This window comes from Salvia splendens, chromosome 8 (assembly GCF_004379255.2).
Source record: "Salvia splendens isolate huo1 chromosome 8, SspV2, whole genome shotgun sequence".
Classification (NCBI taxonomy): Eukaryota; Viridiplantae; Streptophyta; class Magnoliopsida; order Lamiales; family Lamiaceae; genus Salvia; species Salvia splendens.
The window spans coordinates 34637421-34700264 of NC_056039.1; the positions used below are offsets into that span (position 1 = coordinate 34637421).

At 43.2% G+C, this 62844-nt stretch overlaps 5 protein-coding genes across 5 annotated transcripts; 2 read left to right on the forward strand and 3 right to left on the reverse strand.

Moving 5' to 3' along the window:
• Nucleotides 1-14760: 14760 nt before the first annotated feature.
• On the reverse strand, nucleotides 14761-17566 carry LOC121744056 (polygalacturonase-like). The gene is made up of 3 exons (XM_042137497.1): nucleotides 17432-17566; nucleotides 16533-17366; nucleotides 14761-15233 (listed from the first exon to the last, which is right to left on the reverse strand). The coding sequence occupies exons 1-3, from the start codon at nucleotides 17546-17548 to the stop codon at nucleotides 14970-14972; spliced, it is 1215 nt and encodes a 404-aa protein (XP_041993431.1). The 5' UTR covers nucleotides 17549-17566; the 3' UTR covers nucleotides 14761-14969.
• A 6141-nt stretch (nucleotides 17567-23707) lies between these two features.
• LOC121744729 (rhomboid-like protein 14, mitochondrial) lies at nucleotides 23708-25238 on the forward strand. The gene is made up of 2 exons (XM_042138330.1): nucleotides 23708-24024; nucleotides 24317-25238. Exons 1-2 carry the CDS (start codon nucleotides 23818-23820, stop codon nucleotides 25085-25087), a joined length of 978 nt encoding a protein of 325 aa, XP_041994264.1. The 5' UTR covers nucleotides 23708-23817; the 3' UTR covers nucleotides 25088-25238.
• A 23-nt stretch (nucleotides 25239-25261) lies between these two features.
• On the reverse strand, nucleotides 25262-28930 carry LOC121744728 (eukaryotic translation initiation factor 2 subunit gamma-like). The gene is made up of 9 exons (XM_042138329.1): nucleotides 28772-28930; nucleotides 28194-28323; nucleotides 27990-28051; nucleotides 27565-27677; nucleotides 27382-27484; nucleotides 26949-27176; nucleotides 26579-26797; nucleotides 26001-26261; nucleotides 25262-25878 (listed from the first exon to the last, which is right to left on the reverse strand). The coding sequence occupies exons 2-9, from the start codon at nucleotides 28297-28299 to the stop codon at nucleotides 25576-25578; spliced, it is 1395 nt and encodes a 464-aa protein (XP_041994263.1). The 5' UTR covers nucleotides 28300-28323; nucleotides 28772-28930; the 3' UTR covers nucleotides 25262-25575.
• Nucleotides 28931-30737: 1807 nt separating this feature from the next.
• On the forward strand, nucleotides 30738-33187 carry LOC121745481 (TBC1 domain family member 2A-like). The gene is made up of 7 exons (XM_042139411.1): nucleotides 30738-31450; nucleotides 31897-32013; nucleotides 32100-32278; nucleotides 32355-32448; nucleotides 32525-32602; nucleotides 32685-32786; nucleotides 32865-33187. The coding sequence occupies exons 1-7, from the start codon at nucleotides 30962-30964 to the stop codon at nucleotides 33000-33002; spliced, it is 1197 nt and encodes a 398-aa protein (XP_041995345.1). The 5' UTR covers nucleotides 30738-30961; the 3' UTR covers nucleotides 33003-33187.
• A 3289-nt stretch (nucleotides 33188-36476) lies between these two features.
• LOC121746155 (protein ENHANCED DOWNY MILDEW 2-like) lies at nucleotides 36477-38739 on the reverse strand. The gene is made up of 6 exons (XM_042140063.1): nucleotides 38686-38739; nucleotides 38101-38193; nucleotides 37837-37878; nucleotides 37265-37375; nucleotides 36662-36733; nucleotides 36477-36569 (listed from the first exon to the last, which is right to left on the reverse strand). Exons 1-6 carry the CDS (start codon nucleotides 38737-38739, stop codon nucleotides 36477-36479), a joined length of 465 nt encoding a protein of 154 aa, XP_041995997.1.
• Nucleotides 38740-62844: the final 24105 nt, after the last annotated feature.

Consider the following 62844-nt stretch of genomic DNA (forward strand, 5'->3'; position numbering starts at 1 on the left):
GATGTTGCTCCTCACACCCCATTATTTTATTAATTAAATTAAATTTTAAAAAAATTTATAAAATATTGGGGTGTGAGGAGCAGCATTCCCTGCTGTGCACCCCTCCACAGCAGGGGATCCATTCCCATCATGAAGACACCAACTAAACTATCAATCTCCACATCTAACTTTCGAATATCCATATTCTTTGCCAACTATAACCCATGAAATAAGCACCAAATTTCAATAGATTATGTGCAAACAAAATTTATAAGTAAAATGGTTGTGACAATATTAGGGTTGGGCGAAACTAGAAGAGGAGAGAGTATTTCATTTTTAGAGCATCCGCAGCGGTCGGACACGGCGTCCGTCTGTCCGTGCCAGCGGCGCGGCGGAACGCTGCTCGCCGCTGCGCTCTTGCCGTGCCAGCACGTCCGTGCCAGCGAGCAACTAACGTGGCGGCTCCTGATTGGCCAACGACAATGTCGTTGGCAAATTCAATATTTTTTTAAAAAAAACTGATTAAAAATAAAAAATATATATTTTCCCACTTCCCAAAAAATTATATCCATTTTCTCCCACTTTTAATTTATTTTTCAAATTTTCCCTAAAAATACACATTTTTATCTATAAATACCCTTACTTCCACACAAAAAATTTCACACCACACTACACAATTCTCATCTAAATTCTCTCATTTCCATTCTTACAATTCTCAATCTTTCTTTCACTCTTACAACAAAAAAATGTCCAGCTCTGGCGATCACCCCTCCGGCTCCCACGGTTGGAACCCCGAATGGTTTGGTTCACAACCATTTCCTAGTCCGGAAATAGAATTTTCTGCCCCTGCTCAAACCCAAAGTTCACAAGCTCCGGGTGGCTACCGGCCTTACCCGGTCGACGACCAAGATGCCCCCGATGGGCAATACGGGTGGGCACCCGAACCACCCGTACCTAGAGCGGGAGGGAGCGGCGACTCTCAAACTCCTCCTCTTCTTACTCGTGGTGTCTGCACCCCGTACACTGCGGGGGAGATGAAGCAATTATTCAAAGCGTTTTTGTCTATCTCCGAAGATCAGGTGATTGGCACGAACCAATCCGGGGACCATTTTTGGTGGCGCATCTGTCGCCGGTATAATGAAAATCGGCCGGCTGGAACAATCGAGCGCAACGAAAGTATGGTGTGCAATGCCATATACAGAGCCAACGAAGAAATCCAAAAGTTCCAGGGGGTATTACCTCCATGAAGAGCGATCGGCGGGGAGCGGCAGAAGCGAGGTCGACATCATCAGTGCCGCGTTGGCGACCTACCAATCCCAACACTACAACCGTTCAAGTACCTCAGTGTTTGGCAGGAGGTACGTGTGCATCCGAAGTATAGGGGAGGCGTATCATCCTCCTCTAGCTCCTCCGGAAAACGGTCAAGGTCGGTATCCCTATCCGACGCCGACTCCAATGAGGTGTCCAGCCAACTCGCCGGAGCTAACTTGGGTAGCCCCGGCGCCGGCCCGAGTAGTTCCCAACGCCGGCCGCAAGGAAGTAAGAAGTCGACGACCAACCGCCATCCGCCCCCGATCCCGCTCCCGCTCCCTTTCTGCCACCTCAACCCCCCACCAACTCGTTGTGGGGGGTTTTGTCCCAACTTAATTTGGCCGATAGGTCAACTATGACCCCCAAGCAACTTCGATAGCACGTGGCAATGATATAGGGTCTCCAAAGTGTTAGGGTTTTGTATGCTAGAAATCACCTTTCGAGTGATTGCATACTGTAAAACTCTAATGGTTATTTTCCAATAAATACAACAGATTATTTTTGTCATAATGTTGTTATGTTTTACATTTAATGGTTGTTTATTGCATATTTAAATATATAAGCAAGCGTAACAAAGTCTAAGTCTTTGTTTTAGTAGACCGGTTGTGGGCGTCGTCCAATTTAAGATAACACGGTCAGTTCTAAACAAAGAAAAATAAGAATTTCACAACCTAGACAGGCCTAGACTACCTATCGCGAAAGGTTGCAATGTCAGTCCGATTATTTCTAAGCCTTATTGAAATAAGATGACGTTGGTGTGGTATAACACTAAATGGATCTAATAGCAAGACGAGTCTTTATGCTATCTACTGAAAGACGAGGTCTTGATAATTAATTTCTTAATCAATGTACGTTAGCATTGAGCATACGATATTGAGTACTCACTACTTTGACTTACCAAAGGTGCGGGTTTTTCATAACCCAACGATCCAGGTATATTGGGTAGTGGTGATCATTATCTAGAGGTGCTAGGATTGCTATTATGTTGAAACGTGCGCGGGGAGAGTCTCGTTTGATAACATCCACAAGAGGAGCTCGAAACAAGTTTTTATTCGGAACCTAGCTAGTTGGAGTTTAATTACTCTATGAATAATAAATAAGAGTTTCTTGCTAAGTCCATTCTTGTAATTCGAAATATGTTAATTAATTAAGTCTATAGCAGACATTAATTAATTAATGGATGTTTCTATCTTAAGCGCGGGAAATAAATCAAATGCAATTAAAGAAAACCCGGAATACTTGTAATTTCGGATTTGGAAGGCAGTGCAATATTACTTCTGTAGTGGCTGCTCGTAATATTCCAATATAAGCTTATACTAAATTGTGGGTTCAATTTAATTAGTAAAAAGCTAATTGGGTGAGGCATGTTCCAAATTCTTCCTTAGATCCCTGACTGGGCCCAATGTGTGACTTAATATAAATAGGAGAATAAAGGAGACAGAAATAACTTTTTTTTGAATACACAAAATTTTCGTCCCCCTCTAGAAAGAGAGAGCTCGAAATTTGTGCTTCATCCGTGAGCAGTTTCTATCTTCCATTATTCGAGTCGTAGTACGTTGATGAGATTTGCCCACACACATATCAGCGTATAGTCCGGGACACCAGTCAGAAGATCCGAGGTCTTGTATTGAAGATCTTCACGTGGAGACGGAGCAAGCCATCATCGATTCTTAATTGAATCTACGAGGTAAATTGGCTAATTCTGTAGTAAGCATGTTTTAGGGATTTTATGTCCTAAAGCATGTTTTTAATTCAAGTTATGAGCATGATACATGTGATAATTACGCGAATAGAATTTGTCTAAATAATCTGCTAAATAGATCAAATTCATATGATAGGTAAATTCATGCACGCTTCCGCTGCCAACCCCTTCAGTTGGTATCAGAGCCAGTCTTTGGCTCTGATTATTTGGATTTAAATTTCGCGAAATTCATGTATGCATGTGTTATTTGATTGCGAAGCATATTCTTGGTGTTTTTGTTTAATTTTATGCATGATAAACTCAAGAACTATCGAATCAAAGAACTTGAATTGCTCGAACGCACCACGTGCGATCGAGGTAGGGATGTCGAGACAGTGGGAGCCGAGAGCCGTGATCACGGGGCGACGCGCAGATGAGTGGGGGCTCGTGCGCGCCGCCTGCCGAGACCATACACACCAGACGGAACCCGGGTCGAGGTCGACGCGGCGGTGACTGGCGAGGAGTGGTGGTTCATCCGAGAACCACCGAGACACCGTGAGACACCAGGCCAACCCTAGGCGGAAGGCTTCCCGAGACGAAGCTCCAGTCGTGGCCGAGACGGGTGCGCAATAAGGCTCGACGTGTGCCGAGACGAGAGGAGAATCCAGGCTCGGGAGGGACGAGACGGGCGATAGCAATTGGCCGAGAGCAGCTCCGCAGTCGTGCGCGTTGCTGGCCGAGAGTCGCGGCACCCGACGAGCCACGACACCGAGACGGACTTAGCGGCTGGCTGAAAGCTGAGGCGTCTGTGTGCGTCTCGCTGGCTGAGAGCTGCCGAGACACCGACGAGCCGGTGGTCTGGCCAGGCGGCCGAGAGCATGTGCGCACTCGTGCGCTGCTGGCCGAGACGCTTCATGCGTCGTGATCCGACGACGAATTCGTCGGATCTTCATCGTTCATCGTTCGTTCGAACCTCGTACGATGAGATAACAATGAAGGTTTATTTTAATGATTATTTAATTATTTTATTAAAAGATATCATTAAAATATTATTATTTAATGGAAATAAAATCTTTTTGGAAGATTTGTCTAGATTTTAGGAATATTTTTATTATAATCTATATCTATGGAAATAAATAATATTATTTTATTCCTAGATGATATAGATGAGAATAATTTAATAGTTTCCTAATATTTATCTAGATTTAAGGAATATTTTTATTATTTTCTATATCTATGGAAATAAATAATATTATTTTGATTCCTAGATGATATGAATAAGAATAATTTAATAGTTTCCTAATATTTATATATCTAAGATCCTAAGAAGGATAGATATGTATGAATACATTAAATAATGAAATATCTCTTCCTAATCTTGAACATGTTTGAATTTAATTTTTCATGTCTTATTAAGAATTAAATAATTTATTTAGTTTAGACAAATCTTATAGTAGACATGAATAAGAATTAAATTCTAGATCAACAATTTTCTAAAGGAAGATAACAACATTAATCTAAAGATTTAATTATCCAATAGATTAAATACCTACAGAATTTAATTAAGCCTTAAACTGCCTCAAGGCTAAGGATAATTAAAGTAAAACCATAACCCAAAATATCTAAGCTATAATTACGAACTCAACGTTTGTATATGGTCTCCATCAATTGGTCTGCAATTTATGAAGCCTTTTTCTAATATTATCGCCACCTGCTCTGTGAGGACAATAATCCTAAGAAAATAGCAAGTTCATGAGGGCGGACTTCTCAACTATAAATAGTATGAACTAGAATGTGGTTTCCAATATTATCGCCACCTGCTCTGTGGGGACAATAATCCTAAGAAACTACGAGATTCAGAAGTTCACACAGAATTTATGAGATAGCTTGATCTTGTTAGCAGCACATAAGCATTATTATGTGAGTGTGTTGTAGAAACGAGACTCTGTAATGCTAAAGAGATGGTCTTGCTTAGGCAACATTTGGCGGCCATGCCACTCTGTGGTCTCTGGACTATTCGTCGGTGTTGTGACCAGTAAAATTATAAGATTTTAATGCGTATTGACTTCCTCTGGAGGGTACAAAATTTTAATTTTACAGTTGTAAGATTTTGAAAAGTTTGTATGGTTAATCTAATCAAACTTCTTACATAAGTTTATGACAATAGTAAAATACTCTGTTTTGCAGTGCAAATCAAATCGTCAATATGTCGTTCAATCCTCTTTCTGCAATTCTCAAAGAAAATAAACTCGATGGCCAAAATTACATAGAATAGAAACAAAATTTGGACATCGTTCTCACAGCAGATGAGTACATCTTTGTGCTCACCACCCCGCGACCTCCAGTGCCAACGGCTAACGCTGCGGCAAGAGTCAGAGATGCACACAGACGGTGGCATAAGGTGAATGAGATGGCTAAGTGCTACATGTTGGCTTCTATGTCTTCGGTACTCAAGCATCAGCATTCAGCCATGGAAACAGCCGCCGAGATTATGCAGAATCTCAAAAATCTTTTTGGTACTCAGAATCGAACGGCTAAGTCTCAAGCCTTTCGGAGTATCATGTCGAAGACAATGAAGGAAGGCTCGTCTGTGAGGGACCACGTCCTCGAGATGATGGGCCACCTCAACCAAATCGAGATCTTGGGAGGGACGATAACTTGATGTGTAATTTTCGAGCTTTTATATTAATGGATTAATAACACACAAGTTTAATAAAATAGCTCTAATATTACAATCTATCTGCAAGAGTACAGAGTCGATTGTAGTACTTCGAGTGTCGAACCACAGGGAGGCGTAGGTTATTTAACAAGAATTGACAAAATTAATAAACTAAAGTTACAAACTAAGGTACGAAAATGGAGAAAGATGTCACTCCAAGTTGCTCACGAGGCTTGTATTATTCTACACCTTTAACAATGAAACATACGAAGGGATTAAAACATCAACCTAATCGCGTGCACTGAACATGTTTGCGACGTATAGTTCACAGTCAGCTGAACACTTGTTCCATGAACTAATTTTCAATGTCTATACACTCCTGCGGAAGCATTGGAGAAATAAACATCTACTATGATCACCTACTTAATCCACTATCAAATTATCCTCTGAACAATTCTAATTCGATAGCAATCCAACAATCAAACATTCCTAAACTATGTTAAAGAGACAATAGCATAGGAAATAACAACACTACATTATTAGCCAAAAACATAGTGAATAATATTAAGCACATTGTTGGACACAAACATATGAGTTCATTGGTGTAAAAACATCCATACAAAGCCTAGATTACAACTTGGAGCAACATAGAGAGCTTAGCCTAAACACATGAAAATAATAACAATTAAAACCGTAGGAAGCGTGCTCTTGTTGAGTGGAATGGGATTCAGAAACGGAGCGTCGGAATTATGGCCGAAACTTCTCTGAATTCGTCTTCCTCCTCTCTGAATTTGTCGCCACCCAAGTCACTCTCTTTCCTCTATTTTTATTTCCCCCCGAATTCCCCCTCACGTCACTTTTTTTATATCCCATCACATCTGCAGCCTTTTCTTTTTTTTTTCTCACGTCACTTCCACCCCTATCTCTCCTCTCTGAAACTGCCGAAAGAAACTGCATTTGCAGTTATAATTTATCCACCCGGCCGGGTACATTATTAGGCAAAAAATCCACCCGGCCGGGTGGCCAATTTTGAGAGCTTCCTGTCCTCTCGCTGCCTTTCAGAAATCACCCCAGCCGGGTACATTATTAGGCATGAAATTCACCCGGCCGGGTGGCCACTTTTGAGAGCTTTCTGCACAGCTTTTCACCCTCCGAGCTTCCTTCTTTGTTTCACCATTTACTCCTCTTCCTACACCATAAAACACACTTTTGCAAGCATCAAACTATATAAATCATGTAAAGTTAGGGGAATAAAAATGTACAATTTGATTCACATCAACGATCGATCCCGAGTCCCAGGTGACTATCATCCTTCAAAGTCTTCCCCCTAGCTTCCAACAGTTCAAGCTCAACTTCGAGATGAACAAAAGGAATTACACCTTGGCAGAGCTGTTGACTGAACTTCAGTCGGCAGAGGACCTTATGGTCCAGGCTAAGGCGGCCATGATGATTTTGGCGCCTCGTTCCTCTGGCATAAAGCCTAGCAAAGGAAAAAGGCAGGCACCGAACTCAGGACCGGCCAAGATAGCTAAGGGAAAGAAGAAGAAGAGGGCTAACAAGAAGCCCACAGGGAAGTGTTTGAAGTGTGGAGAGAAGGGGCATTGGAAGCCAAACTGTCCTAAACGGGGCAAGGCTACAGGTATGCACCAGGCTCTAGTTGTCGAGTCTTGTTTGACTTCGACATCAATTTGCACTTGGGTTATTGACACATGAGCCACTGATCATATTTGTTTTGATCCTGACTTAATGCAGGTGACAAGACGGCTACATGATCGTGAGATCGAAGTCCAGCTGGGCGACGCTACCAAAGTGGCAGCCGTTGCAGTGGGAGACATTTATTTGCGTTTTACTAGTGATAGATTTTTGATTTTGAAGAATGTTTGTTGATACCTTCTTTTAGAAGAAATTTAATTTCAGTTTCTATATTGGTTTATGATGGATATTCGATTTCTTTTAATGACAAATGCGTTATTAAGAAAGATGGTTCTTATATCTGTCGTGTTATCATGGAAAACAATCTATACACAATCACTTCTACACATTTTAATAATCACAAATCAGAACTCAATACAACATCGAAAATTTTAAAGAAACGAAAGGAACCTTCAAGTTCAATGATCGAAACGTACTTATGGCACCTTAGACTTGGTCATGCAAATGAAAGGAGGATCCATTCTCTTGTTCAACAAGATCTTATTAAAGGTCTAGAGGAGGAACCTTTTCATAAGTGTGAGTCATGCTTAGAAGGCAAGATGACCAAGAGGCCTTTTAAGGCTAAGGACAATAGGGACAAAGAAGTACTTGAGCTCGTTCATTCCGATGTATGTGGACCAATGTCAACAGAGGCAAGAGGTGGTTTTCGATACTTCATCACATTTATTGATGACTTCTCGAAAATTGGATATGTCTATTTTTGGACTACTTATCGGAGTCGGGTATTGAATCCCAACTGACTGCGCCGGGCACGCCCCAGCAGAACGGCGTGGCTGAAAGAAGGAACAGGACCTTGTTAAATATGGTTCGATCGATGATGAGTTATGCACGTCTGCCTATTTCGTTTTGGAGACATGCCTTGCTTTCTGCAAGTCACATTTTAGACAATTTACCATCAAAATCCGTACCTAAAACTCTATATGAGTTGTGGACTGGGCGTAAGCCCAATCTAGCACATCTCAAGGTTTGGGGTTGCCCGGCTCATGTATTGGAAAATGATCCAACTAAGCTAGGATCTAGGACGGAGGTATGTTTGTTTATAGGATACCCCAAAGGGACGAAAGGTTATGAATTCTTTAGTCTCCGAGATAAGAAAGTCATTGTGAGCACTCACGCGACATTCTTAGAGGAAGACTATGTAATGAATCATAAACCAAGCAGTGAAGTGGCTCTTGATGAGCTAACCTCTGTCACAAGTTCCATTAACCAAGAACAAGTACCAAGTGTACAAACAATTTCCGAAACTTCAACTTCTAATCAAAATATTGTAGTGCCGCGCCGCAGTGGAAGGGTCTTACATGAGCCCGACAGATACATTGGTTTGGGGGAATCTATGGATCACTCCTCGGACAGCAATGTATTAGATCCCTGGAACTTTGCGGAAGCGCTGGCAGATGTCGATCATTGCGAATGAGTGAAAGCAATGGATTCGGAACTACAATCTATGATAGACAAAGACGTCTACGATTTGTCCGTCCTACCCGAAGGTTGTACTGCCATTGGGAGCAAGTGGATATATAAACGTAAACGTGGACCCGATGGACGAATTAAAGTCTTCAAAGCAAGACTAGTGACCAAGGGGTATACCCAAAAGGAATGCATCGATTATGATGAGACCTTCTCCCCAGTGGCCATGCTCAAATCGATCCGGATACTGTTGTCTATTGCAGCTTATATGGATTGGGATGTATGGCAGATGGACGTTAAGACTGCGTTTCTAAACGGCAGTCTTGAGGAGACCATCTACATGGAACAACCCAAAGGATATGCCATAAAGGGCAAAGAACACATGGTTTGGAAGCTTAAGAAGACCATTTATGGCATCGAGCAAGCATCTTCGATCAAACTGTTTGCAAGTTTGGATTCGAAAAGTGCCCAAGTGAAAGCTGCGTGTATAAGAAAGTTGATAAGGGGAATGTAGTGTTCTTAGTTTTATATGTAGATGACATTCTTCTAATTGGAAACAATAAAAAGATGTTGTCATCAGTTCGAACATGGTTATCAAACCAGTTTGAGATGAAGGATATGGGAGACGCAGGATATATAAACGTAAACGTGGACCCGATGGACGAGTTAAAGTCTTCAAAGCAAGACTAGTGGCCAAGGGGTATACCCAAAAGGAAGGCATCGATTATGATGAGACCTTCTCCCCAGTGGCCATGCTCAAATCGATCCGGATACTGTTGTCTATTGCAGCTTATATGGATTGGGATGTATGGCAGATGGACGTTAAGACTGCGTTTCTAAACGGCGGTCTTGAGGAGACCATCTACATGGAACAACCCGAAGGATATGCCATAAAGGGCAAAGAACACATGGTTTGGAAGCTTAAGAAGGCCATTTATGGCCTCAAGCAAGCATCTTCGATCAAACTGTTTGCAAGTTTGGATTCGAAAAGTGCCCAAGTGAAAGCTGCGTGTATAAGAAAGTTGATAAGGGGAATGTAGTGTTCTTAGTTTTATATGTAGATGACATTCTTCTAATTGGAAACAATAAAAAGATGTTGTCATCAGTTCGAACATGGTTATCAAACCAGTTTGAGATGAAGGATATGGGAGACGCGGGACACATCCTCGGGATCAAGGTTCTTCGGAATCGAGAGAAAAAGATGTTGTGCTTATCTCAAGAATCTTACATCGAAACAGTACTTAGTCGTTTTAGCATGCAGGATGCCAAGAAAGGTTTCTTACCTTTTAGACATGGCATCCATTTATCTCAAGAGATGTGCCCTAAAACGCCGTCTGAGATACAGGAAATGAGAAGGATTCCATATGCTTCGGCAGTTGGAAGTCTCATGTATGCTATGCTTTGTACTAGACCTGATATTTGCTTTGTTGTTGGCATGGTGACAAGATATCAGTCGAATCCGGGCCAAGGACATTAGACTGCCGTAAAGAACATACTCAAGTACCTTAAACGGACTAAGGACTATGCTCTAGTTTACAATGCAGTCGAGCTATGCCCTTTGGGATATACTGACTCAGACTTTCAAGCTGATCAGGACTCGAGAAAATCTACTTTAGGATATGTGTTCACCTTAGGAGGTGGAGCCGTAATTTGGAAGAGTGTGAAGCAGAAATACATCGCGGACTCGACCATGGAAGCCGAGTATGTGGCCACTTCGGAGGCTGCAAAAGAGGCTGTATGGTTCAAGAACTTCCTTATGGATTTAGGTGTGGTTTCGAATCTGCTCAAGAGCATCACCATTTATTGTGACAATTCTGGTGCTGTGGCAAACTCGAAAGAACCAAGAGCTCACAAAGCAAGCAAACACATAAAGCGGAAGTATCATATCATTAGAGATATAGTGCAGAGAGGAGACATAAAAGTGGTCAAGATTGCGTCAGAGAACAACCTGGCAGATCCTTTTACAAAAGCTTTGGCGGTGAAACCGTTCGAGTGCCACGTTGAAGGGATGGGAGTTCGACTCATTCAAGACCTCAACTCGCTTTCAGTATAAGTGGGAGAAATTTAGACGTGTGCACTACCATTTTGTATACTCGAAAGCTATTTTGAGTATAAGTGGGAGATTGTTAGGGTTTTGTATACTAGAAATCACCTTTCAAGTGATTGCATACAGTAAAATTCTAATGGTTATTTTCCAATAAATACAACAGATTATTTTTGTCATAATATTGTTATGTTTTACATTTAATGGTTGTTTATTGCATATTTAAATGTATAAGCAAACGTAACAAAGTCTAAGTCTTTGTTTTAGTAGACCGGTTGTGGGCGTCGTCCAATTTAAGGTAACACGGTCAGTTCTAAACAAAGAAAAATAAGAATTTCACAACCTAGATAGGCCTATACTACCTATCGCGAAATGTTGCAATGTCAGTCCGATTATTTCTAAGCCTTATTGAAATAAGATGACGTTGGTGTGGTATAGCACTGAATGGATCTAACAGCAAGACGAGTCTTTATGCTATCTACTGAAAGACGAGGTCTTGATAATTAATTTCTTAATCAATGTACGTTAGCATTGAGCATACGATATTGAGTATCCACTACTTTGACTTACCAAAGGTGTGGGTTTTTCATAACCCAACGATCCAGGTATATTGGGTAGTGGTGATCATTATCTAGAGGTGCTAGGATTGCTATTATGTTGAAACGTGCGCGGGGAGAGTCTCGTTTGATAACATCCACAAGAGGAGCTCGAAACAAGGTTTTTTTATTCGGAACCTAGCTAGTTGGAGTTTAATTACTCTATGAATAATAAATAAGAGTTTCTTGCTAAGTCCACTCTTGTAATTCGAAATATGTTAATTAATTAAGTCTATAGCAGACATTAATTAATTAATGGATGTTTCTATCTTAAGCGCGGGAAATAAATCAAATGCAATTAAAGGAAACCCGGAATACTTGTAATTTCGGATTTGGAAGGCAGTGCAATATTACTTCTGTAGTGGCTGCTCGTAATATTCCAATATAAGCTTATATTAAATTGTGGGTTCAATTTAATTAGTAAAAAGCTAATTGGGTGAGGCCTGTTCCAAATTCTTCCTTAAATCCCTGACTGGGCCCAATGTGTGACTTAATATAAATAGGAGAATAAAGGAGACAGAAATAACTTTTTTTTGAATACACAAAATTTTCGTCCCCCTCTAGAAAGAGAGAGCTCGAAATTTGTGCTTCCTCCGTGAGCAGTTTCTGTCTTCCATTATTCAAATCCTAGTACGTTGGTGAGATTTACCCACACAAATATCAGCGTATAGTCCGGGACACCAGTCAGAAGATTCGAGGTCTTGTATTGAAGATCTTCACGTGGAGACGGAGCAAGTCATCATCGATTCTTAATTGAATCTACGAGGTAAATTGGCTAATTCCGTAGTAAGCATGTTTTAGGGATTTTATGTGCTAAAGCATGTTTTTAATTCAAGTTATGAGCATGATACATGTGATAATTACGCGAATAGAATTTGTCTAAATAATCTGCTAAACCCTAAACCTCGTGCCCCAGATCCCGAGCCCGCTTGGCTTGATTCGGCTCGTCCCCTCCTCCCTCTAGCCGCCTTCGCCGCATTTTTCCCTTGCGACCGACGGCGCCCACGGTAGGGCATCGTCTGTCGTGCCCCAACCTCATACGAGGCAAACTCTTGTGCGGCGCTGCCCGAACCGCCCTCACTAGACGAGTATTGGCCACCCGCCGTGTGCTTCGTACGCTTCGAGGTCTAGCCCGAGCTGGACCGGACACCGCCGGCCCACCTTTCCTCGTCTTTGACGACCTCCCAAACATCGACATATTTGAATTGTTTGGTGGTGTAGTCGTAGTAGACTCGCAAAGCCGACCTCAGAATGTCGGCTCCCGTGGCTCCGCTTTGGTAATGAGTCGCTTCACTCTTGTAGATGGCGCATAATTTTTTGACCTCTCTATCGAACTGGTCAAAGTAAGCGCGGAGCATCTTATATGTTTGGCGGCGGGACCCCTTCGGCTTAAACTCGTGGTAGGCCTCGGTGATCTTTTCCCAGAAGCATTTCCGGGGTTGTTGATTCCCGACGATGGGATCGTACGAGACGCTGATCCAGACGTTGTACACCGCCAGCGTTTCTTTGGGGCTGTACGGATGCCGGCCTAGATTCTCCTCCTCCTACGCCCTGGAGCTTCCACCGCCTCGGACTCCTTCCCCGCCTCAGCCTCCTCCACTGCCTCGGCCTTCTTACGGAGTGGGTTCAACGGAATAATCATCTCGAATCTGAGATAATCCCTGCGAATACCTTGGGGCGGAGGGACAGACGTATGCATCCACATAAGCTCGAATGTGAATCCTATCTCCACGTTGCTCCTACAAAAAGAAAAATTAAAACAACAAAAAGAAAACAAAATACTCAATTCATAAAAATACATCGAAGGAAAGAATTGAGCGAACAAAACCCTCGATTTATTAAAAGAAAATAAAGAAAACTAAAAACTCATTGGGTTGCCTCCCAACTAGCGCCTTTGTTTAAAGTCGTTGGCTCGACTTAGTCTTCTAGTTACAACTCTGTAACAAGAAAATAAAATGTTAGAAAGCTATACAAAAATAAAAACAAAAAGAATTCTAAATTAAATAACCAGTTGCCTCCCCGGCAACGGCGCCAAAACTTGATGTGTAATTTTCGAGCTTTTATATTAATGGATTATTAACACACAAGTTTAATAAAATAGCTCTAATATTACAATCTATCTGCAAGGGTACATAGTCGACTGTAGTACTTCGAGTGTCGAACCACATGGAGGCGTAGGTTATTTAACAAGAATTGACAAGATTAACAAACTAAAATTACAAATTAAGGAAGACTTTTCAAATAGGAAAAAGATGTCACTCCAAGTTGCTCAATAAGCTTGTATTGTTCTACACCTATATTAAAAGCACATATTTGGGATTAACTAATCAACCTAATCGCGTGCACTGAACATGTCTACGACGTATAGTTCACAGTCAGCTAAACACTTGTTCCATGAACCAACTTTCAACGACATTTAATTCCTGCAGATGCGCGGGAACGAACGTCGTCTACTATAATCACTTACATAATCCACTATCAATTTATCCCCTGAACAGTTCTAAATCGATAGCATACCAACAAATGATCAATCCTAAGCTATGTTAAATAGACGATAGCAAAGGAATTAACATCACTACATCATTAGCCAAAAACATAGTGAATAAAATTAAGCACATTGTAGGACACAAACATATGATATTGATGGTGTAAAAACATCCGTACAAGCCTAGATTACAACTTGGAGCAACAATGAGAGCCTAGCCTAAACACATGGTAAATATAACAAAGAAAACCGTAGGATTCGAGCTCTCGTTGAGTGGAATGGAGATTTGGAGTCGGATCGTCGGAAAGTTGGTCGGAACTTCCTCCTCTCTTCTTCCTCTTCTCTACTTCCTTTCTCTCTTTTTCCCCTCTGAAACGTCTCCCTACATTCTGCTCACTGAAACCGTCCCCCCTCTGAAACGTCCTTTCAGCCCCCTTTTGTTGACTTTTTTTTTTCTCTCTCTTTATTTTCCTCCAAAAACTGCCCAGCCACGTCCTTTTCTCTCTCCCTTTCCATCATGAAACTGCTGAAATTGCAGTTAGAATAAACTACCCGGCCGGGTAGAATTTTACAATTGAAAAATAACCCGGCCGGGTGGCCAATTTCTTATACTTGCTGGAGTTTTCGCACCATTTTTCACCATCCGAGCTTCATTCCTTGTTTCACCATTCATTTCTCTTCCTACACCACAAAACATACTTTTGCAAGCATCAAACTATATAAATCATGTAAAGTTAGGGGAATAAAAATGTACAATTTGATTCACATCATTATCTCTAATAAATTTAGTCATATATGTACTTTATTTTTGATTCATAAATGTATCTTAATTTTAGTAGCTAGATCAAAGATTGAATAGTAACACCACACGTAAAGAAGAAATTGTTACGAAATGAAACCAATAATAGATATCATTAATGTTGCAAGCAATGGATAATTTACATTTATCTGTCATCGCTCACAAAATGTTCTAATCTAATGATTTTATTACAACCACATAGATTGGGCCGTGGGAAACCTATATCGACATAAACAAATAATTAACTGGGAAAATGCAGACACACACTACATAATATATATGGTGTTACATTAATTTACTTGGGTAGAGGTTTAGGGGCGCTGCTCTTGGCACAGAGAGGAGGATTCTGCTTGCCAGTGGAAACGTACTTGACGTTCTGGCACTTGGTGGTGGCTCCCCCTAGCGTAGGATCTCCGGTGAACCTGAGATCAATGTTTCCAATCTGCACATCCTGACATGGCTTACTTGTACTGCAAGAAAAGATCAGCACATCCTGAGTAAAGCTTGTGCCCTTAATATTCTCAATCTTCACTTTACTAATCTGGATCAGCGAAGCTTTCTGCAAATACATACAAATCCATCCATCATGAATATGTTTATATATATAGTTGTGATATATATAAAACTCAATCTTATTGTTGAAAGCAGAACAAGAAATACAAAAGTCGTTTTTAGGTATTATGGAGGCCACTGTTAGTCTATTTTTAGGTCATTTTAGAAAGATGACCTAAAATGATCTAAACATGACTTCAAATTCAGATTTTTGTTAAATGACCTAAACACTAACTGATACTGACAATCTGTATAAGATGCAAAAATTTTTATCACCAGACTGACAAATATCATGGTTAGGATTTGACCTGCATTTCGTATTAAGATCAATTCTTGTTTTGATTAAATTATATACATATATATGGTTGTGGTCAAAATATACTCCCTTCGTCCCCCATTATGTGTCCCAATTTTATTTTATTTTTGGTTCGTCCATTATTAATTGTCTCACTTCACTTTTACTATTTTTTGGTAGTGGACCTATATTTCACTAACTCACTTCTCCCTCACTTTATGTTATAAAACTAATACTCCATATAAAAGTAGCACACACATGCCACTAACTTTTTTTACTCACTTTCCTTTACACACTACTAGAAAATTGGCTTGTATTGGCACTTAAAATTGTCACTAGAAAATTACTGTGCTGACACTTCATCTATAATGACACTTGATGCAAGTGCAGCACCGGGTACCTGTAGTAAGAGGTAATGTGTAGACAGTACATCTATGATGGCACTTTTTATATTGAAGTGCAGTAACAATATATTATAAAGTGCAGTGAAAAGCTAGTGTGTAGATAGTACATCTATGCTGACACTTTTTATAAAGTGTGATAAAAAAAGTGTAGTGAGAAGCAATTTTTCTAGTAGTGACATTTCTTAAAACTTGTGTTGGGAGTAACTTATTCAACACAAAAACATAAGTATATCAGCACACGATGATTGGTAAAGTTATGCCTTGATAATTTTAATATAAAAAATTGAAAAGTTATACGTTTTGTAATTAAAATTAGTGATAATTACCCCCTCCGTCCCACAATAAGAGTCACACTTTGCCATTTTGGCCCATCCTATAATAAGAGTCATAGTTCATTTTTACCATAAATGATAAGTAAGTCTCACATTTCACTAACTCACTTCACTCACATTTTATTATAAAACTATTATAAAAAAGTGGGTCTCAAATTCTACTAGCCTTTTCACCACTTTATATTTCTTAAAACTCGTGCACATAATAAGAATGACTCCTATTATGGGAAGGGGGAGTATGAATTATAATTGACATAATATAGTTAGGTACTTACATCGAGGGAGCACAAATTCCATGGGCAGTATTGTTGGTCTATGATGATGGGATTGCTGACATTGACCATGTTAAGATTGGTGAATTTGAGATCGGTGATTTTTAAGGTGGCAGGGGCAGATGGCCATGTCTTGATCCTAACGCCATTGTCGCTGTTGATGAAGGTGCAATTATCTATGGTTATTCTGCTCACATCCTTCTCCTGGATGTTTTTCCCGAGACTGCCGATACTGATGCCGTGGCCAGGGCCGCACCTGACGTTCTTGATGAGGACATCACTGAGCTCGTCCCCCATAGAGACGCAGTCATCGCCAGTCTCGATGATAGAGTCAATGATATTATAGCCGACGCCTCGGGCGATGTGGAGGCCGTCAGTGTTGGGACTCTCAGCAGGGGCAGAGACCCTGAAGCGCTGGAAAGTGACGTTTCTGCTGGAGATGAGGTTGACGTGGAAGTTCTTGCTGTCTTTGGTGGTGATATCTTTAATGATGGAGTTGTTGATGAAGTTGAAGCTGAGGTTGATGGGGAGCTTCATGCAGTTCTTGTTCTTGTGACAGTCGTTCTTGGTCCAGGCGATCTTGGCATTGCCGTCGAAGGTGCCGCCGCCAGAGAGAGTAAAGCCGCTGATGTAGTTGATGGTCACCCATTCTCCCTCCTTGTTGGGGAGTTGGTGAGGGTCGGCTAAGGCTTTCACAGTGCCCTCCACCTGAAGTTCCAAGGGGGACTTGGTGGGTCCAACAAGAAGAGCCTGCTTCAGCGTCCATTCACCCTTAGGTATCACCACCTTTGCCGGCGTCGACTCGTTGCACGCCAACTTCCATACTTTTAGCAGAGCCTACATTGTATACATGCATGTTATATATCTAATTAAACAACAAATTCATAAATAAACATATTTACAGCGGTTATGTCTCCGTTCTGGACTCCGTGCTGGCGGATATCGAAGGTGGCTGCGTGTGCCGAAAGCGGCACAAGGAGAGCAAATATAGCGAGGAAGATGAGATGGTTTTGCTCCATGGTGATTAATTGATGTAGAGGAAGCGATCGATGAACAAAATGACATGCATAACCGGTTTCTATATAGATATATACATCCATCTCTACATGGCGAGCAATCAGGAAAAGCCGAAGATTAATTAGTAATGTAATTGATGGTGTCTTTTAAACTTGTGTTGCTCAAACACGGTTAACCCTACAAATATATATACAACGTCCTTCAAAATTTCAATTTTTGTCATAAAATTGTGACAGTTAATATATAAATTTATGTATATTAATCATGTAAAAGTTACGACCTCCTCAAATTCCAAACCTACATTGAATTACGACATTATTGAAATGAATTTATAACATCTTTGATTATTTCATAAGTGCTAAAAATCATGGATGATCTTTCAAAGAAATTGAAATGAGTGCTTATTATCATAAATCTTTATGGTATACTTTCAACTTTTTTACTAATTAATTAGAAGCACATGTTAATTAATATCAAAAGGTAAAAGTATATTAGTTTGTTGTGAACTCTATAAGAATTATTAACTTCATTAATCATTATTTCCAATGACTAAAAGCGTGTCTAATCGTATTCAACTAAATTTCTTGCACGTCTCTCTTCTTTAAATAGCATAAATTACAAATTTATCAAGAACATCAACCGATAACATCCAATATTTCCTAATGAACACTATCACTATGTTTTTCAATATTATTATCAATAATTCCTTAAAGTTCATCATACTGGTACTCACAAAATAAAAAATCATAATATTCTTTCTTAGCTTAAATCTTTTGTCAAACTTTTACATGCACTTCCAACCTCGTGTTTCAATCTACTTATATATTCCAAGTCTCCATTTCACCTTATTTTCAATTTCTTTTACATAACAAATATGAAAATATTGATACAATATTTCAACAAATGAGGTATACCAAAACACATTTTCCAACATTTCAAATGATATAAGAGATAACATTTTAATTTTTTTTGGTTAAATAAATGATGTTACTCAAATTTAGATTATGTAATTTATGTGGAGTGGCTAGTCTCACACAATCGCCTTCTTTGTTGCACGAAAACTGTTTCTCATACTTTGGTAACATTTTGATATTTAAGACCACAAAAAGAAGTGTTGACACTCAAAATTAATTTGTTCAAAAAACTTCTTTTGTTCAAAAAATTTCTGTGGCATCTCATTTTCAATGCCATCAATCCTGTCAACTTGGACCAACAATATTACCCTTGGAACCTATGCTTTCTCGACATACTTACTGATAATATATTTCTATATATGCGTTATTTTTTCTTTTCTATACATAATTAACCTCATTGTTGTGGTGTACGGAAACCATCATGGCACCTGATTAGCAAGTTGAAGATTCAGAACATCAAGGGCAAAAGCTATTCAGCCTCTTCTCAGGATGTGTTGATATTCTCGTTGGGATTATGGTCCCCTTTGACTCGCTTTTATTTTACTACAAAAACTACCCACAAGTGTATGGCATTATTGCAGTGATGACAAGTAAGAGTATCGTAACTTACATAGACTAATTGTATCAATTTAACTACAATAAACCAATTTTAACTACTACCAAGATAAATCAAAGAAAGGTTTTGGTTCTAACAACTAATTTAACGCAAATGAACTTAAATTCAAATAAAACAAGAACAAATAAATATGATGTAAAAGACCATATGGAGAGGATGTAGAATACAAGGAACCGTTACACAATTCCTAGCTTATATCGAATTAATGCCCATTTGCATTTTGGTGTCTCTAGAGCTATTAAGTTAGTCACTCAAGTAGATTAAACCCTCTCCCTGATGGGTTGGCAGCGGAAGAACAAATAGATAAGAGAATTAGATCTATGTAGCATATTATTTAGACAAAATCTATTCGCGTAATTATCACATGTATCATGCTCAAAACATGAATTATAACATGCTTTTGATTAATTAAAACCTAAAAAATGCTTTTCTACGGAGACGATTTAATACCTTCTTGAATTTCCAAAGAATAGCAGATAGCTTGTTACTTCTCCACGTGATGATCTTCAACACTTGATTACGGATCTTCCGACTGGTTCCTGAACTATATTTCGATATCAGGGTGACTGATCTTATCAAAACATATAGGAATTGAATAAAGAAGACAGAACTCCCACACAAAGTAGGAGAAGAAATCAACGCATCCTTCTAGAGAGAGAGGAACGAAAATTTGGAGTATGTTGTATACTCTGTCTCTCTTTTATTCTCATATTTATATGAAGTTATATATTGGACTCAGTCAGGGATCTATGCAGGTTTGGATGCAGGCTACCCCCAATCGGCTTTTATCTAGTTAATGTTAGAGTTTGTATACTACAAATCGTCTTTCGAGTGATTGAATACTGTAAAACTATATATTCTATTTTCCAATGGATGCAACAGATTATTTTTGTCATAATGTTTTTAACTTTTTACATTTAATGAATGTTTATTGTATATTTAAATGTATGAGCAACGTAACAAAGTCTAAGTCTTTATTTTAGTAGACTGGTTGTGAGCGTCGTCCACTTTAAGGTAACACGGTCAGTTCTGAACAAAGAAAAATAAGAATTTCACAACCTAGATAGGCCTAGACTACCTATCATGAAAGGTTGCAATGTCAGTCCGCATATTTCTAAGCCTTACTGAAATAAGATGACATTGGTGTGGTTTAGCACTGAATTGGATCTAACAGCAAGACGAGTCTTTTATGCTATCTACTGAAAGACGAGGTATTGATAATTAATTTCTTAATCAATATACGTTAGCATTGAGCATACGGTATTGATTATGCCCTACTTTGACTTACCAAATGATACGGGTTTTTCGCAACCTAAGAATCCTGGTATATTGGGTAGTGGTGATTAATATCTAGCGGTGCTAGGATTGCTATTATATTGAATCGTGCGCGAGGTGAGTCTCCTTTGATAATTTCCACAAGAGGAGCTCGGAACAAGATTTTATTATTCGGAACCTAGCTAGTTGGAGTTTGATTACTCTATGAATAATAAATAAGCGTTTCTTGCTAAGTCCACTCTTGGAGTTAATAATATGTTAATTAATTAAGTCCATAGCAGACATTAATTAATTAATGGACGTTTCTATCTTACGCACGAGAAATAAATGACAAACAAATGGAAACCCGGAATACTTGTAATTTCGGATTTGGTTGGGCATTGCAATATTACTTCTGTAGTGGCTGCTCGTAATATTCCAATATAAGCTTATATTAAATTGCTGGTTCAATTTAATTAGTAAAAAACTAATAGGGGGAGACCATATCCAAATTCTTCCATAGATCCCTGATTGGGCTCAATATGTGACTTAATATAAATAGGAGAATAAAGGAGACAGAAAATACATATTATTTTCATCAAAATTTTCGTCCCCCTCTATATCTTGAAGAGGGACGATTTTCAGCTCTCCTCCGTGAGCAGTTTTCGTCTTCTTTATTTGAGTCCTAGTTTTCTGGTGAGATCAGCCCACACTGATATCAGTTTACAGTCCGGGAACCAGTCAGAAGATCCGTGGTTTAGTACTCAAGATCTTCACGTGGAGAAGACGCTAGCTATCTTCGATTCTTTGGAGAATCAACGAGGTAAATTGGCTAATTCCGTAGTAAGCATGTTTTAGGTGTTAATTGCTCTAAAGCATGTTTGAATTCAAGTTATGAGCATGATACATGTGAGAATTACGTGAATAGATTTTGTCTAAATAATCTGCTAAATAGATTAGAATCATTATGTGATAAATTTGTTGCAAGCTTCCGCTGCTAACCCCTTCAGTTAATTGAACACTAATTTAATTCATGCTCTAATTGAAATGTTATTATCAACCACTACAATAATAATATTGATTTACCCATTCAAATCCGAAATTACAAGTAATTCGAGTTTCCACTTTTAAATAGTTATTTCCCGCGCTAAAGATATAAATGTCCATTAACTAATTAAAATCTAATACAGACTTAACTAATTAATATCTTGTTAATTCCAAGAGTGGACTCAGCAAGAAACGATTATTTATTATTCATGGAATAATGAAATTCCAACTAGCTAGATTCCGATTAATAAAACATTGTTTCGAGCTCCTCTTGAGGAATTTATCAAACCAGACTCACAATGCGCATTTCAACATAATACCAATTCTAGCACCTCTAGATATTAATCATCACTACCCAAGATATCAGGATTATTGGGTTGCGTAAATTCACACCATTTGATAAGTCAAAGTAATGCATAATCAATAATGTATGTTCAATGCTAAATATATTGATTAAGAAATGATAGTTTATCAAGACCTCGGCTTTCTATTTATTTAATGCATGAAATGTCATTAATTAAAGCTTTACATAAATGTTATTTATCTCAAGTTGAGGTTACAAGTGAATCTAGGGTTTCTTGTAAACACCCGTCTAGTAACTGTACTAGCACTTGTACACTCGAAACTACTTTTAGTTTACAAACCCTAACATAAGGTAGGTTACATAACTTTATTTTCTCATGTCATACTTTTTTTTTTCTTGTGTGTTACGTTAGATTTACTTTTTGTCAAACCATTTTGAGTACTGTTCAAACTCACTCATTTACATAACTTGTCCAAGTGGTTTATCTGCTTACTTTCTTATTGGTTGTGTTTGACATGTCCGGTTTTTTAAACTTACCTCTATTGTTGCGTGCTTTAGTTAAGTCTAGGTTGCTCTTTCTAGTTACTTGCACAAGTTATTTAAAATACATTCCACTTTTTCGTAAGTTGTCCAAGTTCCCACTTAGTTAGGTTAGTTTCTTTCATGTTCGTAGTTAGTGCCCATCCCCAAAAATAGAGTGTGGTCCCATCGCCAACCGTTCTAAAAATAGAGATACATAACGGATACCATTGGTTCGACACTCCAATTTCCCATATACTAATGCATAGTATCTTGGGAATAGTGGGAACAATTATGAATCTTGTTGAAATCAGACGTGTGAATACGACACACGTGGAAAAACTCTGCTTCTTATCGATGAACATGGTTTCTCGCCACTTGCAGGCTCCACGGCCGCCGATTGCAAGCCGTAGAAGGGGTGGTGGGAAGTAATCCATCCATCCTTGTCAGCGACAAGCGTGCATAGCTTAGGTTTGTAGATCCGGCAAGACTTGTTTGGCCACTTTGTTTTCCACCATACTCTACACACAGAGAGATTTTTTGGATGGGGCGGAAATTAGAGAAGGGAAAGAGAAATTAGGGTTAAGGTAAGAGTGGACACGATAAAAAGAAGAGGAGAGAGAAATCTATTCGGCTATTCCACAAGAGGAAGAGAATAAACGCGTCATTTTTTAAATGGAGAATGTTGACTTTTTTAATTGATAAATTATAATTAAATATTAATCTTTTAAGACTCAATCCAAACCTCTAATTATTTCTAAATATAGACCCAAACTTTGCAAGCATCGGGATTAAGATGACACATTCCTTGGCCGACATGGGATTTTAGGAGTTATTGGTTAATGTGTTTAATTAGAGAGAGAAAATGTGAGTGTAAGTAATAAAATAGAAAGAGAAATAGAGATGAATATTTAAATCGAAGTGGGAAAAAGAGGTTAGGTGTATTAATTGGAGAGATAAAATTTTCAAAAAAGGAAATGTGTCATCTTAGTTGGGACAAACTAAAAAGGAAAACATGTCAACTTAAGTGGGACGGAGGGAGTAATTAATTAAAGATAAAATAAAGTAGATGGAAGAATAAATAGAGAGTAACTAAAAGAAAGAATGAAGTAGGTGAGAATATATATTTTGTTTTAAGCTAAAAAGATAAATGACTGAAGTAACTTAAGACGAATGGAGTAGTTTTTAAAATATGGAAATAATAATCCATTGAAGAGTAAAACTTTAAAGTAAAGATAACAAATACTTCCTCTGTTTTCAAAGAATATGCACTTCGAGTTTGTCACGAGTTTTAATGCAAAATGAGTAAAGTTATTAGAGTATTGTTAGTTTGTTAGTGGAGAATGAGTGAGAGAGAAAAGAGTTTGTAAAATTGAAAAATGCATATTTTTATAGGGTGGACTTAAAGAGCGCATATTCTTATGGGAATTGGGGCGAGAGGAGTAAAAAAAAGAAAAAAGGGAAAAAAAAACAGGAAAGCTAATATCCAGAAATCTAGAACTTTCTGGGCAAAGTTTTGGGGCAATAAACCAGCCTAAAATTGATATCAGATTGATTAGAGAATTCAGAAATATCAGCCGCTGTTGTAGAGGGGAGAAACTCCGATCCAATTTAGAGATGGACAGAGGAGGTAGAAGAGGCGGAGGAATGGTAGGGCTGCTTCTGCTCCAGGCATTGAGCGAGTATGGCCGCCTCGACCGCAAGCCTCCCTTCACCGCAGGTCTTATCGCTGCTAATACACTTCTTTACCTACGCCCTAAATTTCTCGATCCAATTCTCCCAACCCTCAATCAAGTCTGGTTTAATCCCCACCTCATCGTCAAGGTAACTCCTTCACCCCTCGCTTATTCATCATCAGTTATTGAACTTCGATTTCCTGCTGTTATCACTTCTCACGCTTTATCTTGTAGCTGAGGAAGGTTGAACCTATTACCTATATGATTTATCCCCAGATTTGTTTTGACTATTTTAACAATTATTTATACCTTTCTCTCCCAGTCAAATTCCATCTCAAAAAGAATACTACAAATGTTTTGAAACAAACCATAGTTTTGCTTAGAATTCGAAGTATAGGGCACAGAGATTTCTAATTTAGTTATTGATTTGGTTGGAGCAGAACAAGGATTTGAAGCGCCTTATTTTATCTGCATTGTACCACACTGGTGAACCGCATCTTGTATACAATATGTTATCCCTACTGTGGAAGGGAATACAGTTGGAGAGTGCAATGGGAAGTGTGGAGTTTGCAACAATGATTGCAGCTCTACTTGGTATGTCTCAAGGCATCACGTTACTGCTAGCCAAATTTCTTCTGCTCTTTGACTATGAGAGAGCCTACTACAATGAATATGCTGTGGGATTCTCTGGTGTGCTTTTTGCCATGAAAGTTGTTCTCTACTCTCAGTCAGATAGCTATACATATGTGCACGGACTCATGGTCCCTGCACGTTATGCTGCGTGGGCAGAACTTGCTCTCATTCAAATGTTGGTACCTGGAGTCTCATTTCTGGGTCATCTTGGGGGAATTCTTGCTGGAATCTCCTACTTATACCTTAGGAGTGCAAGATCTGGTGTTAACCCTTGTGTGAAGATAATGAGGGGTGTCACCCATCTGTTATGTTGGCCGTTAAGATTTCTGAACGGTATATGCTTGCGGCCTTCATCTGGCCGTGTGTTTGGAAGGGGAACTCTCCAAGGAGGCGAGACACCAGGTGTTTGGAGTTGTGAAGCATGTACATACGAGAACCCAAGCTTGTCAAGTGTCTGTGAGATGTGTGGGGCAGAAAGTAACGGTGATGGATTTACACCCACATCCTCATCCACATCCAGAAGTGAATCCATTTCGCTTGAGGAACTAAGACAGCGGAGAGTCCAGAGATTTGGTTGATGGTGATACAATCTGCAGTGGAAGTTGGCAAGAGGAGAGATTACTCGATATAGGCTGGATTTTAAACATGCTCGTGATTTTTATTTTGTATGTATTTCAACTATGTTATTTCACGTATAGAAAAATGCTTAATCTTGTTTGTTCTGAGGAATAGAGCGATACATCTCTAAACAATTAAGAAGGAACAAAATTAACACTCTTTCTAGTCTTAATAGCCAAATGTGATCCAATGTAACATAACAAGTTTGGAATAACCCACCCCATTGAAGAGGATTTGCTTAGAACGCATTGATTTAGTAGTTAGTAAGTGAGCCATTTAGAATGCATAGAAAACAGCCTAGACAACAATATGAACTCCAAAAAGTACAGAAAATCATCACAATAAAAGTATCCAAGACTCTAGGCAATCTTTTCTATAACGAACAAAAATTGTTCCCTGCAATTGTCAGCCCTCCCACATTTCAATTCCTTGCTTATTGGTGACCTTTTTAAATGGGGCAGGGTGGAACATCAAGAGTGATGCCAGCTTGAATTTGACCCCAGCCAATCAGACGCCAATGCCTATCAATTCTTCTACTCAAAGCAATTTTTTCTCCTTTACTGGTGCACACAGGTGAAGTGAGCTGCAGCTTTGCAAACACATTCTTGACAGCGATAACACGAGCTCCAGTTGACATTGATCCTATGTTCAACATTAGCATCTCTCCCTTTGTCAGCTTTGTCACCTTACCCTGCCTCTCTGTGTCCTTTGTCCTGACGCCCAGCAGCCGTCTCAGCAGAAAGAAATTAACCTGGTGGTTGAACAGATAAGTTTACAATGTTACCAAATCATTCCACAACAGAAAAAATCACTAGCACTAAATATGAACCCAAGGACAAATCAAAGACAACTTCTACCAGGAGATGCCCTTACCTCTAGCTCGACATATACTTCAGGTAGAGAACCAACTTCTCCAAGAACCTGGCCGACCAACCTATCAGCACGAGTAAGTGTGGGGTCCATTGTTGTTCCAACTCCAATAAGGCCTCCAGGTACAGCAAATTGCAATTCATTCTGCTCAGCGTACAAGGATACTATCCTGGAGTATATAGGTGTACACCTGATGTTATCATTCTCATCTTTGACAACAATACCAGGACGGACCTCAATAAACTGATTTACTTTCAACACACCCTGCAAGTAAAATTCAATGGCTCCATACATTAGCACCTTAGATGCCTAGGTTGCATGTAGAAACTGTTCACTTAAGATACAGGAGAAAACAATGTTATGCGACTAGGGTAAATCAGTGCAATTGGACTGTTAATTTCTAGGCTTGTATTAACAGAAAGATGTATATGCAACTAGTTCAGAGAAAAAAAAATGACAAAAGGAAGGATATACGTTAATCTTCTAGAATACTATTTGCACAAGTTTACCTGCAATTAGATCAGAGAAAAAATGACACAGACAAGATACCGGATGCCGGAATTACAAATACCAGACTATACCTTAAGAATACTGCCACCAGCAACACCACCTTTAATTTCATCAACTTCAGACCCAGGCTTATTGACGTCGAAAGACCTGATCACAATCATATTTGGTGGCGATATGAAGTTCCTCTCTGGGATTGGGATTTTTTTCACGATATATTCGCATACAACATCAATGTTATACTTCAGTTGAGCAGAAATTGGAACCACTGGCGCATTATCTGCAACAGTCCCCTGTGGAGAGAATTTGAAAGACGGCATTACTAAATGTAGTAGAGAGAGAAAAAGAGAATAAAGGAAGAGAAAGGATAAAGTTTTTATGTTGCAAGTAGCTTGGGCCAGAGGGCGTATAATTAATCGACATTGCATCAGGAGCAAAGATGACCTGAATGAACCTCTGAATGGCTTCATGCTGGTTGATGGCGACATTTTCCTGAACAAGATCAACCTTATTTTGAAGTATTATGATATGTTGGAGACGCATGATTTCCACAGCAGCTAAATGTTCTGATGTCTGAGGTTGAGGACAACTTTCATTGGCAGCTATCAAAAGTAATGCTCCATCCATAATTGCTGCTCCATTAAGCATTGTAGCCATGAGAATGTCATGACCCTGTGGACAAATATGACGGTAGCAAGTGTTTAGTCATGCAGATGAGGACACCAATAGTTAAGCCAGACAAATTTAAGACCAAAATCAGCATGATAACTGGAAAAAAGATCCAAAGGAAATTCGCGACTACGACAGCCTTACTCTAGGAGTAGACAAGAATACAAATACAGTTGCCGATGACAAAAAAACACAAGAGAAACCTTACCGGACAATCAACAAAAGATACATGTCTAAGCAATTTCATCCTACAGTTCTCAAACCCAGGGACATCACACATTGGACTATCTTCTTTTCCACTCCCGTAAGCCCTGAGAAAAATAATAATATTCTCAACATGAGCCAGGATATGTAGTACAGCAATCAGACCTAGTCATAAGTCGCATCTTACTTGTAACACACAGGCCGAGGGCATTGATCCTCTTCACACTTATATATCTTGGCATTGGCATACCCAAGCTTGATAGTAATATTACGTTCCAGTTCATTTTTAAAACGAACAGTCTGAGACAAAGCATTCAAGAAGTTAATCTCTTTTTGCCTTAAAAATAAAATTATTATTACATTCACAGAATGATAAAGCCAAAAGGGTGATAAGCCAAAGGTTAAAAAAAAACTTAGCAAACCCAACTAATCATGTCCATAATATCTGCATCAACAACTTAAATCCTGGATATTCGTCCATACTCAGTTTTGATACTGTTGATATACTTAACAAGTGCTCATCAAAATCATATACTAAACTTCTAATAGCAGTACAGAACAAATGCTTAAAAACTCACATAGTGAATGGATGTCTAAACAGTAGTGCAATACCTGGACACCAGAGATGGCCTTCACAACTGTTGACTTTCCATGAGCCACATGACCAATGGTGCCTGAAGGAGGAGCAAAGGGACTAAGCATTGAGCACTAAATACCACCCCCACACTAGCACATAAATAAAGACCAAGCAAAAGGGAGTAAAAACATGTGATACTCTTAGGTAGCAAGACGAAGGTATTGGTAATACGAGCTCACCAATGTTGATGGTGGCCTGGCGAGAAATAACCTCAGGTGATAGTGGATTTAGTTTTGTTACATCTAGCTTGCTTAAATCCTGCTCCATCAAGCCCTTCCTCGACATTGTGGCAGCTCTTAGTAGATTGGTCTAACAAATAGAATAGAATGATACGGATCAATAAGCTCTAAGAAACAAAAGATGAGCCTATATGCATGCACAATTTTTCTACATGATGGCACAATATAGGGACAAAAATGTCGATGTGGCACAGGGAATTGGTTGAATTCAGATCAAGAATATCAACCACTAAAACCAAGCAAGCATAAATCATCGTGAGACATCTTCTATAAGAGACGAAACAGTTTTGATTCAGGATCTTGATTCTTTGGCAACTAATAATCTCCACTACAGTTTCTATTTCAGTTACTCACAACTCTGTTCCAAAAATCATCTTCTTGGGTGCAGCGAGATAATTAGTGAAAGGCAGACAAATTCTGGAAATGCCCACTACTATAAAAGCGTTTGTGGCTTCAAAATTGCAGTAAGTAATTGTTAATAGAGTATATAAAGTTACTTATTAAGAAGGCGGATTCACCTCAGATTTTCTGAATTGCAGTTTGGTGCCGCGTGTGCTATCTCTTAGATCTACTGTGAAACGATTCTTGTGTATTGGTGGAGAAGATGCAGACTGAAATAGATGAGAAATAGCGTACAAATGAGAAGCGGCGCTGTAGAAGTTTAGGGTTTTTCGTGCTCTTTTTTTTTTTCTTTTCCTATTTGTTTTTATTAATTTTCCTTTTTTTGGGCTGCTGCATCCTTTTGAAAGGCCCAAAATTGTAAGTTGATTGGATTTAGTATTTAATTAGGTGTGGGCTTTGTTCTTTTTATTTGTTGGGACATCATGACATATTGTTTTATATTTCCCTCCGTAATAGCGTCCTTAACCCTAGCCCGGATTCAGGTCTCAAGTCTCCTCCACATCATCATTTCTCTAAATTTGAGTCCCAGATCACAACTTCTCTAACCCTACAAGCCTCATCCCGGGCCACAACTATTAAATTGCACTATTCACAACTTCACTTATTTTACTCGTAAAAATTAAAAACGTTGAACAATTATAACACGAGAAATTTATTTTTAATTCAAAAATAATAAATTATAAACTAAAATAATAAATTTTAATATAAAAAAATGCAAAAAAATTACACTTCTTCCTCTTCCTCTCGCCCCTCTTCATCCTTCTTCAAAATGCAAAAAAAGCTCACCCTCTTCCTCTCGCCCCTCTTCATCCCCCTCCTTCCTCTTCCTCCCTCTTCTTCCTCTTCCCCTCCCCCTCCTTCCTCTTCCAAATGTAAAAGAAATCCTAAAATTGGGGCCTGGGACCGAAAAAAGCTCACGTCCAACGCCGGGCAGGCCGTACCCCGGGCGCGTCCCCAGGCCGCAACTGTGGCCCCGGGACCGGCCTGGGCCGCAACTTCCTCTCCTCCATTGCGCGGGGCCGCGGGCCGGGACCCAGGTGCGGTCTGGCCCGCGGCGTTAAGGATGCTCTAAAAATATGTGCACTTTTCATTTTCGTCTGTCCCACAAAAATATGTGCATTCCATTTTTGGAAAGTTATATCATTTAAAGAATGTAGGTTCCATTATCCACTAACTCTACTTTAACTAATATTCTCCTCCCCTCTGTTACTTTACCATATCAATCACACCCCCTCTCTTGCTTTACCGTACCATTCTCATCCCTCTCTCATACTTTACCAATTTTATCTTAATTCTCGTGCCACACCCAATGCCCATATTTTTATGGGACGGAAGGTCGATTCATCCCTGGCCTCATTCAAGAATTGTTTTTGATCCAATCCGTATGAATCAATAGAAAAGGCAAATCCCTTATGATACACCAGATCCGGCTCGGTTATTGATAGAGTGAATAGATCTGCCATTTCTTGAAATCTCTCTTTTGATTCAAAATCTTGGTGTAACGTGTATCCTCCCCTGTTCCGGTCATGGAATAGATGAAATAAATAAAAAAATCCATTACTTAAAATGGAAACACATTTATCTCTACTTTATTCTATCTCTCTTACTTTACTCTCTTCATTCAGCACACAAAATAAAATTGCATAAAATCCCGTGTCACCCAAGGAAGGAGTCATCTTCCTTGGGACGGAGGGAGTACTTTTTTACTCAAAAATTAAAAATGGAATTAGTTTTGGAGTACCATTAGAGCATCTCCAATAAGAAAGGTAAATGAAGAGGTAAAATCATATAACTATCATATTTACCTTTTTTCATGAAAAATCATTTTTCCACTTGGATAATGATTTTTTATGAAATGAAGAGATATTTAAGAAGATATTATAGTAAGGGAAGGACTTGTCAATATCATTTTAACATTGAATATGATATTAAAAGGGAAGGACTTGTCAATATCGTTTTAACACTCCTAAATAACGGGCTAATGTAGCTTTGAACTTTGTTGCATTTTAATTTGGGTTTTGTTGCCTGGCCTGTATTTTTCCTTTAATCTTTAATTAATGAAAATAAAATAGTGGCAAAATATGGAATTATTCAAAGAAATGGAAACAAAATCTTCCCAACTCTTCTCGCTTTCTCTCTCTAGTTTTTTTACAACACCATTCAACGTGGGTTTGGCGTAACGATGTTTTTTTAATCGCTCTCTGATTTTGAAGCTCTCCTTTTTCCTCCTTTGTTCCTTTTACCAGAAAAGGGCTTGACCGTTTCCGATCGTTTTTCCTTTGAATTATTTTGTTGATCTGAAGACGATGTACGGAGGCAGCGGAGTTGAGGGCAAGAGAGACATGGCAATGGAGTATGAAGCTCAGATAGCCGTATTGAGGCCGAGCATCCACTCGAGAAGGGCAAACATGATGGTGAAATTCCAAGATCTGTATGAATTCACAGTGGAAGGAAATGTGGATGATGTGAATGTGTTGAATGAGGTGAGAGAGAAAGTGAGGCAGCAGGGGAAGGTGTGGTGGGCTTTGGAGGCCGACAAGGGTGCCAATTGGTATCTTGAGAGCTTTGTTCCTTCCACTCTTCTTAAGTCTTCCCTAAAGTTCTCTACTTTGGTTAATGCCATCACTCTCAAGAAGCTTATCAGGAAGGGAATCCCCCCTAATCTGAGGCCTAAGGTCTGGTTCTCCCTCTCTGGTGCTGCTAAGAAGAAGTCCACGGTGCCCGATAGCTATTACAATGATTTGATCACCGCTGTTGAGCATAAGGTTACCCCTGCAACCAAGCAGATTGATCATGTATGCGGCCTTTCCCTTTCTTTTTGGCTTTCAGTTTGTGCATTGCTATTGCTTTACTTCTTTTTCTTTCTAGGCTGCAAAAAATAATGGGTTAGAAATCAATAAGCTTCATGACATATTTTATTCAATCTATGATCGAATAGATTGAATCGATGTTAAAATATAACTTCACCTTTTGCAATCACAATTGATTATTAAGTTTATGTCAGCAGCCTGTTGGCCACCTCTAGTTATGGGCGGAGTAGTGCATACCATTATAAGGGCATTAGGCTAGTAGCAATAGGCTTTGCACAACCAAGTCAGAGTTTTTATGGATAATCACTCAGATATTTTTGAGTTTGATTTCCTAAATTTTGTTTGACATATGTAGGCACCATAGATTTTGGTTGCAGTAGAAAAAGGGTGAAAATTATAGTCGTGTGTCTGACCATTGTATGCTAGTACAGGATCTTCCTCGAACATTCCCTGGTCATCCATGGTTGGACACCCCAGAGGGACATGCTTCTCTAAGACGCGTTCTTGTTGGGTATTCTTTCCGAGATTCTGATGTTGGTTATTGTCAGGTGATATTTTGCACCATACTAAGAGCTTAATATAAGTTCCTTCTTAATTTTTCGGTAATATTTTTATTTTATATATTGTGCTGCAGGGTTTAAATTATGTTGCAGCACTACTGTTGGTTGTGATGAAAACTGAAGAAGAAGCTTTCTGGATGCTTGCTGTTCTCTTAGAAAACGTGTTGGTTAGTGATTGTTACACAACTAATTTATCTGGTTGCCATGTCGAGCAGAGAGTTTTTAAAAATCTCCTGACCAAAAAGTGCCCCAGGTTCTCCCATTTTCTTTTTGTTTGATCTGTAGCTAAGATGTTGTGATTTACTGAAAGAAGATAGAAATTGATGCAGGATAGCTGCTCATCTGGGAGCTTTGGAGTTTGATGTTTCTCTTGTTTGCACAGAGTGGTTTTTATGCTTATTTTCTAAGAGCTTGCCTTCGGAGGTGAAAATCCTTATATTTGCTCTTCTACATTGCTGTATTGAAGTGGCTGTTCATTAATAACATTTTTTCCATTCAGACAACATTGCGCGTGTGGGATGTTCTTTTCTACGAGGGAGCAAAGGTTTTATTCAGTGTAGCCTTGGCAATTTTTAAGGTGAAGTTTATATATTTGGGTTGAATTTCTGAATATGCAAACACGAGGAAGACTGAACTTGTGTCTTGTGATGAAAAAACAGATGAATGAAGAAGAGTTGCTGGTGACACATCATGTAGGTGATGTGATCAATGTAATACAGAGAAGTACTCACTACCTTTTCGATCCTGATGAATTGTTGACGGTAACTGACTCAGTTTAACTTATCCCTCTGTCGCTGATTTTCTTGATCCGGACTCATGTGCCAAAACGACATTTGTAGGTTGCGTTTGAGAAGATAGGGTTCATGATAACCACAAACATATCAAAGCAGAGAAAAAAGCAGGAGCCAGCAGTGATGGCAGCGCTTGATCAAAGAATAAGACGATTAAATTCCCTAAACGATGATGAGAAATCGTGATCTTGGACTTGGCAGTCTGTAGCACAAGACAACTATTGTTGTAATCATCTTGGTGCCAAAGTACTGTAAATCATGCATCCCCTACCCTCCTTGTTAAGAGGGCACCTAAATAACTTATTCTATTGTTACTCACGATTCTTTATTTGGTAGCTTGGTGTTAATCGATCTATCATCTTCTACTCCAATTCCAGTGTGATAAGGGAAAAACCCTTATCAAGTGAAAAAGATAAAGAAAGTCGCAGAGAAACCTTGCTCTGTCGATAATCGGAAATTCTAAACGGAAAACTAAATAAAGATAAAAGATAATAATTATGATTTCATTGATTTCCTAATGAGAATAACAATAGGTCCTATTTATAATACTTCTATGAATAACCTAACTTGGTGAACAAGATAATAAAGATATGTAAAAGATATGATAATATAATAATAGATATATGAAAGATATTTCAGAAGATATAATCGTATCAACTCCCCCACGGTTGAAATCCACCTTGTCCTCAAGGTGGAAACCATGAAGCAACGATGAGCGTCGATGAATCCTCCTGGGTCAAACATACACCGAATAGTTGAACACCTCCATTCACCATTTTTAGCAAAAATTACTAAGAAAGGACCATGTTGGATGTGAGTCAAGCCGGGTTTTGAAGCATTAGTCAATTCATACACTAACCTTGCTCGCCTAAGTGAGGTTAGATTCATCTTCTCCAATTTCAAGGCCTTGTATGTTTCCTTCACCCCCTTGAACTTTATATCAAAGTCCTTTTTATCTTCTCTGTTCTCTAGGTTTAAAGAAAACAACTCAGTCCTCTTCTGTTCAACTTCACAGACACTCTCTTTCTGCTCGACCAACTTCTCATCTTTCTCATTACAATGTCCCTTCAGAAAAAATCTCCCTTCACAATCACTTTCATGCGATCCCCTTCCCCATTCCTTTTTCATCGAACACGAGAGATGTAGACGCGATGGGTGTTGGGTGTCGTCAGCGTTACGTGGGGCCTCAACGGCAGGCAGCCGCGCCGTCGGCGAGCGTTGTCGACTCGGTGGAGAGATTACTTCACAAGATGAAACTCGTTGGTCTTCGGGGCTGCACGGAGGAATCATTGGGGCTCGTGGTGGCGGCGGGGCAGCAACCAGAGGGTAAATCGGTTGGCCCTGTGGCGGTAGGTTGAACCCTGACAACAGTCCTGAGGTGGGCTGCTGCCAATCCGAGTGAGCATTCGGTGGTTTCGGCCCAGGAAAATCAGGCGGATGGAGGCTGTCCACGCGACGGTCTGTGACAGCAAGATGAGACTCCATCTCGACAAACACCTTCATCCTCCGGTCAGGCGGTTTAGTGAGCGGTGGGTGAAATCCCGCATCAACTAACGACGATTGGTCGTATGGTGGCGCCGTATATGTGGGCTGATTGTTGGTCGGTGAGTGACAATGCCAATCTGGTGGATCAGGATTGGGTTGCTGTTGTGGGCGGGGATTCCAGAAAGTCTGATCAATTGCGCCCCAATTGTAAGGCTGGTATGGCTGCTGCCAATCTGGGGGGTCGGGCGGTTGAGTGTGCGGTGGGTGAAACCCTGTGTCGACTAATGGCTGGTGGCCGTATGGTGGTTGTGGGACAGCAGATGCAACCGGCCAATCAGGGGATTGTTCGTGGTATGCGTGCTGCTGTTCATCAATCTCGTCCAACTTCTTGTGTATTCTGTTGCAAGCAGCCATTATCTGGTCACATAGGTAAGATAGATAGATTTCATCGTTGGAAGTCATAGTGAGATCGCAATGAAAGCACCAGTTGATAAGGGAAAAACCCTTATCAAGTGAAAAAGATAAAGAAAGTCGCAGAGAAACCTTGCTCTGTCGACAATCAGAAATTCTAAACGGAAAACTAAATAAAGATAAAAGACAATAATTATGATTTCATCGATTCCCTAATGAGAATAACAATAGGTCCTATTTATAATACTTCTATGAATAACCTAACTTGGTGAACAAGATAATAAAGATATGTAAAAGATATGATAATATAATAATAGATATATGAAAGATATTTCAGAAGATATAATCGTATCACAGTGTGTGCTACTATGTGAGAGGTTTACGAGTATATAGGATGCAACACAATTTTCAGAATAAGGGATTGTGCTACACGATAGTCGACGGGTCACCTCCTACATATGTAGGATGAAAATAGTGCAAGACAAGTTTAAAATTCATCTGATGGTTCAGGAAGTTCTTCTAATATGTTGTTTATTATGTCATTGTATCCCGCCGCGATACTGGAGAAATCACCATAGCAATCTTGATTTTCTTCCATCAAAGTTAGAAACTGAACTTGCTCTAATTCCTTCTGACCATTCCATCACTTTATTCTCGATCAAGTGGCTGCACTCCACAGCTACTTGTTTATGCCTGCCAGTCCAATCTAGTCGACTCCACAAGTATAAAGGCGGTGTGTCCAAGTTCCATTGTTCTATTTGCTGGTCATGCACATCTACTGATCCAGGAAGGTAAAATGACTGGCAGAATATCAAGACACACGCATTAGAGTTCCTGACTTGTCAATTTTAGATTCAAGTTTTTCATTTCTGAATCAATGCATACATTGCCAGATAGGATTTTGTCATCTTCCCAAATAAGGTCGTATCGACTATTTTAGAGAGAGACGCATGAGGCTCATGCGCCTCTAATTTGCATAAATCAGACGCGAGGGAGGCAGAAAGGGCAGACGCGACGCGAGAGAGATAGCAAACGCGAGAGAGAAGGATACCAGACCCAATTTCGGCGATTTCCCGTCATATTCCGGTAAGTTTCCTTCAATCTCGCACGAGGAGGATCATAACAAATACCCACTTGAGGAAGATGAACTATTCTACCACCCAAATATAAACTAACAAATACTTGCATGATTTCTGCAAAAATATCTACAAACCAATTTAGAGACAATTTTTTTCTATAAACCCTAATTTAGTAAGTTTAAGATAAATTTATTAGAAACCCTAATAATATGCAAATAAACAACAAATAAGGGAGGAATGTTGAAAGATTGAAGGAAACTTACCGAAATATGACGGGAAATCGCCGGAATCGCCAAGAAATCGCCTGAGTTCGCAGCTGCCTCTTTCTCTCGTGCAGAATGTGAGCTACTGACTCGCCTCGCGTCTGTTTTGTTTAACATAAAGACGCATGTGCCTCATGCGTCTCTCCCTAAGACGCATGACGGTCATGCATCGTCTATAAAAAAAAAGCGATGCATGATGGAGATGCGTCTCTCCCTAAGACGCATGACCTTCATGTGTCTTTAAAAAAAACAAAAAATTGAAAGACGCATGAGAGTCATGCGTCTTTCTGTAAAACGCATCTCCGTCATGTGTTTCATTAAAGAGAAACGCATGACCCTCATGCGTCTCTCCCAAAGCAGGAACAAAAAAAAAGTCTAATACACTTATGGAACGTTAATTATACTCTAGAACAACAAAATAATTACCCCAGCTTTGGCCAGAAAGTTAGAGCTTTGTTTATGAATTGGTTTGCAAGGGATGCTTGGACTCCGAAAGGAGGATTTAGGCCAATGATCTAGCAAAAGACCAGCAATGCTATGAGTCAAACTAAAACAACACAGATATGTTCTTCAACACAGATTTTGCCACTTCAAAAATGCCCGTTACCAGTTTAGACCCTTCAGATAATTCTTCCGCACCAACAGTCATCCAATCTTTTTTCTCGAAATTGAAGTCATTCTAGGAACAAGATTTGTAACATGGTCAGATTGTAGGGTGAATCAGTAAATAAAGATAAAAGTACATATGAGAGCAAGATAGTTAGACCAATATATGATTGAACAGAACCCTGATACAAATTAGTCCAGCCAAGACAGTTTAAAGAAGAGGGTAGAGGGTCATCACTTAATACGCCAAAAAACATGATTGAACAGATTATGAAACTCAATCGTATATTTTACATTCTGGTACTTTTTCTTATGGCAGTGATAATAAATTTATATGGTTTGGTGCACACCTCAAATTGGAATCCTTACTGATTATCAGCTATGTCAATTCATGTTATTGAGTTTTCTGCACAAACATCATGTTTTATATTTGGAGAAAGGGCAAGAAGTAGTCCAAGGAATAAAAGTTGTTTCGAATTGCATGTTGAATTGCTATACATATCTCACGCATGCAATGCACAACAAAGTAAAGAACCAAAAAAAAACGCGTTATAACTTTAGTTGCTTGATGCTGAAGTCAATATAGACCCATCAGAATGCCTACCCTCGTTTGTATAATATCATAATTTTTGAAGTAGCACCTTTTCCCCATGCTATCGAGTTCTTCCTTCATAAAGCAGCTAAAATCATTTGATCCACAGCTGAAATCGACAATCTGTATTTGATATTAGGTTTAATCCTGAACATATTACCTTCTCTAAGGCTGGAACATACACGAAACTTTCAAGAGAGAGATAGAGAGGGGGGTATTAAGTAAAGAAATATAAATATTTTGCATTATTCTTATACCAAGATGTGCGATATTCTCTATCAGAACAATTACATGGCTTGTCAGGTCCTACATTCTATTAAGACTCACTGACTAAACATCACATTTCAATCTCTCAATCATCCGGAGTACAAACATAAATTTTTATTATATACAGAAGTAACTTCCGAACATAAGAGCATGATGAGATCTTCTAACTGGTACACACAATTTTAGTACTGTTGGTAATTAAATTAATCAATTTGGTTTCATTGAACATATTATAGTGACAAAATCATATTCCTGAAGTATATAGGACAGTCTTAGAATTGTATCATACAATTGATGAGGCCATAAACTGTTCTTACCATATCGCCATCTTGAACATACCAACGCAGCCGATTTACAACCTGCATATTTGACCTAATGATTACATGCAACCTATGATAAATAAATTACAAGGGTACAACAACAACAAAATAAAGTCTTATCCAACTAGCGGGGGCAGATAAAGAATCTAAGGTGTTGAAAAGGAATTTTCCTTTTCCGCTCTTTCTTTGGTGGAACTTTCTACTCGAGAAGGAGAAATATTTTTATTTAATTTTTTAAAGGAACCATAAATCTATCCTCACCTGCTTTAGCTTGTCTAAATTCGTGAAGTGCCGACCAAAAGAGGTATAACGCACACCATGGATAAATGGAGCAAGATAGACAGCTAGCTTCTTCTGGAAAACATAGACCAAAGATAGCAATAACTTAGGAGCCTAAGTTCCAGTTTGAGAATGTCATATAAAACAACTAGAAAACAAGATGCATACAATTTACATTGCACTTAAACATATGGCAAGTGAATATTATCTAACAATATTAAAGGGAAATCTCAAAATATATCTGACCCAATATCTTTGGGGTTTTTTCTTTTTTGGTTCTAGACCACAAATAACATTCCTCGAGTGTACTGAATTTTTTTTTATTCCGCCTTTGGGAGAGACGCATGACCCTCATGCGTCTTCTTTTAATGAAACGCATGACGGAGATGCGTCTTTTATAGAGACGCATGAGGGACATGCGTCTCTCAATTTTTTCGAATTTTTTTAACGACGCATAAGCGTTATGCGTCACAGGCAAAGACGCATAAGCGTCATGCGTAGCTATTTTTATTTTATTTTATTAGACGACGCATGAGCATCGTGCGTCTTAGGGAGAGACGCATGTGCCTCATGCGTCTCTAAGTTGCATAAATCAGACGAGGGAGGCAGTAGCTCCCGCATAAGCGAGAGAGAAATAGTGGAAGCGACATAAGGCGATTTCTTTGCGATTTCTTGGTGATATTCCGTTATATTCCGGTAAGTTTACTTCAATCTTTCAACATTGCTCCATTATTTGTTGTTTATTTGCATATTATTAGGGTTTTTGATAAATTTATTTTAAACTTACTAAATTAGGGTTTATAGAAAAAAATTGTCTCTAATTGTTGTTGGTTTGTATATATATATTTTTGCAGAAATCATGTCAGTATTCGTGAGTTTATATTGGGGTGGTAGAATAGTTCAACTTCCTCAAGTGGGCATTGGTTATGATCCACCTCGTGCGAGAGCCTCCATCGTATTGAATTCATGTGTTTCATTTTCTGAATTAGTTGCAATAATATATGCTAAGATAAGGATAGATTCAAATCAACACTCCATCGATATATCATGGAGGCATTGTTTCTTGGGTACCACGAGTTATATATGCACTGGGGTTGACAGTGATGACAGTGTGATGTTTATGTTCAATGAGGCTCTAAATTCTACTCGTCATATTGAATTATTTGTTGAGTATGCGTCTGTTGGAAATGCCTTAATCCCACTAGTTGTTGATTATGGTGTTGGATCATCTACGAGGGTTGAACCTCTGAGCATTGATTGCGGTATGAATGAGCAAACAGATGTTGCAGATGCTGCTGATGTTGGATTGAATACTCAAGAGAGGGTTCAAGAGCATATTGATGTTCATGTTGTACGAGGAGACCTTGATCCACCATTGTCGTCATCATCATCTGATGATATTTTAAGTGATGATTCATGTGATCTATCTAGTGATGAGGAGTTAGTGTGTAAACCCGTCGTGCAAGGTGAACCACTTCCAGAATACGTTCACAGTAGGTTGAAATATTTTCACAGACTGCCGAGTGGTCCTTCTGAGGTACCTGAAGTTGGTAATGAACGCAGTACTATGTACTGGGATGAAGCAAACCCGTATCGGATTAATGCGGGAACAAAATTTGATAGCAAACTGCATGTGAAGACTGCTATTACTGTGTGGAGTCTGAGGCAACACCGACAATTTAGGGTGGTTGAGAGCAAATTAAGAAGGTGGCATGCCGTATGCAAATATCCAGCAGAGAGGACAGAAGATGAGATAGCTGTTATCAGCAAGACCGACGCTGAAAAAGCGAATGAATGTTCGTGGGAAGTTTCTGTTACACAAATGGCCCATGATTATATGTGGGAAATTAGGAAGTGGGTGGGACGCCATAGTTGTGAAGGCCATCGTAATGATAGAGGACATGCCAACTTTTCATCACCAATGATTGCTTTGTGTATTCGCCATCAGTTGCTAAAAAATGCCGAGTACAAAGCCGCAGCCGTAAGAAATTTTGTTCATGACAAATTTCATGTGGTAATCACTTATAAGAAGGCATGGTATGCACGAAGAAGGGCTTTAGAGATTGTATTTGGTGGATGGGAGGAGTCATTTAGGGATTTGCCAAGCTACATGCTTGAACTGCAGTCTAGGAATCCAGGCACAATTGTTGAGTGGAGGCATAACGAGTTGTTGAGTCAGGGCCGTAATAAACTCTTCTATTACGTTTTCTAGGCACTTGGGCCTGCTATACATGCTTTCCAAGAGTGTCAACCAGTTTTAACAATAGACGGGACTCACATTCGAGGAAGATTTAAAGGTAAGTTGCTTGTTGCTTGTGGTGTTGATGCTAACAAGAAATGTCTGCCTATTGCATATGCTGTTGTTGATGAAGAAACTGACGACAGTTGGGAGTGGTTTTTAGATCATGTCAGAATTCATGTGGTGAAATACCAAAGGGAGGTGTGCATCATTTCGGATAGGCATAAATGAATCCTTAAGGCTGTGCGTTCTGATGAATGGAAAAAGCCGCCGTTATGTCACCACAAATTTTGTTTGATCCATGTAAGGAAAAATATCTTGACGAAACTTAAGGGTAAGGGAGCTAGAGTGAAAGGCATGGTATGGGCATTGGGTGTCACAACTCAAGTACGTAAATACATGCACTACGGGAGGAAAGTTTTGTTGCGATACACGAACTCAACAAAGCCAAAAAAGAAAACTGGTCTCTTTGTTACGATGATGAACTGAGATGGGGGGTGCCCTCAACAAACATGTCAGAGAGCTACAACAACGTGTTGAGAGGTATAAGAGAGTTGCCAATTAGAGCTTTGGTTGATCTGGCATTTTGGAGAACAGTGCAATGGTGGGCAGATAGAAAGACATAAATACAACATACCGAAGGTCGGTTGACCCCGTGAGCGAAGGACAAACTTGCTGCATATGATGCGAAGGGGCAACTACATTACTGTTCAGTACTTGACCGAGGACTAGGCCATTACCAAACTCTAAGTCGTCCACGTGTCGAAAATGGATAGGCAAAGGGCAATAACAGACAAGTCGTCGAGTTTATGGATTCAAAGTGCAGTTGTGGGAAGTGGCAGATGTGGAGAGTTCCTTGTTCACATGCGTGCACCGTTGCCAGAGATAGAGGTAACTCTATGTTTGAACTCATTGATAAACACAACCACAAAGCTACATGGGAAGCACAACACAATACCTGTACTACTCTGTAGTGCAGGTATTCTTCTCAATTTTTGAGTTCATATATTTAATTTACCTTTATTCTTAGACTGTTTGTATGAATGGAAGAAGAAGATAAATTTGTGTTTTTTTTATTTTGTTTAGGATCTGGAGACGAAGAGGAATTAGCAGGAGATGAATATTGTTATGATGAATTGTATTTCTTCTATCTGTCACAAATTAGACGATATTGTTTTACTAGAATTGTTCCTTTTAATCTCTTCTGTGTATCCATTTCTAGTTGTTTAGTTGCAATTTTATTTATTATACAGTAAATGACGCTGAATTTCCCAAAAATTTAACATGATCTTAACAAAATAAATTAAAAAAACACGTGCCGGAGACTATTAGTTTGGGCTTATTTTGGAAATTTGCTTGAATTATTTTAGGAACTTGTGATAATCAAGTGCAAAATAGAACTTTTTACAATATGTTTGAACATTCATTTGAACTTGTGATAATCAAGTGCAAAATAGAACTTTTTACAATATGTTTGAACATTCATTTGATCTTGATTTGAGAGAAAATCTCAATTATTTGATCTATAATGGATAACTTGGACGGTACCTAATTATCATTCATGTTATCAATTAGATAATTCTAGACATTCAACGTGGGTTGTGGTCCCAGCAAACGAACATAACCCTATTCATACAGTAATACCTCATCATTTTACACATTTCATCAAAGAATTCAACAAGAGAGAGAAATCCAAGAATAAAATGGCAGCTGCTGCAGATTTACGCGTGGGAGAGCTACTCCAGTATTCTTTATCATGTCACAAATATACAACTCCTAATCTTGATTAATTATCTCCACAATAAGATAACTCACAAACTAACCAATCAACTATACAAAGAAGCGCTAGGATCAATCGTAATGCTCTCACAAGAGGACTCATTCATGCTAACCGGCTGCATCTCATCGTTCCACTTGAGAATCTCCCGCCCGTACCGGAGAGCCCTGTCAAACCATCTATTACAGTTCTTAACTGATTATTAAATTTTTGATACACCGGCTAACTTAAATAAACAAAGTACCTGAAAAATGTGCTACTTATACGACGATGGAGTGTATTTCGACGGTTCAATCCCCTTATTCTTCCTCGATGACAATCTCTTGTACACTTTGCTCATGATCTTCCCAACCCCGCCGCATGATGAACCCTCCGCAGCTGGTCGAGGTTGGACATGGATGCTTTGAACAACGTCTTCTTCCTCATTTTCCTCCTCTATGCGGGAGCTACTGCCTCCCTCGTCTGATTTATGCAACTTAGAGACGCATGAGGCACATGCGTCTCTCCCTAAGACGCATGATGCTCTTGCGTCGTCTAATAAAATAAAATAAAAATAGCGACGCATGACGCTTATGCGTCTTTGCATGTGACACCCTTTGCCGCTCAAACTGCAGCAGCAAATGCTATTCATACAGTAGTAGATCAGGGTATGCAACGAGCAGAAGTCATGATAAAAGGTCCCGGTCTCGGAAGAGACGAAAAAACTTACTATCTTTGGGATCTGATCCTACACCGCTGCTCAAGACTTTAGTGGATCAACTCTATTACATAAGTGGATTCATAGTTTTTATCTCACATCACGAGATAAGTATATCTACCATCATGACGCTTATGCATCGTTAAAAAAAATTCGAAAAAATTGAGAGACGCATGTCCCTCATGCTTCTCTATAAAAGACGCATCTCCGTCATGCGTTTCATTAAAAGGAGACGCATGAGGGTCATGCGTCTCTCCCAAAGGCGGAATAAAAAAAAGTCCAGTATACTCGAGGAATGTTATTTGTGGTCTAGAAACAAAAAAGAAAAAACCCATATCTTTGAGTTCATTTAAAAACACCCATGAACTAGAGGAGTAGCTTTCATATAAAACAATGCCATCTATCTGAATGTGTTTTAAGGATGGAAAATCAAAACTGGTTGAAGCCAAAAACTAAATTTTATGCCTATAACTTCATAGCCCACTTACTTTTAGCAAGAGCTTGCCTAAGTGCAGATGGCAATATTATTTGTAGGAGGAAAAAGTACTTTTGCTTGGTAAATAGCGACAAGATGCATCAAGTTGGGTTCAGGGTTTAGGGTTCAGGTTTTTTTTTTACACACACATCGGAGTTCGAGATACATTGGCAAGCGAACCAGCCTCTTCCAGCCCCTCGTGGTCACGTCTGAACTAGCCCACCCCAGCCCCTCGTGGTCACGTCCTTACTAGCCTCCTCTTGGCTCGTAAGTTGACTACCCTCAGGCGGGTCCCGGGCATGTAAGTTGACTACCCTCAGACAGGTCCAGGCATGCACGCTTGCAAAGTCCCAAGGCAATAAGCCTTGAGCCCACAGGGAAATTAATCCCAGGTTGCGCCATCCAGGATTCGAACTCAAGACCTCTTGGATGGCGCCATATCCTTGCCTCCCTTCTCAACCAGTTGAGCTAGGAGGCTTGGATGGTTTAGGGTTCAGGGTTTTTTTTCCCTCAAAACACCATCACGGCGGAGGGTTTAGGCGGACCCCAAACCTGTATATATCAAAAATCACTATAAGAACATACATCAACCAAGCCCAAAAGTGACTCGGTCCGCACGAGAGATACAAATCACAAGAGCTAAAAAAGCTACTATGGTATCCCCACAGACCGGGTACTAACCATCTAACTAACGAGAAAACAAACATAACAAAGCTATACATCAAAATAATAACAAGGGTGATGGCCAAAAATTGGCCAAATCCAAAGGAAAACAAGAAAACATAAGTCAAAGCCATGAACCATGTGAAGTAGTCATACATCTCGATATCTGAAATTCGGATAGCCCAACTGGTCCATTCTGACGAGCGACTTCAAATACCGAGGCGCTGAATCCGCATCAAAGAAAGTGATGGCAGGGGTCTGGACCCCCCTACCTGCCAAAAAGTCTGCTGGCCGGTTGCCCTCTCGATAGATGTGAGAAAACATAAACTGTATCTGTGCGAGCAAAGTACGAATGCGAGCCATGCGATGTCTCACATCCGCTGCTCCTCCGCATCCTGAAGTGAACACCGCGACCACTGCTGCCGCATCCATCTCGACCCAAACCTGCGAGGAGAACTGCATAGCCAGTGTCAACCCGTGAAGAAGAGCTAAAAGCTCCGCCTCGAAGGCCGACCCAGCTACGAGAGGCGTACAAAAGGCCCCCAAGAGAGAACCATCTGAGCCCCGAACCACTCCCCCACCGCCTGCCTGTCCCGTCGAGCTAGTAAAGGCCCCGTCGGTGTTCAGCTTCACCCAAGGATCGTCGGGTGGATGCCAAAGCACTTGCAGGGACCTCAGAACTCGCCGGCGAGGAGGAGCCAAAGGCATGAAGTCAACGGCCGGGGTGCAACCGCGCCAATGAAGGGGGACTAGCACACCCGCCGCCACCAAGATCCGCAGGTGCCGAACAACCTGCCAAATAACATGTGAAGAACGAAAAGAAATGCCGCGATGCTTGCAGCTATTCCTCTCCGTCCAGATAAATCAGTATACCAAACAGGGAATGATGAAGCTGATGTGCAAGGCGGTGGCCATGTGAGAGGACCTCCACCAAAAACCTAATCTATGTGCAATATCAGTGCACGTGTGAATGTGTGTGCTGATGTAAGGGAACCAGCCATCAAAGTAATCCCAAACCGATCTCGCCAGAGGACTCGACACAAACAAATGCTGAAACGACTCGACTAAAATAGAAGAGACACAACAGAGACACTTGGATGCAAGAGAGATACCACGGGCCTGAACATAACACTCAACAGGGAGCCTCTGGAGGAGGAGGCGCCAGATGAAGACAGAGATGGTAGGGGTCAGCCCAGCATTCCAAACCATGCGAAGTCCAAAATGTCTAGGGGACCGTATCCGGATGAGCTCCCAAGCTGAGGCCGTCGAGAACTCGCCATCGCCAGTGAGGCTCCATCGCATCACATCCCGCCTGCCCACCTCAATCGGAACAGCCCTAATAAGATCCAACACATGCAAAGGCACACCATACAAAGCCAGATAATCATGCAGTTTTTCAACATGCCAAGTATGATCATGCCAAAATCTAGAGACCTCAGCGGCAGGAAGATCAGTCCCGGGCGGACAATAGGTCCTAAGGGGGAGATCCCCGACCCACACGTCGTCCCAGAAACTAATCCGCCCTTCGCCTAGGGACCACCTAATGAGACCATGAACCTGACCCCTAATGTCCGTGAGACGATGCCAAATAGGACTATCATGCACAGAGTAAGGAGAAATGAAAGCACGACTAGGATGGAAACAATACTTGCGCATGGTGAACTGCGCCCAAAGTGAATCCTGCGCGAGAAATCTCCACCAGAGCTTGATGCTGAAAGCTTTGACGACCTCGCGGAAACGACGGATGCCGAGGCCTCCCTCATCCAACGGCAGACAAATCTTCTTCTTCCAGCTAACCCAGTGAATCTTCCTCTGCTCCCCAACCGTGCCCCAAAAGAACCGGGCCAAGATCTGCTCCAACTCCTCCATCCAATACTGATACGGCTTCAGGACCTGGAAGATGTGAAGAGGGATGGTTACAAGGGTGCTCTTGATCAGAGCGAGGCGCCCTCCAAGAGAAAGATGTCTGTGAGACCAGCTGTGAATCCGGTCCACCATCTTCTGTCGGATATCTAAAAGGTAGCCGGCCTTCAGCCCCCCCTTATAGATAGGGACACCAAGGTAAGTGAAAGGGAGGAATCCCTGCTGGAATCCACTCGCCTCTGCCACCTCAGCCGCCCAAGCGTCGAACTTCTCAAAGAGGTAGAAATGACACTTTCCCCTGTTCACCATCTGACCCGACACGGCAGAATAGTGCTCGAGACAATGAACCAGCCTCTCCACGGACTGTCTGTGCGCCCTGACAAAATGATAACGTCATCGGCATAAGACAAATGGGATATGGCCGGGGCGCGCCTAGCACATCTATACTCCATATCGGGCTGTGTGTCCACAAGCCTGTTCAAGCTCCTCGAAAGATAATCTGCAGCAAGCACGAACAGCGACGACGATAACGGATCTCCCTGGCGAAGTCCCCTCGTAGACTGAAAGAAACCTGCCGGAGCCCCGTTCACGAGCACTGAGAACCAGCAAGAAGAGATGCATCGATCGACCATACTCACCCACGCTGGCGGGAATCCCATCCTCTCAAGCACCAGGAGGAGGAAAGGCCACTGCACTCGATCATAGGCCTTAGCCATATCTAGCTTGAGGGCCAGATTAGGCGACTTTGCCTTCTGAATGAGCGACCTGCCGATATCGTGAATCAATTCCTGAGCCAAGAGCACATTATCACTAAGCAAGCGACCCTTTACAAAACCGCTCTGGTTCGGCGCCACAACCTGAGGAAGCAGCAGCGCCAAACGCGATGTCAAGATCTTGGAGATGATCTTGTTGGTCACGTTGCAAAGGCTGATCGGCCTGTACTCTGCCCAGGTCGTCGGGCTTGCCTTCTTCGGCAAGAGAATGATGGTCGTGGCTGTGAAGCTGCGGGGCATGGGAGCTCCAAAGAAGAAGTCCGCCACTGCTGCCACCACCTCTGCTCCAACGATGTCCCAACAGTACTGGAAGAAAAGAGACGAGAAGCCATCCGGTCCCGAGGCGCTGTCCCCACTGTTGCCAAAGACCGCCGCCCTCACCTCATCATAGTCGGGAACTGCACAGAGGCCCTCGCGGTCCACGGACTCTGGGAGACCGCGCAAGAGATCAAGGTCCGGCTGCTCCAAGTGCTCAACGTCTGACGTGAGAAGCCGCTGGAAGTAGTCAACCGCCGACTGTCTGATGTCCTCCTCCGACGTGAGAGTCTGTCCTCCTGCCTGAATGGCGTGAATCCGGGACTTCACCCGCTTCTGTCGCACCCACCCATGGAAGAATTTGGAATTCCTTTCGCCTTCCGCCGCCCACCGAATGGCAGCCTTCTGCTTCCAGAAATCCTCCTCCATCCTAATGCGGAGTACGTAGAGGGCGGTGCAATGGCTAAGCTCACTCCTGTGGGCTCCTGTCGGGTCCCCGTCGTAAGCCGCATGTGCAGCGGCAACCTCCTCCTCTGCCTCCCTCAGCTTGTCAAAGATGTTCCCAAAGACCTCCCTGTTGCATCCCTTGAGAAAACCCTTAACTCTGCTGAGTTTGAACTGAAGATTAAGCATGGCGAAGAAGCCCGTCTCCGCCGTCCACACTCTGGCAATCTCATCCCTGAAAGTGTGATGCCTAACCCACATATTCTGAAACCTAAACGAAGGCCTCGGAATCTGAGCCGTGAGCTGGCACCGCACTAGCAAAGGGGCATGATCTGAAGAGATCCTAGGCAAATGAGTCACCCTAGTAGCCACAAAGGCGGTCGTCCAGTGCTCCCCTAGAAGGACTCTGTCCAATCTCTCCCAGAGCCCACTCCTCGTCCAAGTGAACGGTGGGCCATTAAAGCCTGGGTCCAGGAGCTGGCAGTCTGCGACGGCGTCAGCAAAGTCCATCATCTCTCCGTGCCTATCTGTCGTACTGCCCCGTCTCTCTTCCTCCAACAAGAAGATGTTGAAGTCGCCTCCAACAAGCCAGGGTGCCCCGTCAGTCGCTAAGGAGATGTCCCTGAGCTTATTCCACAAATCGTATCTCCCCTCCCTCGAGCACTTAGCGTACACTACGGAGAGAAAGATTGGAGTAGGGAATATAGGGTTTAGGGTTTAGGGTTTTTTTTTCCCTCAAACACCATCACGGTGGGGGGTTAAGGCGGACCCCCAACCTGTATATATCAAAAATCACCAAAAGAACATACATCAGACGAGCCCAAAAGTGACTCGGTCCGCACGAGAGATACAAAACACCAGAGCTAACAAAGCTACTATGGTATCCCCACAGACCGGGTACTAACCATCTAACTAAAGAGAAAATAAACATAACAAAGCTATACATCCTAAAAAGAACAAGGATGATGGCCAAATGCGTGCCAAATCCAAAGGCAATAAAAAAACCATAAATCAAAACCACTGACCAAGTGAAGAAGTCATCCATCTCGATATCTGAATCTGAAGTTCGGATAGCCCAACTGGTCCATCCTGACGAGCGACTTCAAATATCGAGGCGCTGAATCCGCATCAAAGAAGGTGATGGCAGGGGTCTGGATCCCCCTACCTGCCAAAAAGTCTGCTGGCCGGTTGCCCTCTCGAAAGATGTGAGAGAACATAAACTGAATCTGTGCGAGCAAAGTACGAATGCGAGCCATGTGATGTCTCACATCCGCTGCTCCTCCGCGTCCTGAAGTGAACACTGCTGCCGCATCCATCTCGACCCAAACATGCGATGAGAACTGCATAGCTAAAGTCATCCCGTGAAGAAGAGCCAAGAGCTCCACCTCGAAGGCCGACCCAGCTACGAGGGGCATGCAAAAGGCCCCCAGGAGGGAACCATCTGAGCCCCGAACCACTCCCCCACCGCCTGCCTGTCCCGTCGAGCTAGAAAAGGCCCCGTCGGTGTTCAGCTTCACCCAGGGATCATCGGGTGGATGCCAAAACACTTGCAGGGACCGTATCACTCGCCGGCGAGGAGGCCCCAAAGGCATGAAGTCAACGGCTGGGGTGCAACCGCGCCAATGAAGGGGGACTAGCACACCCGCCGCCACCAAGATCCGCAGGTGCCGAACAACCTGCCAAATAACTTCGAATAACATTGTGTGTTTTTAGGGTTCAGGGTTCAGGGTTTAGGGTTTAGGGTTTTTTTTTTTTCCTCAAACACCATTACGGCGGGGGGTTAGGCGGACCCCCAACCTGTCCATATCAAATCAAACGATAAAGTGTCATACATTGACCAAGCCCAAAAGTGACTTGGTCCACAAAAAGAGATACATATCAAAAAACTTATCTAAGCTACTAGGATATCCCCACAAGCCGGGTATTATCCATCTAGCAATCGAACTAATAAAGCACATAATAACTTGGGCGATGACCAAGGAGTGGTCAAGCCCAAAGGAAATACAAGAAATACATATCAAAATCCATAACAAAAATAAGAACTCATCCATCTCGATATCTGAATCTGAAGTTCGGATAGCCCAGCTGGTCCATCCTCACAAGCGACTTCAAGTACCGAGGCGCTGTATCTGAATCATAGTAAGTGATGGCAGGGGTCTGGACCCCCCTACCTGCAAGAAAATCTGCTGCCCGGTTACCCTCTCGGTGGATGTGAGAGAACCGAACCTGCATCTGTGAGAGCAAAATGCGAATGCGAGCCATGTGATGTCTCACGTCCGCCGCTCCCATGCGTCCCGAAGTGAACACTGCGACCACTGCTGCTGCGTCCATCTCGACCCAAACCTGTGATGAGAACTCCATAGCCATCGTCAACCCATGAAGAAGAGCTAGAAGCTCCGCCTCGAAGGCCGACGCAGCTACAAGGGGCGTGCAAAAGGCCCTCAAAAGAGAACCGTCTGAGCCACGAACCACTCCCCCACCACCAGCCTGTCCCGTCGAGGTAGAGAAGGCCCCATCTGTGTTCAGCTTCACCCAAGGATCGTCGGGTGGATGCAAAAGCACACTCAAGGACCTCAGAACTCGCCGGCGAGGAGGAACTGAAGGCATGAAGTCGACAGTCGGGGTGCAACCGCGCCAATGAAGGGGGACTAGCACACCCGCCGCCACAAGAATCCGTAAATGCCGAATCACCTGCCAAATAACATGGGAAGAACGAAAAGAAACGCCGCGGTGCTTGCAGCTATTCCTCTCCGTCCAAATGAACCAATATACCAAGCAAGGAATGATAAAACTGATGTGCAAGGTGGGAGCCCTGTGGGAGGACCTCCACCAAAAACCTAATCTAAGTGCAATATCAGTGCACATGTGAATGTGTGTGCTAATATAAGGGAACCAGCCATCGAAGTAGTCCCAAACAGATCTCGCCAACGGACTCGACACAAACAAATGCTGAAAAGACTCGACTGAAAAAGAAGAGACACAACACAGACACTTGGATGCGAGAGAGATACCGCGGGTCTGAACATAGCACTCAACAGGGACCCTCTGGAGGAGGAGGTACCAGATGAAGATAGAAATGGTCGGGGTCAGCCCAGCATTCCAAACCATGCGAAGTCCGAAATGTCTAGGGGACCGTGTCCGGATGAGCTCCCAAGCTGAGGCCGTCGAGAACTCGCCATCGCCAGTGAGGTTCCATCGCATCACATCCCGCCTGCCCACCTCAATCGGAACAGCCCTGATAAGATCCAACACATGCAAAGGCACACCATACAAAGCCAAATAATCATGCAGTTTATCAACATGCCAAGTATGATCTCGCCAAAACCTAGAGACCTCAGCGGCAGGAAGATCAGTCCCAGGCAGACAATAGGTCCTAAGGGGGAGATCCCCGACCCACACGTCATCCCAGAAACTAATCCGCCCTTCGCCGAGGGACCACCTAATGAGACCATGAACCTGACCCCTAATGTCCGTGAGACGATGCCATATAGGACTATCATGCACAGAGTGAAGAGAAATGAAGGCACGACCAGCATGGAAACAATACTTGCGCATGGTGAACTGCGCCCATAGTGAATCCTGCGCGAGAAATCTCCACCAGAGCTTGATGCTGAAAGCTTTGACGAGCTCACGAAAACGACGGATGCCAAGGCCTCCCTCATCCAACGGCAAGCAAATCTTCTTCTTCCAGCTAACCCAGTGAATCTTCCTCTGCTCCCCAACCGTGCCCCAAAAGAACCTGGCCAAGATCTGCTCCAAGTCCCTCATCCAGTACTCAAACGGCTTCAGAATCTGGAAGATGTGAAGATGGATAGTGACAAGGGTGCTCTTGATCAGAGCAAGGCGACCTCCAAGAGAGAGATGTCTGTGGGACCAGCTGTGAATCCGGTCCACCATCTTCTATCGGATATCTAAAAGGTAGTCGGCCTTCAGCCCCCCCTTATAGATAGGCACTCCCAGGTAAGTGAAAGGGAGGAATCCCTGCTGGAATCCACTCACCTCTGCCACCTCGGCCGCCCAAGAGTCGAACTTCTGAAAGAGATAGAAGTGACTCTTTCCCTTGTTCACCATCTGGCCCGACACGGCAGAATAGTGGTCAAGACAATGTACCAGCCTCTCCACGGACTGTCTGTGCGCCCTGACAAAAATGACAATGTCGTCGGCATAAGACAGATGGGATATGGCCGGCGCGCGTCGAGCACATCTATACTCCATATCAGGATGTGTGCCACAAGCCTGTCCAAGCTCCTCGACAGATAATCTGCAGCAAGCACGAACAAAGACGGCGATTAGGGTTTAGGGTTTAGGGTTCAGGGTTTTGGGTTCAGGGTTTTTTTTTTCTCAAACACCATTACGGCGGGGGGTTAGGCGGACCCCCAACCTGTCCATATCAAAATAAACGATAAAGTGTCGTACATTGACCAAGCCCAAAAGTGACTTGGTCCACAAAAGAGATACATATCAAAAAACTCTATCTAAGCTACTAGGATATCCCCACAAGCCGGGTACTATCCATCTAGCAAACGAACTAATAATATACATAATAACTTGGGTGATGACCAAAGAGTGGCCAAGCCCAAAGAAAATACAAAACATACAAATCAAAATCCATAACAACAAAAAATACTCATCCATCTCGATATCTGAATCTGAAGTTCGGATAGCCCAACTGGTCCATCCTGACGAGTGACTTCAAATACCGAGGCGCTGAATCCGCATCAAAGAAGGTGATGGCAGGGGTCTGGACCCCCCTACCTGCCAAAACGTCTGCTGGTCGGTTGCCCTCTCGAAAGATGTGAGAGAACATGAACTGTATCTGTGCGAGCAAAGTACGAATGCGAGCCATGTGATGTCTCACATCCGCTGCTCCTCCGCGTCCTGAAATGAACACCGCAACTACTGCTGCCGCATCCATCTCGACCCAAACATGCGATGAGAACTGCATAGCCAGTGTCAGCCCGTGAAGAAGAGCTAAAAGCTCCGCCTCGAAGGCCGACCCAGCTACGAGAGGCGTACAAAAGGCTCCCAAGAGAGAACCGTCTGAGCCACGAACCACTCCCCCCACCGCCTGCCTGTCCCGTCGAGCTATTAAAGGCCCCGTCGGTGTTCAGCTTCACCCAAGGATCATCGGGTGGATGCCAAAGCACTTGCAGGGACCTCAGAACTCGCCGGCGAGGAGGAATCGAAGGCATGAAGTCAACAGCCGGAGAGCAACCACGCCAATGAGTGGGGACGAGCTCGCCTGCCGCCACCAAGATCCGCAGGTGCCGAACAACCTGCCAAATAACATGCGAAGAACGAAAAGAAATACCGCGATGCTTGCAGCTATTCCTCTCCGTCCAGATAAACCAGTATACCAAACAGGGAATGATGAAACTAATGTGCAAGGCGGTGGCCCTGTGAGAGGACCTCCACCAAAAACCTAATCTATGTGCAATGTCAGTGCACGTGTGAATGTGTGTGCTGATGTAAGGGAACCAGCCATCAAAGTAATCCCAAACCGATCTCGCCAGAGGACTCGACACAAACAAATGCTGAAACGACTCGACTGAAATAGAAGAGACACAACAGAGATACTTGGATGCAAGAGAGATACCACGGGCCTGAACATAACACTCAACAGGGAGCCTGCGGAGGAGGAGGCGCCAAATGAAGACAGAGATGGTAGGGGTCAGCCCAGCATTCCAAACCATGCGAAGTCCGAAATGTCTAGGGGACCGTGTCCGGATGAGCTCCCAAGCTGAGGCCGTCGAGAACTCGCCATCGCTAGTGAGGCTCCATCGCATCACATCCGGCCTGCCCACCTCAATCGGAACAGCCCTGATAAGATCCAACAAATGCAAAGGCACACCATACAAAGCCAGATAATCATGCAGTTTTTCAACATGCCAAGTATGATCATGCCAAAATCTAGAGACCTCAGCGGCAGGAAGATCAGTCCCGGGCGGACAATAGGTCCTTAGGGGGCGATCCCCGACCCACACGTCGTCCCAGAAACTAATCCGCCCTTCGCCGAGGGACCACCTAATGAGACCATGAACCTGACCCCTAATGTCCGTGAGACGATGCCATATAGGACTATCATGCACAGAGTAAGGAGAAATGAAAGCACGACCAGCATGGAAACAATACTTGCGCATGGTGAACTGCGCCCAAAGAGAATCCTGCGCGAGAAATCTCCACCAGAGCTTGATGCTGAAAGCTTTGACGACCTTGCGGAAACGACGGATGCCGAGGCCTCCCTCATCCAACGGCAGACAAATCTTCTTCTTCCAGCTAACCCAGTGAATCTTCCTCTGCTCCCCAATAGTACCCCAAAAGAACCGGGCCAAGATCTGCTCCAATTCCCTCATCCAGTACTGATACGGCTTCAGGACCTGGAAGATGTGAAGAGGGATGGTGACAAAAGTGCTCTTGATCAGAGCGAGGCGCCCTCCAAGAGAAAGATGTCTGTGAGACCAGCTGTGAATCCGGTCCACCATCTTCTGTCGGATATCTAAAAGGTAGCCGGCCTTCAGCCCCCCCTTATAGATAGGGACACCAAGGTAAGTGAAAGGGAGGAATCCCTGCTGGTATCCACTCGCCTCTGCCACCTCAGCCGCCCAAGCGTCGAACTTCTCAAAGAGGTAGAAATGACTCTTTCCCCTGTTCACCATCGGACCCGACACGGCAGAATAGTGCTCGAGACAATGAACCAGCCTCTCCACGGACTGTCTGTGCGCTCTGACAAAAATGATAACGTCATCGGCATAAGACAAATGGGATATGGCCGGCGCGCGCCTAGCACACCTATACTCCATATCGGGATATGTGTCAACAAGCCTGTTCAAGCTCCTCGAAAGATAATCTGCCGCAAGCACGAACAGCGACGGCGATAACGGATCTCCCTGGCGAAGTCCCCTCGTAGACTGAAAGAAACCTGCCGGAGCCCCGTTCACTAGCACTGAGAACCAGCAAGAAGAGATGCATCGATCGACCATACTCACCCACCCCGGCGGGAATCCCATCCTCTCAAGCACCAGGAGGAGGAAAGGCCACTGCACTCGATCATAGGCCTTAGCCATATCTAGCTTGAGGGCCAGATTAGGCGACTTTGCCTTCTGAATGAGCGACCTGCCGATATCGTGAATCAATTCCTGAGCCAAGAGCACATTATCACTAAGCAAGCGACCTTTTACAAAACCGCTCTGGTTCGGCGCCACAACCTGAGGAAGCAGCGGCGCCAAACGCGATGTCAAGATCTTGGTGATGATCTTGTTGGTCACGTTGCAAAGGCTGATCGGCCTGTACTCTGCCCAGGTCGCCGGGCTTGCCTTCTTCGGTAAGAGTATGATGGTCGTGGCCGTGAAGCTGCGGGGCATGGGAGCCCCCGAGAAGAAGTCCTCCACTGCTGCCACCACCTCTGCTTCTACGATGTCCCAACAGTGCTGGAAGAAAAGAGACGAGAAGCCATCCGGTCCCGAGGCGCTATCCCCACTGATGCCAAAGACCGCCGCCCTCACCTCATCGTAGCCGGGGACTGCACAGAGGCCCTCGCGGTCTACGTCCTCTGGGAGACCGCGCAAGAGATCAAGGTCCGGCTGCTCCAAGTGCTCAACGTCTGACGTGAGAAGCCGCTGGAAGTAGTCAACCGCCTACTGTCTGATGTCCTCCTCCGACGTGAGAGTCTGTCCTCCTGCCTGAATGGCGTGAATCCGGGACTTCACCCGCTTCTGTCGCACCCACCCGTGGAAGAATTTGGAATTCCTTTCGCCTTCTGCCGCCCACCGAATGGCAGCCTTCTGCTTCTAGAAATCCTCCTCCATCCTAGTGCGGAGTACGTAGAGAGCTGTGCAACGGCTAAGCTCACTCCTATGGGCTCCCGTGGGGTCCCCGTCGTAAGCCGCCTGGGCAGCGGCAACCGCCTCCTCTGCCTCCCTCAACTTGTCAAAGATGTTCCCAAAGACCTCCCTGTTCCATCCCTTGAGAAAACCCTTAACTCTGCTGAGTTTGAACTGAAGATTAAGCATGCCGAAGAAGCCCGTCTCCGCCGTCCACACTCTGGCAATCTCATCCCTGAAAGTGTGATGCCGAACCCACATGTTCTGAAACCTAAACGAAGGCCTCGGAATCTGAGTCGTGAGCTGGCACCGCACTAGCAAAGGGGCATGATCTGAGGAGATCCTAGGCAAATGAGTCACCCTAGTAGCCGCAAAGGCAGTCGTCCAGTGCTCCCCAAGAAGAACTCTGTCCAATCTCTCCCAGAGCCCACTCCTCGTCCATGTGAACGGTGGGCCATCAAAGCCTGGGTCCAGTAGCTGGCAGTCTGCTACGGCGTCGGCGAAGTCCATCATTTCTCCATGCCTGTCTGTCGTGCTGCCCTGTCTCTCTACCTCCAACAAGAAGATGTTGAAGTCACCACCAACAAGCCAGGGGGCCCCGTCAGTAGCTAGAGAGATGTCCCTGAGCTTATTCCACAGATCGTATCTCCCCTCCCTCAAGCACTTAGAGTACACTACGGAGAGATAGATTGAAATAGGGAATATCCCAGCAGAAACTCGGACGTGAAGGACCTGCTCAGAGTCATCAATGACCTCGACCTGCCAGTCCCTGTGAGAGAAGATCCAAATCTTGCCATTTGTGTTCGAACACCTAAACTGCAACCCAAATCGCCTACTAAAGAAAGAAGACTGGGGATCCGTCTGGGGCTCAAGCACCGCGGTAAACAAAACACTGTACATATCGATAATATTCTTGAAAGTGCCCTGGGTAGCCGTGTTCGCTATCCCCTGGGCATTCCAGATCATGAAGTGAGAAGACATGGGAAACTCAGTAGGCTCCCGAGGCCGAAAGCCTCGCCTTCTTCGATGAACCCTCTGCGGGAGGGGAAGTGGGTCCAATGTACTGCAGCACCGGATCGTCGGGTTCGAGCCTCTTGTTCGGTACCTCACAAATCATATGATCCTGGTGGTCATCGCTGTCCGCCTCAACCTCGGCCTCATCCGAGGGAAAATCCTCCAAAGCCCCGAACATGTTATCACCGTGCAAAACCATCGCAAGAGGCCCATAGCCGAATCCACGTGTAATAGAAGGCGATCGGGATCTAGAGCCCCGCTCATTCCCTGACGAGGACTCATCCGCCTCCATGCCCTGCTGTCCCTCTCCCTCTGACACTGTCCTCGCCGAGGTGGTGTTCGCCTGTTTCTTCTTTCCCTTATTCTTCTTGTTGCCCTTATTCTTCTTCTTAGGCACGACGAAGCCGTCGTCCCCTGCAGCCTGTGAACCCTCTGCGGCTGCTGAAGAAGGCCCATGGTGTGAGAGGGTTTAGGGTTTAGGGTTTTAGGGTTTAGGGTTTTAGGGTTTAGGGTTTTAGGGTTTGGGTTTAGGGTTTAGGGTTTAGGGTTTAGGGTTCAGGGTTCAGGGTTTAGGGTTTTTAGGGTTTAGGGTTTAGGGTTTAGGGTTTAGGGTTTAGGGTTCAGGGTTTAGGGTTTAGGGTTTAGGGTTTAGGGTTTAGGGTTTAGGGTTTAGGGTTTAGGGTTTTTTTTTTTATTTTTTTTTATTTTTTTTTTATTTTTTTTATTTTTTTTATTTTTTTTTTTTATTTTTTTTTTTTTTTATTTTTTTTTTTAGGAGGATCGACGATGGTTCCCCATCTACCCTCCGATGTGACTCGGACCCCCGACCTAACAGTTGGAGGTGAAGCGTCTTACCCCGTAGGTGCACTTCGTTGTCATTCTGGGCCCACAGGCCCAAGGAGAGTTGGAGGTGAAGCGTCTTACCCCGTAGGTGCACTTCGTTGTCATTCTGGGCCCACAGGCCCAAGGAGAAATTAATCCCCAAATCTGCACTTCCTAGGATTCGAACCTGCGACCTCCTAGGAAGTGAAAGCTCCCTGATATCAACTCCCAAGCCACTAGAGCAGCTTGGTTGGATGGGTTTAGGGTTTTTTTTTTTTTTTTTTTTTTTCTCAAACACCATTACGGCGGGGGGTTAGGCGGACCCCCAACCTGTCTATATCAAATCAAACGATAAAGTGTCGTACATTGACCAAGCCCAAAAGTGACTTGGTCCACAAAAAGAGATACATATCAAAAAACTTATCTAAGCTACTAGGATATCCCCACAAGCCGGGTATTATCCATCTAGCAAACGAACTAATAAAGCACATAATAACTTGGGCGATGACCAAGGAGTGGTCAAGCCCAAAGGAAATACAAGAAATACATATCAAAATCCATAACAAAAATAAAAACTCATCCATCTCGATATCTGAATCTGAAGTTCGGATAGCCCAGCTGGTCCATCCTCACAAGCGACTTCAAGTACCGAGGCGCTGTATCTGAATCATAGTAAGTGATGGCAGGGGTCTGGACCCCCCTACCTGCAAGAAAATCTGCTGCCCGGTTACCCTCTCGGTGGATGTGAGAGAACCGAACCTGCATCTGTGAGAGCAAAATGCGAATGCGAGCCATGTGATGTCTCACGTCCGCCGCTCCCATGCGTCCCGAAGTGAACACTGCGACCACTGCTGCCTGCGTCCATCTCGACCCAAACCTGTGATGAGAACTCCATAGCCATCGTCAACCCATGAAGAAGAGCTAGAAGCTCCGCCTCGAAGGCCGACGCAGCTACAAGGGGCGTGCAAAAGGCCCTCAAAAGAGAACCGTCTGAGCCACGAACCACTCCCCCACCACCAGCCTGTCCCGTCGAGGTAGAGAAGGCCCCATCTGTGTTCAGCTTCACCCAAGGATCGTCGGGTGGATGCCAAAGCACACTCAAGGACCTCAGAACTCGCCGGCGAGGAGGAACTGAAGGCATGAAGTCGACAGTCGGGGTGCAACCGCGCCAATGAAGGGGGACTAGCACACCCGCCGCCACAAGAATCCGCAAATGCCGAATCACCTGCCAAATAACATGGGAAGAACGAAAAGAAACGCCGCGGTGCTTGCAGCTATTCCTCTCCGTCCAAATGAACCAATATACCAAGCAAGGAATGATAAAACTGATGTGCAAGGTGGGAGCCCTGTGAGAGGACCTCCACCAAAAACCTAATCTAAGTGCAATATCAGTACACGTGTGAATGTGTGTGCTAATATAAGGGAACCAGCCATCGAAGTAGTCCCAAACAGATCTCGCCAACGGACTCGACACAAACAAATGCTGAAAAGACTCGACTGAAAAAGAAGAGACACAACACAGACACTTGGATGCGAGAGAGATACCGCGGGTCTGAACATAGCACTCAACAGGGACCCTCTGGAGGAGGAGGCGCCAGATGAAGATAGAAATGGTCGGGGTCAGCCCAGCATTCCAAACCATGCGAAGTCCGAAATGTCTAGGGGACCGTGTCCGGATGAGCTCCCAAGCTGAGGCCGTCGAGAACTCGCCATCGCCAGTGAGGCTCCATCGCATCACATCCCGCCTGCCCACCTCAATCGGAACAGCCCTGATAAGATCCAACACATGCAAAGGCACACCATACAAAGCCAAACAATCATGCAGTTTATCAACATGCCAAGTATGATCACGCCAAAACCTAGAGACCTCAGCGGCAGGAAGATCAGTCCCAGGCAGACAATAGGTCCTAAGGGGGAGATCCCCGACCCACACGTCATCCCAGAAACTAATCCGCCCTTCGCCGAGGGACCACCTAATGAGACCATGAACCTGACCCCTAATGTCCGTGAGACGATGCCATATAGGACTATCATGCACAGAGTAAGGAGAAATGAAGGCACGACCAGCATGGAAACAATACTTGCGCATGGTGAACTGCGCCCATAGTGAATCCTGCGCGAGAAATCTCCACCAGAGCTTGATGCTGAAAGCTTTGACGAGCTCACGAAAACGACGGATGCCAAGGCCTCCCTCATCCAACGGCAAGCAAATCTTCTTCTTCCAGCTAACCCAGTGAATCTTCCTCTGCTCCCCAACCGTGCCCCAAAAGAACCTGGCCAAGATCTGCTCCAAGTCCCTCATCCAGTACTCAAACGGCTTCAGAACCTGGAAGATGTGAAGAGGGATAGTGACAAGGGTGCTCTTGATCAGAGCAAGGCGACCTCCAAGAGAGAGATGTCTGTGGGACCAGCTTTGAATCCGGTCTCACCCATCTTCTGTCGGATATCTAAAAGGTAGTCGGCCTTCAGCCCCCCCTTATAGATAGGCACTCCCAGGTAAGTGAAAGGGAGGAATCCCTGCTGGGAATCCACTCACCTCTGCCACCTCGGCGCCCAGAGTCGAACTTCTGAAAGAGATAGAAGTGACTCTTTCCCTTGTTCACCATCTGGCCCGACACGGCAGAATAGTGGTCAAGACAATGTACCAGCCTCTCCACGGACTGTCTGTGCGGCCCTGACAAAAAATGACAATGTCGTCGGCATAAGACAGATGGGATATGGCCGGCGCGCGTCGAGCACATCTATACTCCATATCAGGATGTGTAGCCACAAGCCTGTCCAAGCTCCTCGACAGATAATCTGCAGCAAGCACGAACAAAGACGGCGATAACGGATCTCCCTGGCGAAAGTCCCCTCGTAGAGTGGAAGAAACCTGCCGAAGCCCCCGTTCACAAGCACAGAGAACCAGCACGAAGAGATACATCTCCTGACCATACTCACCCACCCCGGCGGGAATCCCATCCTCTCAAGCACCATGAGGAGGAAAGGCCACTGCACTCGATCATAGGCCTTCGCCATATCTAGCTTGAGGGCCAGATTAGGGGAGTTAGCCTTCTGAATGAGCGACCTGCTGATATCATGAATCAATTCCTGAGTTGGATGGGTTTAGGGTTCAGGGTTTAGGGTTTAGGGTTTAGGGTTTAGGGTTTAGGGTTTAGGGTTCAGGGTTTAGGGTTTTTTTTTTTTTTTTTTTTTTTTTTTAGGAGGATCGACGATGGTTCCCCATCTACCCTCCGATGTGACTCGGACCCCCGACCTAACAGTTGGAGGTGAAGCGTCTTACCCCGTAGGTGCGCTTCGTTGTCATTCTGGGCCTGGGCCCAAGGAGAAATTAATCCCCAAATCTGCACTTCCTAGGATTCGAACCTGCGACCTCCTAGGAAGTGAAAGCTCCCTGATATCAACTCCCAAGCCACTAGAGCAGCTTGGTTGGATGGTTGGATAGGGATGGGTTCAGGGTTCAGGGTTTTTTTTTTTTCTTTTTTTTTAAATTAACTTCATATATTTATATCATATATATGAAGGAGGAAATTACAAATCAACTCCTATAACAAGGAGGAAAGACAAATTACGCCACCCAGGGTTCGAACTCGAGACCTCCAGGATGGACGCAGTATCCAGCACCCTTTACCGCTAGGCCAAGGGGCTTGGGGTTTAGGGGTTTAGGGTTTAGGGTTTAGGGTTTAGGGTTTAGGGTTTAGGGTTTAGGGTTTAGGGTTTAGGGTTTAGGGTTTAGGGTTTTTTTTTTTTTTTTTTTTTCCTCAAACACCATCACGGCGGGGGGTTAAGGCGGACCCCCAACCTGTATATATCAAAAAATCACCAAAAGAACATACATCAGACGAGTCCAAAAGTGACTCGGTCCGCACGAGAGATACAAAACACAAGAGCTAACAAAGCTACTATGGTATCCCCACAGACCGTGTACTAACCATCTAACTAAAGAGAGAATAAACATAAACAAGCTATACATCATAAAAAGGACAAGGATGATGGCCAAAAGCGGGCCAAATCCAAAGGAAATAAAAAACCATAAATCACAAACCACGAACCAAGTGAAGTAGTCATCCATCTCGATATCTGAATGTGAAGTTCGGGTAGCCAACTGGTCCATCCTGACGGAGCGACTTCAAATACCGAGGCGCTGAATCCGATCGAAGAGGCTGATGGCAGGGGTCTGGACCCCCCCTACCTGCCAAAAAGTCTGCTGGTCGGTTGCCCTCTCGAAAGATGTGAGAGAACATGAACTGTATCTGTGCAAGCAAACGTACGAATGCGAGCCATGTGATGTCTCACATCCGCTGCTCCTCTGCGTCCTGAAGTGAACACCCGCGACCACTGCTGCCGATCCATCTCGACCCAGACATGCGCGGGAGAACTGCAACTAGCCAGTGTCAGCCCGTGAAGAAGAGCTAATAGCTCCGCTTCGAAGCCGACCCAGCTGCGAGAGGCGTACAAAAGGCCCCCAGGAGAGAACCGTCCTGAGCCCCGAACCACTCCCCCACCGCCTGCCTGTCCCGTCGAGCTAGTAAAGGCCCCGTCGGTGTTCAGCTTCACCCAAGGATCGTCGGGGTGGATGCCAAAGCACTTGCAGGGACTCAGAACTCGCCGGCGAGGAAGGAGCCAAAGGCATGAAGTCACCGGCCGGGGTGCAACCGCGCCAATGAAGGGGGACTAGCACACCCCGCCGCCACCAGATCCGCAGGTGCCGAACAACCTGCCAATAACATGTGAAGAACGAAAAGAAATGCCGCGATGCTTGCAGCTATTACTCTCCGTCCGATAAACCAGTATACCAAACGGGAATGATGAAACTAATGTGCAAGGCGGTGGCCCTGTGAGAGGACCTCCACCCAAAAACCTAATCTAGTTGCAATGTCAGTGCACGTGTGAATGTGTGTGCTGATGTAAGGGACCAGCCATCAAAGTAATCCCAAACCAGATCTCGCCAGAGGACTCGACACAAACAAATGCTGAAACGACTCGACTGAAATAGAAGAGACACAACAGAGACATTTGGATGCAAGAGAGATACCACTGGGCCTGAAACCATACACTCAACAGGGAGCCTCCTTGGAGGAGGAGGCGCCAGATGAAGACAGGAGATGCGTAGGGATGCGGGGTCAGCCCCAGCATTCCAAACCATGCGAAGTCCGAAATGTCTAGGGGACCGTGTCCGGATGAGCTCCCAAGCTGAGGCCGTACGAGAACTCGCCATCGCCAGTGAGGCTCCATCGCATCAAACATCCCGCCTGCCCACCTCAATCGGAACAGCCCTGATAAGATCCAACACATGCAAAGGCACACCATACAAAGCCAGATAATCATGCAGTTTTTCAACATGCCAAGTATGATCATGCCAAAATCTAGAGACCTCAGCGGCAGGGAAGATCAGTCCCGGGCGGACAATAGGTCCTAAGGGGGAGATCCCCGACCCACCCACGTCGTCCCAGAAACTAATCCGCCCTTCGCCTAGGGACCACCTAATGAGACCATGAACCTGACCCCTAATGTCCGTGAGACGATGCCAAATAGGACTATCATGCACAGAGTAAGGAGAAATGAAAGCACGACCAGCATGGAAACAATATTGCGCATGGTGAACTGCGCCCAAAGTGAATCCTGCGCGAGAATCTCCACCAGAGCTTGATGCTGAAAGCTTGACGACCTCGCGGAAACGACGGATGCCGAGGCCTCCCTCATCCAACGGCAGACAATCTTTTCTTCCAGCTAACCCAGTGAATCTTCCTCTGCTCCCCAACCGTGCCCCAAAAGAAACCGGGCCAAGATCTGCTCCAACTCCCTCATCCAATACTGATACGGCTTCAGGACCTGGAAGATGTGAAGAGGGATGGTTACAAGGGTGCTCTTGATCAGAGCGAGG

Coding starts and splice junctions, on each gene's coding strand:
- LOC121744056 (XM_042137497.1), bottom strand. CDS start 17,548: ATGGAGCAAAACCATCTCATCTTCCTCGCTATATTTGCTCTCCTTGTG. Junction 17,367..17,431: donor AGAACGGAGACATAACCGCT/GTAAATATGTTT, acceptor TATACAATGTAG/GCTCTGCTAAAAGTATGGAA. Junction 15,234..16,532: donor GGAATTTGTGCTCCCTCGAT/GTAAGTACCTAA, acceptor ATGTATTTGCAG/AAAGCTTCGCTGATCCAGAT.
- LOC121744729 (XM_042138330.1), top strand. CDS start 23,818: ATGGACAGAGGAGGTAGAAGAGGCGGAGGAATGGTAGGGCTGCTTCTG. Junction 24,025..24,316: donor ATCCCCACCTCATCGTCAAG/GTAACTCCTTCA, acceptor TGGTTGGAGCAG/AACAAGGATTTGAAGCGCCT.
- LOC121744728 (XM_042138329.1), bottom strand. CDS start 28,299: ATGTCGAGGAAGGGCTTGATGGAGCAGGATTTAAGCAAGCTAGATGTA. Junction 27,678..27,989: donor AGGCCATCTCTGGTGTCCAG/GTATTGCACTAC, acceptor GCTTTGTCTCAG/ACTGTTCGTTTTAAAAATGA. Junction 26,262..26,578: donor CTGGTGGCAGTATTCTTAAG/GTATAGTCTGGT, acceptor TTTTACTTGCAG/GGTGTGTTGAAAGTAAATCA.
- LOC121745481 (XM_042139411.1), top strand. CDS start 30,962: ATGTACGGAGGCAGCGGAGTTGAGGGCAAGAGAGACATGGCAATGGAG. Junction 32,279..32,354: donor CTGACCAAAAAGTGCCCCAG/GTTCTCCCATTT, acceptor AAATTGATGCAG/GATAGCTGCTCATCTGGGAG. Junction 32,787..32,864: donor ATCCTGATGAATTGTTGACG/GTAACTGACTCA, acceptor CGACATTTGTAG/GTTGCGTTTGAGAAGATAGG.
- LOC121746155 (XM_042140063.1), bottom strand. CDS start 38,739: ATGCGGGAGCTACTGCCTCCCTCGTCTGATTTATGCAACTTAGAGACG. Junction 37,879..38,100: donor ATTTAGACAAGCTAAAGCAG/GTGAGGATAGAT, acceptor TCAAATATGCAG/GTTGTAAATCGGCTGCGTTG. Junction 36,734..37,264: donor ATGATATTATACAAACGAGG/GTAGGCATTCTG, acceptor TCTTGTTCCTAG/AATGACTTCAATTTCGAGAA.